Source organism: Salmo salar, chromosome 24 (assembly GCF_965601325.2).
Source record: "Salmo salar chromosome 24, fSalSal1, whole genome shotgun sequence".
NCBI classification, from domain to species: Eukaryota; Metazoa; Chordata; class Actinopteri; order Salmoniformes; family Salmonidae; genus Salmo; species Salmo salar.
In genome coordinates this window covers 22,264,880-22,336,488 of record NC_138314.1, presented here as the reverse complement: position 1 = coordinate 22,336,488, position 71,609 = coordinate 22,264,880, and the positions used below count along the sequence as shown (strand labels likewise).

The window sequence follows — 71,609 nt, the reverse complement described above, 5'->3', positions numbered from 1 at the left end:
CTTTGGGTTTGGGTACTGTGATTCAGTGCATGGCTAGGTAAAATATCAATGCAATGCCATCTGCTAAAGTGTGAGAAAAACATAACCTACCTAGTCCCACTATCCTTACCTTACTTGTCTGTATTCCTGGCAGGTGCGGCAAGATACAAAGGGAGTCAGAGTTTGCAGCAAATGTGGACTGTGGGTGGGTGTCTTGGGGTTTTGGCCTGTTGCTGGTGAAGCCTTTAAAATGGACCTTTTCAACTCTTCTGGGTAGCAGTGGGGTTACTTTGGAGGAGTCGTTTGTGGTCATTGAACTGGTAAAGGTGTGTATAGCTAATTAATTAATTCAAAACATGACCATGGGGCTAGCAGGTTTATCCATTTAACAGTAACCTTTTATTTTCTGTATGTTTCCTTCAGGAAAAGGCAGCAGAATTGCTTGGTGTCTACTGGAGTTCCCCAGTGGCCAACTGCTCTCTCCTGTCCTTCCAGGAGCTCCAGACACTGTCGTCCCATGTCTGTATTGATGAGAGTACCCTGTGTATGGCTCTGCTACAGCTGCAGAGGGAGAAGCAGGTGACAGTATCACTGCATGAAGGCGAGAAGGTGAGGATATGAGAATGCTTAATTGAAGTGAGCATATTATTAGGCTACATTGTAGGCTGCAGTAACTCAGACCATTATCCATGAGATTTCACACACATTTTTATGAGGATAATGTCACTGTATCAATGTGTTGCATTGAGCCAATGTTTTGTTTGTTTTCACAGATTGTTAAGTTTTCTCAGCCAGGACAGGACCGTGTGTCTTTAGTCAGTGATGTGGACCTAGGCATCTACCAGCTACAGCGCAGTGAGAGACTGCTTGAAGTGCGGGTGGAGGCATTGGGTCTAGAGGCAGAGAAGTGAGTCCCTGACACATCATTTAGCGTTGTCTCGTGCAGTGTCTCTAATCTTCAGTCTTACATTTTTTGGGGGGGTGAGTTCTGCTTGTGCTCTATTGTCTTTTTGTAGGTGCAAAGAAGAAGCTAGGGTGTTGCTACGCGAAGGGAAGAAATCTCAGGTATATTTACAATCCTCTGATCCTGTGTTGACTTTTTGTCCTGCACCAAAACTCAAATGCTATCTGGGAAACCTCAATACATTTTTCTCCCCCAGGCCCTGAGGTATTTGAGAAGCCGAAAGAGAGTCGAGAGGAAAGCAGACCGCTTAAATGCCCAGCTGGAGAATGTGAAGGGAATCTTGGACAGGATAGCAAACTCGGAGACAGACAAACTGGTGAGTATGCAACAACAAAAGATCTAGCCAAAACAGAGCAAGCACTAAAGTTAACCTAAAATTTGCAATATGAGTAATTTGTGGCTGTTGTCATCACTCTTCTTAGTTCTACATGCAGTAACTAAGGTATTCTGTTCTCTATGCCTCTTTCTGCTTGCCTCTATAGGTGATACAGGCATATCAGGCTGGAGTGTCAGCCCTGCGACTCTCTCTGAAGGATGGGACTGTAGAAGGAGCTGAGAGCCTTGTGGATCAAATCCAAGAGGTCAGACTCTTCTTCACTGGGACTGCATTTAGTTGCTGTTACTGACAGTGGTGTAAAAATGCTTTGAAGTACTACTTAGGTAGTTTTTGGGGGTATCTGTACATTACTATTTATATTTTCTACAACTTACTTCACTACATTCTTAAAGATTTTTTTTTTCTTACTCCATACAATTTCCCTGGTCATCCCTACTGCCTCAAATCTGGCAGACTCACTAAACACATGCTTCATTGGTAAATTCTGTCTGAGTGTTGGAGCGTGCCCCTGGCTATCCGTAAAAACAAGAATGGTGCCGTCTGGTTTGCTTAATAAAAATGATTTGAAGTGATTTTTACTTTTGATACTTAATTATTTTTAAAACCAAATACTTTTAGTAGTATTTGTATTTTATTGGGTGACTTTTACTTGAGTCATTTTCTTTTAAGGTATCTTTTACTTGCACTCAAGTATGACAATTTGGTACTTTCTCCACCATTAACTATTAGTTGTTGCATGTCCACATCAATCTAAATGTATTTTCTTGCCGTTTGGTATTACAGTTGTGTGACACTCAGGATGAAGTGAACCAAACTCTGGCTGGTGGAGCGCTCAATTCAAGTATGTCCTATCCCATATTATATATCTACTTGGTTGTAGTGCCTAACTTAGACATTTTCATAATTACATTTCCAATATCCAGAGGGTCTGAGAAATGATCAATTATCCTATTGATATTTGTTTAGCGGATGCCGACACAGACGAGCTGGAGGATGAGCTGAGATCTTTATTGGAGAACTCTACTCTGGATAGGCCTTCCACACTTCCTGAAGTACCGTCACACCCTCTTTCACCTGTCAGGGAATCTGGTTCCCTTTGTGATGATCTGCTGTGTGCTTTGCCCTTAGTCCCTCAAAGCCAATTCAATATCACAGATGAGGAACTGGACAAAGAGCTGAGCCGTCTAACCCTTGCAGATACATGTATGCCTCTCTTGTTCCTTTATCTTTAAAATACTACCTCAAAAGAGGCTACTGAAGTAACCTTTGTTTACGCATCACTCCCTTAGGTCTTCAACAAAAAGATCGTACCTCGCCAGTGAAGAGGGCTGAGTCTGCACAGTGACAACACTAATAAAAGAAGTCAACTGCAATATTACCATGACCTTCAGTGTTTGACCACAGTGATCAAAAATAGTGTGATCTGTCTTTTGTAACATGCTTATCGATGTCTCTGATCACTGCGATACACTTTTAAAATGTACTTATGTGGCCTTTTCGAAGTTAATTTATCATTCACTCTAATAAAGATATCGGTAACAATCATGATGCCAAATTATAAAGCCACTATTTCAGATTGACTAATGAGGTTGGGTTGTATGATAACTATGCCAAATACAGTGCATTCGGGTTAGTATTCAGACCCATTGATGTTTTCCACATTTTGTTACATCACAGCCTTATTCTAAAATGTATTAAATGATTTTCCCCCTCATCAATCTACACACAGTACCCCATAAGGACAAAGTGAAAATAAGTTTGTGGAAATGTTTGCAAATGTATTAAAAACAGAAATACCTTATTTACATAAGTATTCAGAACCTTTGCTTTGAGACTTGAAATTGAGCTCAGGTGCATCCTGTTTCCATTGATCATCCTTAATGTTTCTACAACTTGAATGGAGTCCACCTGTGGTAAATTCAGTTGACTGGACATGATTTGGAAAGGCACACACCTGTCTATATAAGGTCCCACAGTTGACAGTGCATGTCAGGATTGTTGGCGAGGTAGAGAAAGAGCGGTTCCAGCTAAAGGTGGATCACGGACAGAGCTGGTGGAAGTCAAGGACCCTGGGGAATAGACCCTGAGAGCGCACTTGTTTGAAATTGAAATGTGTTGCGGTAGTGTTTGAAAAAGAATAACATCAAGCTGAAGCAGCTGCATTATTAGTGGGATGCACTGTTGAGCTCTACATCCTGAGGGGTTTGTGCTGCTTGTATAGATTATGACAGCTGGTTAAATGGTGTCCTTTGAGAAAGCAAGAACAAGATGTATGTTAGGAGAAGTTCAGTATTATCATAAGGAGACGTATATGGAGGGGAAAAAGAGGGAGGAAGATGGTGAGCATCAGTCAGTTAAAAATGGCAGGAAAAAGGGAGATGGCTTGTTGAAGAATGGTAGAAAATGAGTGAGCTGAAGACCGGAGGAGAAATGGAAGTGAATGAGGGTGAAGTATCAGAGGTGGTAGGTGTGGTGAAGTTCTCGGAGCCCAAGGCTTGCACCGAGGTTCAGGATAAAGCTGAGTCTGACAGGAGTGACGTTTTTGGAGAAAGTGGACCCTTGCCTTTTGGCTGATTCATTTGTGGTTTCAGGGTAGGTGAAAACAGAGTTGGCTGCTGTGGAATTGGTGAGGGTAACCAGAAGTGGTCTTGTGATAATTGTTTCTGCTGGTAAAAGGGAGAAGGCACTCGGAGTTAAACGAATGGGGGCAAGAAATTTGATTGTTTCGCTTTCAAGAACAGGGCACCATTGAATGGAGTGATTGCAAGGGTAGCAGTTCATTTAAAAGTTGACCAACTGAAGGGGAAGATTCCCAGTATTTGTGATGCTTGTCGTTTTTTTGCGACTCAGACGGGGTGGTGAAATGGAAGTCATTGTCTGTTCTTTTGAGTTTTGCCCAACAAAGTGATGTTAGGATGTAAGTTAACCGATGCGAGCTTTTGTAACGACTACACTACGTTGTTACAGTTGTCAAGCTGATGAGCATGTGGCAGCAGTCTGTAGGAGGGAGGTTCCTAGGTGTGAGAAGTGTGCAAAAGGGCATGAGACAAAGGAATGTGTAGCATTGGGGAAAGTAGTGGTATCTGTTAATTGTAGGGGTGCCCATGGGGCTGGGGATCAGAAATGTCCCATGAGAGAGAGGCAGGTTGAGGTTTCCAGGGTTAGAGTAGTGCAGAAGTTGTCATATGCTAAGGCAGTGAAGAAAGTAGGGGGAAAATGGATCAAGGGGGAGGGATCCTGAAAGGAGTGGTGTGAGTAGTAGATCTGTACCAGTACAGAGGGATAGGACAAAAAGTGACTACTATTTCAGTAAGATTTGATTTTTAGCATTTATAGCAATGGTTATCAACTACTGCAGGGATGGAACGTAAGTCGCAGAATATTGAGGTTGTGGTGGCGGCTGCAGAGAAGTATTTGGGTGTGCGTGACTTGACTTCAGAAGAGTTGCAGGGTGTGTTAAGTGGTGATGTCCCATCATTTCAGGTTGTTGGCATGAGGTCAGACTAAATAGATCTAAATAGTGGAGTAGGGTGGTTTTATTTTTTTTGTGAGGATTTAGATGGTAGGTTTAAAAAAAAAATTATGTTTAAATTAAGCAAAGTACAAGGGAGGTGTACTCCAGTCTAGTAGGTGGCGGTAATGCAACATATTAGATGCCAACTGCCATTAAACCTCATCGAAGAAGTGCAGGTCAGAGCAAAAACCAAGCCATGAGGTAGAAGGAATTGTCCCTAGAGCTCTGAGACAGGATTGTGTCGAGGCACCGACATGGGGAAGGGTACCTAACATTTCTGCAGCATTGAAGGTCCCAAGAACACAGTGGCCTCCATCTTTCTTAAATGGAAGAAGTTTGGAACCACCAAGACTCTTCCTAGAGCTGGCTGCCAAGCTGAGCAATCGGGAGATAAGGGAATGGTCAGGGAGGTGACCAAGAACCCAATGGTCACTCTGACAGAGCTCCAGAGTTCCTCTGTGGAGATGGGAGAACCTTCCGGAAGGACAACCGTCTCTGCAGCACTCCACCAATCAGGCCTTTATGGTAGAGTGGCCAGACGCAAGCCACTCCTCAGTAAAATGCATGACAGCCCGCTTCGTGTTTGCCACTTTATTTTTTATTTCACCTTTATTTAACCAGGTAAGCTAGCCTGTTAGGGCTAGGGGGCAGTATTGACACGGCTGGATAAAAAAACATACCCGATTTAATCTGGTTACCACTCCTACCCAGTAACTAGAATATGCATATACTTATTACATATGGATAGAAAACACCCTACATTTTCTAAAACTGTTTGAATGGTGTCTGTGAGTATAACAGAACTCATTTGGCAGGCAAAACCCTGAGACATTTTCTGACAGGAAGTGGATACCTGATGTGTTGTATTACCTTTAAACCTATCCCATTGAAAAACACAGGGGCTGAGGAATATTTTGGCACTTCCTATTGCTTCCACTAGATGTCACCAGCCTTTACAAAGTGTTTTGAGTCTTCTGGAGGGAGATCTGACCGAACAAGAGCCATGGAACGATGATGCCCCATTAGACACCTGGCGCGCGAGTTCATGTTGGGTACCCTCGTTCCAATACGTTATAAAAGAGTATGCATTCGTCCACCTTGAATATTATTCATGTTCTGGTTAAAAAAGGCTCTAATGATTTATGCTATACAACGTTTGACATGTTTGAACGAACGTAAATATATTTTTTCCCCTCGTTCATGACGAGAAGTCCGGCTGGCTTAGATCATGTGCTAACAAGACGGAGATTTTTGGACATAAATGATGAGCTTTTTTGAACAAAACTACATTCGTTATGGACCTGTGATACCTGGAAGTGACATCTGATGAAGAGAATCAAAGGTAATGGATTATTTACATAGTATTTTCGATTTTAGATCTCCCCAACATGACGTCTAGTCTGTATTGCAACGCGTATTTTTCTGGGCGCAGTGCTCAGATTATTGCAAAGTGTGATTTCCCAGTAAGGTTATTTTTAAATCTGGCAAGTTGATTGCGTTCAAGAGATGTAAATCTATAATTCTTTAAATGACAATATAATATTTTACCAATGTTTTTTCTAATTTTAATTATTTAATTTGTGGTGTTGAATTGACTGCCGGTTATTGGAGGGAAACGATTTCCTCAACATCAATGCCATAGTAAAACGCTGTTTTTGGATATAAATATGAACTTGATAGAACTAAAAATGCATGCATTGTCTAACATAATGTCCTAGGAGTGTCATCTGATGGAGATTGTAAAAGGTTAGTGCATCATTTTAGCTGGTTTTATGGTTTTGGTGACCCTGTCTTTGAATTGACAAAACATTACACACAACTCTTGTAAATGTACTGTCCTAACATACTCAAAATTTATGCTTTCGCCGTAAAACCTTTTTGAAATCGTAAAACGTGGTTAGATTAAGGAGATGTTTATCTTTCAAAGGGTGTAAAATAGTTGTATGTTTGAAAAATTTGAATTTTGACATTTATTTGGATTCAAATTTGCCGCTCTTGAAATGCACCTGCTGTTGATGGAGTGCACCACGGGTGGGACGCTAGCGTCCCACCTAGCCCATAGAGGCTAGCTGAGAACAAGTTCTCATTTACAACTGCGACCTGGCTAAGATAAAGCAAAGCAGTGCGACAGAAACAACAACAGAGTTACATGGAATAAACACGCGTACAGTCAACACAATAGGAAAAAAAAGTCTATATACAGTGTGTGCAAATGGCATGAGGAGGTATGGCAATAAATAGGCCATAGTAGCAAAGTGATTACAATTTAGCAGATTAACACTGGAGTGATAGATGAGCAGATGATGATGGTGTGTAAGTAGTGATACTGGTGTGCAAAAGAGCAGCAAAGTAAATAAAAACAATATGGGGATGAGGTAGGTAGATTGGGTGGGCTATTTACAGATGGACTATGGACAGCTGCAGCTGGCACCTAAAGATTCTCAGACCATGAGTAACAAGATCCTCTGGTCCGATGTCACCATGATTCAACTCTTTGGCCTGAATGCCAAGCGTTATGTCTGGAGGAAACCTGGCACCATCCATACGATGAAGCATGGTGGTGGCAGCATCATGCTGTGGGGATGTTTTTCAGTGGCAGGGACTGGGAGACTTGTCAGTATCGAGGGAAAGATGACCGGAGCAAAGTACAGAGATCCTTGTTGAAAACCTGCTTCAGAGTGCTCAGGACCTCAGACTGGGGCGACGGTTCACCTTGCAACAGGACAACGACCCTAAGCACACAGCCAAGACCATGCAGGAGTGGCTTCGGGACAAGTCTCTGAATGTCCCTGAGTGGGCCAGCCAAAGCCTGGACTTGAACGCAATCGAACATCTCTGGAGAGACCTGAAAATAGCTGTGCAGAGACACTCTCCATCCAACCTGACAGCGCTTGAGAGGATCTGCAGAGAAGAATGGGAGAAACTCCCCAAATACAGGTGTGCCAAGCTTGTAGCGTCATACCTGAGAAGACTAGAGGCTGTAATCACTGCAAAAGGTGCTTTAACAAAGTCCAGAGTAAAGAGCCTGAATACTTATGTAAATCTGATATTTCTTTTTTTTTGATATAAATTTGCAAAGAAAATCCACCTGTATTTGCTTTGTCATTATGTCAAGAAAGTACACTTTATGACACTGTCAATAAGCATTATGAACATCATATTCACATAAGCCAGATTGGCCTATTATGTACATTCCCTTATGTCAGTCATCAGTCAAAAAGAGGGTGTCTTGTCCTGCGCCTGCTCCTTTATCCACCCCAATCATCAGCAACAGCATTAGGGTAGGTGCATGTCTGTCATCATTGTGCGCAATTACAGTGATAATTTAATATGGTCAATTTCAGAATTTTATAACATAAACATACTGTTGACAAGTAGGCTATACTGTAATTGAATGTTTTGCCTTGTGTGGTAGGTACTGGGGTTTTGACTCTTTATGTAGGTGTCATTACCAGCCATAAAATAATGCAATTTGTCACAACAGGTCTAAATAGATGTGCCATGACAGTATTAAAACCATGTTATGTCAGCTGTTATGAGGTGTCATGACACTGGGTGTCAAGTGTTACCCAGTTTTCTTTGTTTCCAGTGTAGTTGTACATTTTTCTTCATTTGTGGCAACTTTGAGTTAGGTGACTGCCACAGTTAATTTGCTAAATTACCCAAATCAGATTTGCTTTAAGAATGACACTGTCTGACTACTTAGAGCAGGTATAGGTAACTTTGTTGGGGGTGGGGGCCACAAATCTAAACTCATGAGGGGCAGCAAGAAAACTGATGCAAAACAAAATTTCGAAATTGCACCTTGTGTATTCTAGCTCGCAACAGTAAGCAGAGTCCCCCTCCAAAAAGGATCAGAGGACCTTCAAAAGGGGGGCCCGCATGCTGCCAGTTTCCCAACCCTGAGCAAGCAGGCTATACCAGTGAAAGCCGCCAGGGAGTGCCAATGATTAAAAACATTCGCACCGCACCTTTTACTAGCTACGTCACATCTGCCTGACCTGCGCACTGAATACTAGCTAGTTAGGGTGCTGTTAGCGCATCCTCCCAATAGTATTAGAAACAATATTCAGCAGCAAACGAGCTAATGTAAATGTTATGCAATTAAGTCGTTCGAAACGCAATGGTAAGTACATTTTAAGTTTGGTTGTAGATGGACCGTGGGCATAGCATACGCCTAGTACAGGGCAGGGCTAACGGTAGCCTAGCAATACCCCGGCTATCGTCGTTGGTTATCCAGTGATCTGTTTGTTTCGCTAACAAGAATCCTAACATTCGCCCGCTTAATCAGCTTGCTAGCTAACTAACAGGTATATTGTTTACCCAATAGACTAGGAAACGCTACCTAGCCAGCTAACGTATTGTCTTAGCTAACTAAACCAGCTAGCAAGCTAACTAGTTGAAATCGGACCAGTATCATTATATTATTATGCAATGCAGTACGGTTACTACGTGGCAGTTATGCCGGTGGATGCGCTAGTGGCCAAATGTCACCATTGGTATTGACACGCGTTGGTATCGATGTCATCAGTAATAATTACTGCTTAGCTTGTAGCTAACGTGTTTATTTTATTTTATCAAGACAATGAGCAGATGGAGAAATGGTGAGGCTCTGAAGCCAACACCCCAGACTCGTGTCCCCTTTGAATGATTTTTATCCAGTGAACTAGGACAGTCCACGTCATGGGAAGGTAGGCTCGACCGACTGAGTAGAGGACTAGGAAGTGTTTTGGCAAAATGTGTCACATTTTGCTCTACCCTTTAATTATTATGCCATGGTCGGCATGCATGCCGCTATTGCATAGACTAGTCAAAGTGTATTTAACCATACATACCAAGGTCTCACTTGTCCTTACAGGATCAGCTTCTCGTGCCTCCCAGCCTCCTGGCACTTCAGCCTGTCACCCCTGGTTCTTCCTCGTCTACTGCTACCTTCATTCAGGCAGCTACTCTTATTTGGTCTGCTGGTGGGATTGCTAGGACTGCTTTACCTGTTGTTGGTAACAGGAAAGGGCCAGGACAGCTGGATCAGAAAGGACAACTACTTTCATAGGTGAGTCACTAGTAGCGGCACATTAGAAGATATCATTACGTATTCCTGTAAAGACAAGGAAGAAAATATTTGGCTGAATTTTGCTTAAAATTGTCAACTTTTCATTCACATCTGATCACCAGACACTTGGCGAGAGTCACAGATGTGGAGGCCACCGACACCAGCAATCCCAACCTGAACTACGGTTTGGTGGTAGACTGCGGCAGCAGTGGCTCCAGGGTCTTTGTGTATTGTTGGCCCCAGCACAATGGTAATCCCCATGATCTGCTTGACATACGACAGATGAGAGACCAGCACAGGAAACCAGTGGTCATGAAGATCAAGCCAGGTGAGACATACCTGGTTGCTGATGACTGGTGTGCTGCTGGGAAGAGCCACATGTATACATTTCCACTCTGGTTTCATAATGTAAACTCAGCAAAAAAGGAAACGTCCTCTCACTGTCAACTGCGATTATTTTCAGCAAACTTATGTGTATGAACATAATAAGATTCATCAACTGAGACATAAACTGAACAAGTTTCAGACATGTGACTAACAGAAATTGAATAATGTGTCCCTGAACAAAGGGGGGGGGGTCAAAATCAAAAGTAACAGTCAATGCAGCTGGTGGCCACACCAGATACTAAGTACTGTAGTGCATTTCCTCCTCATGGACTGCACCAGATTTGCCTGTTCTTGCTGTGAGATGTTACCCCACTCTTCCAACAAGGCACCTGCAAGTTCCCGGACATTTCTGGGGGGAATGGCCCTAGCCCTCACCCTCCGATCCAACAGGTCCTAGACGTGCTCAATGGGATTGAGATCCGGGCTCTTCGCTGGCCATGGTAGAACACTGACATTCCTGTCTTGAAGAAAATCACACACAGAATGAGCAGTATGGCTGGTGGCATTGTCATGCTGGAGGGTCATGTCAGGATGAGCCTGCAGGAAGGGTACCACATGAGGGAGGAGGATGTCTTCCCTGTAACGCACAGCGTTGAGATTGCCTGCAATGACAACAAGCTCAGTCTGATGATGCTGTGACACACCGCCCCAGACCATGACGGACCCTCCACCTCCAAATCGATCCCGCTCCAGAGTACAGGCCTCGGTGTAACGCTCATTCCTTCGATGATAAACGCGAATCCGACCATCACCCCTGGTGAGAAAAAAACGTGACTCGTCAGTGAAGAGCACTTTGCCAGTCCTGTCTGGTCCAGCGACGGTGGGTTTGTGCCCATAGGTGACGTTGTTGCCGGTGATGTCTGGTGAGGACCTGCCTTACAACAGGCTCACAAGCCCTCAGTCCAGCCTCTCTCAACCTATTGCGGACAGTCTGAGCACTGACGGAGGGATTGTGTGTTCCTAGTGTAACTCGGGCAGTTGTTGTTGCCATCCTGTACCTGTCCCGCAGGTGTGATGTTAGGATGTACCGATCCTGTGCAGGTGTTGTTACACATGGTCTGCCACTGCGAGGATGATCAGCTGTCCGTCCTGTATCCCTGTAGCGCTGTCTTAGGCGTCTCACAGTACGGACATTGCAATTTATTGCCCTAGCCACATCTGCAGTCCTCATGCCCCCTTGCAGCATGCCTAAGGCACGTTCACGCAGGGACCATGGGCATCTTTCTTTTGGTGTTTTTCAGAGTCAGTAGAAAGGCCTCTTTAGTGTCCTAAGTTTTTATAACTGTGACCTTAATTGCCTACCATCTGTAAGCTGTTAGTGTCTTAAAACCTCTTAGTGCAGAAATCCCATTAACTGGATCAAATTCGTCAACATCCGGTGAAATCGGAACGCGTCAAATACAAAATCGTAATATTAAACATTCATGAAAATACAAGTGTTTTACATCGTTTAAAAGCTTAACTTGTTAATCTAGCCGCTTTGTCAGATTTCAAAAAGGCTTTACAGCGAAAGCATACCATGCGATTATGAGGACAGCACCCCGCGTACAAAAGCATGAAACATTTTCCAAACAAGCAGAGGCGTCACAAAAGTCAGAAATAGCGATAAAATAAATCACTGACCTTTGAAGATCTTCCTCTTTTTGCAATCCCAATGGTCCCAGCTACACATCAAATGGTCGTTTTGTTCGATGAAGTCCTTTATATCCCAAAAAAGTCAGTTTAGTTGGCACGCTTGATTCAGTAATCCACCTGTTTCCCTCATTCAAAATGCATACAAATGAATCCCAAAAGTTACTAATAAACTTTGTCCAAACAAGACAAACAACATTTCTTATCAATCCTCGGGTACCCTAATATAGAAATAAACGGTCAAATTTAAGACGGAGAATAGTATGTTCATTACTGGAGATAAATAACGAAGTCATCCACACACGCCACAATACTACAGTCAAAATGGGAGCCAACTAGAAAAATTACAAATTCTAGCAATTTTTTTTAAAAACAAGCCTGAAACTCTTTATAAAGACTGACATCTAGTGGAAGCCCTAGGAACTGAAATCTGGGAGGTATTACTTTGATTTTCCCATAAACAAGGATTTGGATGGGCAGACACCTCGGGTTTTCGCCTGCCATATCAGTTCTATTATACTCATACATTATTTTAAGTTTTAGAAACTGCAGAGTGTTTTCTATCCAATACTACCAATTATATGCATATCCTAGCTTCTGGGCCTGACTAACAGGCAGTTTACTTTGGGCACGTCAGTCATCCGAATTACCGAATACTGCCACAGGCCCTCAGGAAGTTAACGACCGTTCCACAGGTGCATGTTCATTAATTGTTTATGGTTCATTGAACAAGCATGGGAAACAGTGTTTAAACCCTGTACAATGATGATCTGTGAAGTTAATTGGATTTTTACAAATGATCTTTGAAAGACAAGGTCCTGAAAAAGGAATGTTTCTTTTTTTGCGTAGTTTAGAAGACATTGGCTTAGTTTAAAGCACTTATCCATTCCACCCAATAAAGACGGAGCCATGGTCTTAATACTTTCTGATATTTTTTTGTAGGCATCTCAGAGCTTGCAAAAACACCAGAGAAGGCCAGTGATTACATCCACCCACTGCTGAGCTTTGCTGCCCAGCACATCCCCAAACACAAGCACCAGGAGACCCCTCTGTACATCCTGTGCACGGCTGGAATGAGGGTGCTGTCTGACAGGTACACCCCAACTGAGTATTTCTCATCTTGAGATAGAAACTTGCAAGTGTTATTTTCTATTACCGCTGTGACCTCCCATGTTAACATTGGCTTATTTTGCTATTTTTTAGTCAACAGGAAGCACTTCTGGAGGACCTACGGACCGATATCCCTGTACAGTTCAACTTCCTCTTTTCTGATTCCCATGTGGAGGTCATTTCTGGCAAGCAGGAAGGTGAGCTAACCTGTTTAGAGTAGCAGGCAAGCTAAACACTGGCCATTTAACACTGAGATGTCACCATCTGTGTTGAAAATGTGTAACACAACAGTGGAAATGCTGGAATATATAAATTGTCCTTGTTTTTGGACAGGTGTGTATGCATGGATTGGAATCAACTTTGTCCTTGGAAGGTTTAATCATGTGTCTAGTGGTAAGTATCTAAATACATTTCCTTAAGAGATCTGCATATCTTCACACTGAATACTTTAATTCCCTTATTTTACTTACCTCTGACACCACTTTTTGTCTTCCATTCTTTTCTTCAATGGGACCCTTGGCTCTATCCCCTATCCTTCCTATAGAGAGGGATGCAGTAGTAGAAGTGCAGGTACCTGGAGGTGACCAGCAGGAGGCGCTGGTGAGGAGAAGGACTGCTGGTGTTCTGGACATGGGGGGTGTCTCCACTCAGATAGCATATGAAGTGCCCAAAACTGTAAGCTTTGCTTCTCCACAACAGGTTATTATCAACAACAATTTCCCTTTTTTGTGCTCTTTTAATTTGTCACTCACTCATTTTCTCTTCCCACCACTCATTCCCTGGTTAAACCTGTAAACATCATGTTTGTCCTCTGGAGATGAAGTCCTCTCCATTCAGAGTGGACTGTTGGAGGTCTGCTCTAAAGATAAGCCTGCTGCATTGCTTCATAGCAGAATGTCTTAGTTCAAACTCTAAAGGTAGACTCCGCAATTTGATGTAGAGGCATACAATAAACCGCATAGTGGGTTAATTTCTGCAACGGCTAAGAGCCTAAAGTACAAGAATCAACTTCTTGGCTGTTTTTGGTACTCTGGCTACCATGCTGTAACAGCATGAAGCGAACCCATACACACATGCGCAGATCTTGTGTCTGTAGCTAGCTTTCCATCCAATTGGCAACAGGTTTTCATGTAAATATTCTAAAAATCGCATTTTCCCACCAGATTCCATCAAATTGACTTGTGGATAAATGGCTGTGTGATGACGTAGTGCACATAAAACAAAAAATATATACTTTTGCGGTTAAATGGGTTTCAATTGCGTTTAACTCTAATGGTTTTCTCTCAAAAATGTTTGCATTATATAGCAAGTTTGCCCACAACAGCTCGCAGATACAGTGTGGGTAGGGCCTACATTAGATTTATTATTATGGACAAAATAGATCATGTCACCTGAATAAGATCCTCAATATTTATTGGAAAGGAGCATCAAGCTCATCACCTTGCAATTTCACCTGCCTGTGAAGTTTCATCTGTAGCCTAACAAACTGCATGGTTTCCCGACGAGTCGTAGGAGGACCACACGTTATTGTGTGACTTTACTCCAATATGATGGTTATAATATCAATATTTGTGCGTAAGTGTTAACACCGACATTTCTTGCATAATTTTTCCGACAAAAAGATCCCACCTTGTCTAGCTTATTTTATCTTGTCGACATTTGGAAAGTTTACCGACAAATCTTCTGTTTCCATCAGGCCTGTTATGACTTTTTTTTTTATCCGACATGTACTTGCATAAAAAGGTTGAATGGAAACCTGGTTACTGTGTGAGAGCAAAGTCTTCTTGCATCTCGCTCATCTCAATATCTGCGCTGCTGCTCGTGGCAACGTCATTTCGCTGAGTCTACTTTTAAGATCACAGATAATGCTTAAGAGCCATCGTGCAAAACATCCATGACCAGATAATAACACATTCATCTAAAGCAGTCCAAGTCCATCAGCTTTTCAGTCCTGCTCAATTATTTTTGCCAGTTCACAAAAATGTTTGGTTTTTAATTTACTATGACAATTTGCATGCGCTCTTACGCTGAACGTAATTAACCTGCGGCTTTTTCTAAATGCGGAACTTTATAGAACTGTCATCTTGATCAAAGTTTAAGTAAATGGTTGTTATACATGTAGCCTTTCTGTTATCAATTAATATGTTGGATATTAGTGTAGATATAGTCCTAGATAAAAGAGAATGTAATTTCCATAGGAGGAAGTGGCCAAGAACTTACTTGCGGAGTTCAACCTGGGTTGCGATGCCCACCGGACAGAGCATGTCTACCGGGTGTATGTGTCCACCTTCCTGGGCTTTGGAGGCAATGCTGCTCGACAAAGATATGAGGAGAGCATTGTCAGGAACACTCTCACTAAAAACAAGTAAGAACCTTTAACACAAATGCTATGATAGCTAATGATACTGATGGTTTACTAGTTTGACATTGCTCAGTGCTGTCATTATGGAGAGCTCATTTTAGTTGGTTTGTCCAGGCTCCTGGGTCAGCATGTAGGTGAAACGGCAGAGTCCCCCCTGCTCGACCCGTGTCTACCCACAGACCTGCAGGACGAAGTGGGGCCAGCCACACAGAAACTCTACCTGCGTGGCACAGGGGATTTTGATCACTGCAGACAGCTGCTTCAGCCCTTCCTCAACCGCACCAACGAGACTCACTCCTCCCTCAATGGCATCTACCAGCCTCCCATCGACTACCCCAACAGCCAGTTCTATGGGTTCTCTGAGTTCTACTACTGCACAGAGGATGTGTTGCGCATGGGCGGTGATTTTAACTCCTCAAAGTATTCCGTTGCTGCCAAGGTGAGGCCTTACCACAGCAAAGCAGCACTTCTTCAATGTAGATGGCACTCCTAACTGCATGGAAATGCATGTATTTCACCATAGCTTAGGCTAATTGCAGTAAGATGGTGGCTGTGTTTACAATCTACGTTGTGCTTCATCTCCAGGGTTACTGCGCCACCCAGTGGAGATCTCTGAAAGAGCGATTTGACTCAGGCTTATATGCATCTCACGCTGATGTTCACAGGCTCAAGTAAGTCCCACCACCAGCTCTGGCTCTTTACTATTACTGGTCTCAAGTCTTACTAAAGAGTTGTCGGGGAGAATTCATGTAAACTTTTGTCTTGTGTGCAGGTACCAGTGTTTTAAATCAGCCTGGATGTATGAGGTATTCCACTCAGGCTTCTCCTTCCCTATAGACTACAAAAACCTGAGGACTGCCCTCTTAGTTTATGATAAAGAGGTGCAATGGACTCTTGGAGCCATCCTTTACAGAACCCGCTTTCTACCTTTAAGGTAAGAGAACACTTGCTGTGTCACAATTCATCATGCTTTAGCACTGTGATAAGCCAATATATTTTTGCTGATTAGGATATGGAGAAAACTCAACACTATTTTACATTCCTTTCCAAGGGATATTCAGCAGGAAACCCTCAAAGGAGTCCACGCCCACTGGCGTCACAGCTTCTCCTTTGTCAACAACCACTACTTGTTTCTGGCCTGCTTCCTGGTTGTCCTCCTATCCATCCTGCTCTACTTGCTGCGACTCCGACGTATCCACAGCTGTACCACGCAGCGCTGCACCCCCTCTACTGTTGAGTGGTTAGAGGAGGGTCTGGGATCCCCCTCACTCCCTATCACCCTCTAGACTTCAACTTTCACGCCAAAACCAGCTCCTTTCCCTAGCTGGAGTCCCTATGCCTGCACTTTTATGTTCAGGCCTTCATTTGTTAGCTGGTAATGACGAAAAAGTCTAAAACCGAGTTGGATTTTGAATGAGTCCAATGAACAGAGAAACAGCACTGGGAGGGACTCTTATGGGAGATCTTGCATGTTGAGTTTGCATACTTGAGTTAGCCATGAGATTGTCTTATTTATTTTTAATGATGTCAAAATCTGCCTTTTTTATGTTGCTGGAAATATGAACTAGGTACTAAGTGTGTAACTATCCTTGCCTGAGGTTTGAGAGCTCCCCATGCATACTTTATCCAGTCACACAGGTTTCATTAAAGCTTCCTATAAGGTTCGAATGGCAGCTGCCTCATAACTTCCCCTAATTAGTCAATCAAAAACACATTTTTAAAGAAAGTCCCTAAATTACTGTCTTTTCCAATTAGTGCACAGAATTGAATCAATGTGAATAGACGAGCAGGTTCGAGGATGATAGTGAAACCGTTACTGTTTAGGGTACATACTGTATTAGCTCATATGTATAGATTCTCTGTACTTGAGTGGAGTTTCACTTCCGTTCCTGTCACATTATCCTGATGCAATTTAATTTGTTTGTGTACTAGCGGCTCTGTTTGCCGTTTGGGTGCATGATTAGTGAATGTGTATTTATTGTGTGGAGGAATGGTGTATGCCTCTGCTTACCCTATGTGTAGACAGACACCTGTCATAATTACTTTGATTGTCACCGCTTCTTTTTTTACTTTAGTTTCTTTGTATCCTTTGTTCTGCCTTTATTGCAGAACAGGCAGCATTTATCAAAGCTTCAATGGTGCAATATTTATTGTCTTATCACTGGAGACACACTCCAGCCCACATCAGCTGAATCCACACAGGGCTCAGAGCTACAGTATGGTAAAAATGTCTGTCTTTTCAGCTCAATGGTGTCAAGTGATGGGGTGCAGATAATTTAATTTGGAATCTTGACAAACACACTGGGCTTCGTTTTCAGAAGCTGTGATATCACTGCTGTAAAGGGGTTAGTTTATGAAAGCATATAGGCCATATTTATATTGAAGGGTGTACTTAAATCAATTCACAGTTTGCACAGGATTTTTGTTTTGTTTTACAATACCATTGGTGTTGAATAAGAGATTATTTTGAAACTTATGGTTCAAAATAAACGAAAGCTACAAAAATCATCAAATGCAATCTGTTGATTTTCACGTGGAATATATTGGGTGCCCTCGTCTTGAGAGTTGGACGGAAATTGCTGATGAGTTTGAGTCCCCGCGGGTGACGTTAAGTATTGAGTAAATAAACATGCATATTTACAGCAGCCATGGTCAGGGTTTACACGTCCCCAGTAGCACGGGAAGAAAAGGAGTGTACCACAAGGATATCAATCAAGACGAGTAAGCTGCAGACAGCCACTAATGACCAGGTCACCCAAGCTCATTAGAGGCCATGTTGTTGTAGCCGGCCTGTCTCAGAGTCTGGGTGACCAGGTTTGAAACACACTGCACTGTGGGGGTTTGTTTTCACTCCTCTCCCTATCTGTCCTGTATTACATTTCAGGTCTGCCAGCTGGTGATGGATGAGTCTGACAAGGACTTTAGTTTAATACAGGTTGACCATTAAGATGGGAAATGTAAATACTGCATTGAACAGATTACATGCAATGCATTTTACAGATTCATCTATTTTCACTATGAATTGTCCTTATCTCTTTGGCCACTTGGCTATTGTCATTGTCCTGTAATTGTGAGAAATGCTTAGAGCTGAAACAACAGTATTTAATTGGTAAAATTGTTTAGCTTAGCTAGTGGTCATTAATTCAAAGTGCCAGAGACTAGAGACAGCTGTCTTGAGATGTCTGCACTTCGCATTTGTAAATTCAGTAAAGGTCTAACCTCACAAACCTCCTGCTGGCCTATACTATTCCTCTGTCACAGATAACCTCCTCGCAATGTCCATATGGAATTATAGAAAATACATACTGCATGCATAATTGCACATCACCAGATGCTTTTTCATGCTCTGTCTGCACCCTAGAGCATTTTAAACCCCAGGAAACAGTGCGGTCTCAGCAGCCAATGGTTTTAACTCCAATAGGGGGCATTGTCACCCATGGTAGCATTTTACAGATACATTTAATTATATAAGACTACTTACAGGGTATCAAACCAAGCAGAATGTTACAAATCAGAAATAGTCATGTAACAGCCACAGCATATGTGAAAGAGGGAATATAGTCCAATAGTTGCTCTAATTTGTAAATTCCCTCTCAGATCATTGTTGAAAGTGTATACCAGCTGTAGTTGTCACCAGCAGCATTTGTGTATAAGTGGTGCAGGTGCTTCAAGAGGCTGCTCTCCATGTGCTGAGTCATCCTCCGTCTACACATACCACTTCAGCATTGGTTACGTGATGAAGTTTGAAGGCGGGATATTTGAGGAGCTTACGCTACAACTTGTGAGGTGGTGGCGGTGATTGTAGGGCTGTGGGAGGGATCCCATCTGATTCTGCCTCTGCTGCACCTCATTCACCGTCTTAAACAGAGTAGGCCTTATAAACAAACTAATGAGATTATTTATTTCCACAGCTTTACCACTTGGATTAGATTGGGATAAATTTGTTGTGGCAGAATATTACATTTTTATATATATATATATATATATATATATATAATGAGACATAGGCATACAGTTTAAAGTACACTACATGACCAAAAGTATGTGGACACCTGCTCGTTGAACATCTGATTTCAAAACCATGGGCATTAAAATGGAGTTGGTCCCCCCTTTGCTGCTATAGCTTCGTCCACTCTTCTGGGGAGGCTTTGCACTAGATGTTGGAATATTGCTGGAGGGACTTGCTTCCATTCAGCCACAAGACCATTAGTGAGGTCGGGCAATGATGTTGGGCAGTTAGACCTGGCTCACAGTCAGCGTTCCAATTCATCCCAAAGGTGTTTGATGGGGTTGAGGTCAGGGCTCTGTGCAGGCCAGTCAAGTTCTTCCACACCGATCTCGACAAACCTTTTCTGTATGGACCTTGCACAGGGGCATTGTCATGCTGAAACAGGAAAGGGCCTCCCCCAAACTGTTGCCACAAAGTTGGAAGCACAGAATCATCTAGAATGCCATTGTATGCTGTATCGTTAAAATTTCCCTTCACTGGAACTAAGGGGCCTAGGCTGAACCATGAAAAACAGCCCAAGACCATTATTCCTTCTCCACCAGAGTTTCCACTACTCCAGAGTCCAACGGCAGCAAACTTTATACCACTCCAGACGACGCTTGGCATTGCACATGGTGATCTTCGGCTTATGTGCAGCTGCTCGGCCATGGAAACCCATTTCATGAAGCTCCTTTGTGCTGACGTTGCTTCCAGAGGCAGTTTGGAACTCGATAGTGAGTATTGCAACCAAGGACATACAATTTTTATGTTCTACGTGCCTCGGCGATCCCGTTCTATGAGCTTGTGTGGCCTACCACTTCGCAATGAGCCGTTGTTGCTCCTGGATGTTTCCAATTCAGAATAAAAGCAATTACAGTTGACCGGGGCAGCTCTAGCAGGGCAGAAATTTAACAAACTGACTTGTTGGAAAAGTGGCATCCTATGACGGTGCCACGTTGAAAGTCACTGAGCTCTTCAGTAAGGCCATTATATTGCCAATGTTTGTCTATGGAGATTGCATGGCGGTGTGGTCGATTTTATACACGTCAGCAACGGGTGTGGTTGAAATAGCCAAATCCACTAATTTGAAGGGGTGACCACATACCTTTGGTGATGTAGTGTATACTGTGTCTGGACAGGTGTCTAGACTAGGGAGAACAATGTTGATAACAATTTAAGTAGCCTAATCTTAAATGTTTTATGATTGATAATGAGTAGATGATCATTCTATCTTTGCAACACTAGCCAGGTTTCCATCCAACCTTTTTATGCAGTAAAGTAGGCTAAATGTTGGACAAAACATTTCAAGACAGCCGAAACGTCAACAAAACATGCTAGACAAGTTGGTGTCACTTGTGTTGGCAAAATTAATTATGCGGGAAATGGCAGTGGAATTTCCTTTATGCGAAAATATTGACATAATAACCATCATATCAAAGTAAATTTGGAGTCACGCGATTATGTGTTGTGTGGTCCTCCCACTTCGATTTGGGAAAGCATGCTGTTTATTAGGCTACAGATTAAATAAATGATGATCAACTTCACAGGGTGGCGAAAGTGCACGGTGATGAGCTTGACGATCCTTTCCAATAAATACCGAGGATCTTATTCTGGTGACATGATGATAGATGCTTGGCTGCCATTTGACAATTCAAAATAGTCTTGCTCTTTTGTCCATAATAATCTCATCATGTAGTAGGCTATACCCGCACTGAGTGGTCACATTCGCTGTATAACCCCCACAAAAATTGTGATAAAATGATCAGTAGAGTTGAAAATGAGATGGAAACCCATTTAAATTGTATTCAGTACATGGGAATTTAACCGCAGCAGTTAGTTTTATGTGCACTACTCAACACGCACAGCCTTTTATAAAGTACATTTGATGGAAACATCTCTGGTGGGAAAATGCTTTTAGAATATTCACATGAAAATCTGTCGGCAATTGGATGGAAACCTATTTTATGTGGCGTTCTTTTAAACTACATATGTAGATCAACATTTGGTCCTGTTCAGTGGCAGAACTAAAGTTTTATACATGTGGTGGCCAAGGCTACTTCAGGGGGTCCATAGACCATGACAGAAAATTAGTGTGTAACCCTAACCTAGCATCTAAGGAGCATGAATGAATCCTATAATTGCTGATTAGAGGTAGAAGTGATAATTCACTTAACCCGGAGTTCTTCAATGTGGCAGATAGTGTGGTCCAAAAGGGTTACTTCACTAGAATTCTTTAACATACTATAGTCAGTGTCTCTACCTGCAGCTCAATTTCTTTCTTTCTTTCTCACACACACACACACGAGAGACTTGGGTCACTCTGTTTTCATGAATAGATCATCTGGGTCTATAAGTGTTGAACATCCAAAATATTTCCAGAAAATAAAGCTCAAGCACCAAGGAGATAAGATAGCATTTTTGTGTTACATAAATTGCATAGTTTATTTACAAAAAGGTAAACTTACTGCAATTTGACATACCAGGTATCAAGCAGAAATGGACTTGAAAAATTAAAACCATTTTGGTGCCCAGCAATATTACAAACTTACAGTATCATATTTATGCTCATATATATTATGTTAAGTAATAGCAAAGTAGAGTTTTGGAATTGGCCTAATCAAGACCAAATTAAATCTGTGTGACATGATACCCTTTGGATTGATCATTTTAGAATGTCAGTGTACTAGCTAGTACACAGTGCAGGTTTTAATCATGACCAGAGGGACCGAATTATCCTAGGTAGATTTAAAAACAGCATAATTCTGCGGTTCTGGTGAGAACTAACTCATCCATGTTCAGGGAGCGTGCCCTCCTTGACTCAACACTGACAATTCCGAGGTGACTTAACATGTCATCAACCATTGTTGTCCTAAAATGGGTTTTAATTCGTTTTAAAGCTGAGAAGCTTCTCTCGCAAGAAGCACTGCTGACTGGTGTAACAGAAATCTTACAAAGTCGAAATAGCTCATGGAAGACCTCTTTATAAGGTTCTAGAAACACAACAAAGTCAAGGAGAGTAGACGGTCTGTCCCTTCCACCTTTCTCTCTCCTATCAAGAAGCCGCTTGGTTTGATGAACCTCATGTTGAGGTCCTCTAAATCTGACTCAAAGTTCTGAGCAAAGGCAAACAGAGGCTCCTCATTCAAGAACGTTGTATTCTTTGGATTGAGAGACTGGACCCCTTGCATTATCTTGCAATTCTTCTTTGAAAAACACCTCTGCAGCTCAGCTGTGAGACTGTCAAGCACCTGGTGAGAGCTTGGTGAGAGCTTCTTTGGAGGCTCTCACCATCACTTTGGTCACTATTTTTCTGTCCTACAGTGCTCATCATCAATGAGTCGTGAAATCTTAAGCTTGTTTTAGGCTGGGTTTTTTTACACACTGTTTGTACACTTATTTTGCAGTGCTCGGCAATCTCTTCAACCTCTTTCCATAGTTCTCCAAAGTAACACTCACTTCTATAGTCCTGAAATGTCTATAAGGGCACCTACTAGATCCACAGCCCTTGCTAGGTCAAGAGAGCTTGATTGGAACATGTCAGAAAGACATTTGGCATCACCAAGCACTTTACAAAAGGTAACCAAAAGCCCTATGAAATGTAAATCTATCTGAGAAAAATGCCCCTTGCCTCCACTGATCCATCACCACTATTTTCAAGTGTGATATCCTGTAGCACTCTCATAACTGCTGGAAGACTGTCCCTCAGATTATGGCATGCCATGTAGTCCAGACCATGTTTTTCAAGGCAATCAATTATCATTTTTGTGAGACCTGCTGCGTGGATGGCCCCATTGTAATTGTACCTCACAACTAAAGCCATTTGTTCTTTTTTCTTTAAATCTTTGGTTTCATCTGCAATTACACTAAAAACTTCACTTTCTTTTACTTCTCTTATTATTTTACTTTGTACCATCTCAGCTAAGCCCTCAACAACTTCCTTCTGGATTTGGTGGCTTGTGTACTTAGCATTGCCACATGCATTCATCTTTTTCTCTATGAGAGGGTCCTACATTGCTATTTCTTCTAAGATTGTCAAAAAATGACCCTTGTTGTGAGAGTCATTAGACTCTCGATGACCTCTGCGCTATATTTTGAGTGGCAATTAGTAGGAGCACATCTGCAATTGTTTTAAGGTAAGTACAGTTTTCCTTCACTTTCTTTTCCCGGTCCTCATTTATGACATCTAACATTGATGAGTTGCTGTCAATGGCCCTTTTATACTGATCCCAAGCATACATAGCATTGATATGATGCTCTGCCTTCGAATGGAGCTTAAACCCAGAATCTTTAAACTGCGACTGTGATGTGAAGGCAGATTCAGGTGTATTGGGCAGAGAAAAATTAATCTTGATTTACAGAATATTCAAGCCATGAATTGTCCTTATACCAGGAGCTGTTGAAAGCTCCTGAAAGAGTTCTGGGAAATGTTTGCAAACATGTCTGAAATAGACGTTAAATAATGTGTCATATCTCTATGGAAATGTATAATTAAAGGATCCACAAGATTAGATACTAACAGCTACTAACTAAAATGTGTAGTTTAAAGTATAGGCCTGGCTTACCATTGGGCCCATTTGGAACAGAAGTCTGATATCTCTCCCTTTCTTTTCCTGTTTAATTGACCCTATGCAAAAATAAGACAGTCTATGGTTACATCTAAGCATCCAATTACCCACATTTTAGTCCAATCTCAATTACAAATCTCCATTATAATAACTGTACGTTAAAATCAACTACCAGCCTAAGTTACTAGTTAGACCATGGCTAGCCCTACTCTGCAGTAAGTAACTTAGCGAGCTATAATTTCTTACAACTTTACGATAGCAAACAGGCCATCTGCAAACTGTGGTAATCTTCTGAGTAATGTTAACATGTTGATAATAACAATTGTTCGTTTTGAGTTCAAGTATGAAAATCTAACTGAGTTAAAGGATTTCAAATTGCTGAATGTTAACTTGCTGAACGCTGACAGCTGTAGCCTACTAGTTACCCCACATGAGCTAAACATTCGTATACTGTAATTTTTGACACTGCACTGTATGCGTGTATTACTAGCACAGATGTAAACATAATGTTAGGCTAAATTGGGAACCGATCTCTCTTATCTGGTTAACTGTCTGCCAAAGTTCTAACGTTAACTTACACAGCGAATCAACTTTCGTAAAAGTTGTTCAGGAAACCTAAACCCGATGCGAAACCTTAAAACTTACTTCAAATATGATGCTTTCGCCAATCGCTTTAAAGAGTTCGTGGAGCTGTGGAAATATTCTCTCTTCTTCTGTATGTTCTTCTTATTCATATGTATTTCGCAACTAACCTTATTAATATTCTCTCGTCCTCGATTTGAAAAATGCGCTGCCTAACGTTGAAATGAGATGTCAATCAGCATCAAACTGCCAGAAGCGAATTAAATGTTCCTGTTGCCACAACTAAGGTTTGCACTGGTGGGCCTAATTTGATCTCAAAGTGAACATTTTACTTCTGGTCTGCAACCAGAGTCAGTGGATAGCAGAAAGCCAGATAACAAATGACTGACAGATGTAATGTAGAAAATGTGAGAATGGGTTTTGAACACACGTGTTGAGCTTTTTTGGTTGTTGAGGCCATTTTGAACCAAAACTACATTACAGAAGATTTGGAGCAGTAAACCTCCCATTGAAAGATCCCAGACCAACTGTGATTGATAAACTCCTGTTCTGGTATTTCTAGAGTATCTGAAACTAAAGGATTGATATGCTGCTCCTCTTTGTTAAAATGCTGTACACTGTAAAGGGCATGAAATTGATACAAGCCTAATTCATATGACTACCACATGACCAGTAGTGGGGCTGAAAGTCTGCATGTGGTGTTGGTCAGAGGCAATCTAGGCACTTGAATAGCTACATTTAATTTGGATATAATTTTAAATTATGAAAACAATTTTATTTTTTACCTTTATTTAACTAGGCAAGTCAGTTAAGAACAAATTCTTTGCGTAAACGGGTGGAAGACGGCTAGTGATGGCTATTTAACAGTCTGATGGCCTTGAGATAGAAGCTGTTTTTCAGTCTTTGATGCACCTATACTGACCTAGCCTTCTGGATGATAATGGGGTGAACAGGCCGTAGCTTGGGTGGTTGATGTCCTTGATGATCTTTTTGGCCTTCCTGTGACATTGGGTGCTGTAGGTGTCCTGAAGGGCAGGTAGTTTGCTCCCAGTGATGTGTTGGGCAGACCGCACCACCCTCTGGAGAGCCCTGCGGTTGCGGGCGGTGCAGTTGCTCATCCTGTCGCCTGATACAGCCCGACAGGATGATCTCAATTGTGAGGGTTTTAGGGGCCAAGCCAAATTTCTTCAGCCTCCTGAGGTTGAAAAGGCACTGTTGCTCCTTCTTCACTCACCACCCTGTTTGTGTAGGTGGACCATTTCAGATCGTCAGTGATGTGTACGCTGAGGAACTTGAAGTGTTTCACCGTCTCCACTGTGGTCCCGTTGATGTGGATAGGGGCGTGCTCCCTTTGCTTTTTCTTGAAGTCCACGATCAGCTCCTTTGTTTTGTTGATGTTGAGTGAGAGGTTATTTTCCTGGTACCACTCTCCCAGAGCCCTCACCTCCTCCTTGTAGGCTGTCTAGTCAATGTTGGTAATCAGGCCAACTACTATTGTGTCGTCTGCAAACTTGATGATTGAGTTGGAGGCGTGCGTGGCCTCGCAGTCATGGGTAAACAGGGAGTACAGGAGGGGGCTGAGCATGCAACCTTGTGGGGCCCCGTGTTGAGAATCAGCAAAGTGGAGGTATTGTTTCCTACCTTCACCAGCTGGGGTGTAGCCCGTCAGGAAGTCCAGGACCCAGTTGCACAGGGCGAGGTTCAGACCCAGGGCCCCGAGCTTAATGATGAGCTTGGGGGGTACTATGGTGTTGAATGCTGAGCTATAGTCAATGAACAGCATTCTTACATAGGTATTCCTCTTGTCCAGATGGGATAGGGCAGTATGCAGTGCAATGGCGATTGCATCGTCTGTTGATCTATTGGGGCAGTAAACAAATTAAAGTGGGTCCAGGGTGTCAGGTAAGGTAAAGGTGATATGATCCTTAACTAGCCTCTCAAAGCACTTCATGATGACAGAAGTGAGTGTTACAGGGCGATAGTCATTTAGTTAACTTATTTTTGCTTTCTTGGGAACAGGAACAATGGTAGACATATTGAAGCAAGTGGGGACAGCAGACTGGGATAGGGAGAGATTGAATATGGCTGTAAACACTCCAGCCAGCTGGTCTGCGCATGTTCTGAGAACACATCTTGGGATGCCGTCTGGGATGGCAGCCTTGCGAGGGTTAACATGCTTAAACGTCTCACTCACGTCAGCCACAGAGAAGGAGAGGCCACAGTCCTTGGTAGCGGGCCGCGTAGGTGACACAGTGTATCCTCAAAGCAGGCGAAGAAGGTGTTTAGCTTGTCCAGAAGGAAGACGTCAGTGTCCACGACATGGATGGTTTTCCCTTTTGTAGTCCTTGATTGTCTGTAGACCCTGCCACATACGTCTTGTGTCTGAGCCGTTGAATTGCGACTCCATTTTGTCTTTGTATTGACGTTTGCCTGTTTGATTGCCTTACACAGGGAATAACTACACTCTTTGTATTCAGCCATATTCCCAGTCACCTTGCCATGGTTAAATGTGGTGGTTTGTGCTTGGAATTTTGCATGAATGCTGCCATCTATCCACAGTTTCTGGTTTGGGTAGGTTTTAATAGTTACAGTGGGTACAACATCTCCTATACACTTCCTGACAATCTTGAAGCATGGATTCTGATTGGTCAGACCAGCATTGAATAGACCTTAGCACGGGTACTTCCTGTTTGATTTTCTGCATATAGGAGGGAGGAGTAAAATGGAGTCGTGATCAGATTTGCTGAAGGGAGGGCAGGGGAGGGACTTGTAGACATTTCAAAAACTTGAGTAGCAGTGGTCCAATGTCTTTCCAGTGCGAGTACTACAGTCAATGTATTGGTAGAACTTCAATAGCGTTTTACTCAAATTTGCTTTGTTAAAATCTCCAGCTACACTCAGGATATGTGGTTTCCAGTTTGCATAAAGTACAGTGTAGTTCTTTGAGGGTTGTCGTGGTATCGGCTTGAGGGGGAATATACACAGCTGTGACTATAACCGAAGAGAATTCTCTTGGGAGGTAATACGGTCGTCATTTGATTGTGAGGTATTCTAGGTCAGCTGAACAAAGGACTTGAGTTTCTGTATGTTATCAGAATCACACCATGAGTAGTTAATCATGAAACATACACCCCTGCCTTTTCTTTCTTTATTCCTGTCTGCGCGATGTACTGAGAACCCAGCTGGCTGTATGGATGGGGACATTATATACGGAGAGAGCCATAATTCCATGAAACAGAGTATGTTACAGTCCTTTATCTCTCTGGAAGGAGATCCTCGCCCTGAGCACATCTACTTTATTATTCAGAGACTGAACATTAGCAAGTAATATACTCGGAAGCGGTGGATGGTGTGCACGCCTCCTGAGTCGGACTAGACGTCCACTCCGACTACCTCTTCTCCGCCAGCGGTGTCTTGGAGCAGCCTCTGGGATAAGTTTACTTGCCCTGGGGGGTACGAACAAAGGATCCAATTCGGCAAAGTCATATTCCTGGTCTTAATGCTGGTGAGTTACCGCCGTTCTGATATTCAAAAGTTATTTCCGGCTGTATGTAATAACATAAACTTTCTGGGCTAACAATGTAAGAAATAACAGACAAAAAAATGAAATACTGCAAAGTTGCTTAGGAGCTAGAAGCAGAGCTGCCATGTCTGTCGGCGCCATCTTGTCTCTTCGTCCTAAAAATGGAAGTCGTGGTCCACAAAGTGGCATAGTAGTCTGTCTAGCTCCCACCTATCCTCTCTTTGGATTGGTGGATACATCTCATTATTGTAATCCATTTTTTAATATTTCGATGAGGGTTGTTGACGTCAACTTCCTGTATTCAATGGAGAGAGATGCTATGCTACTAGCCTCATGCTATGAATATGCATGACCATCTCGAGACAACTCCGATGTAGTGTTTTTTTCTCACGTGTCCTACTTATATCAGTACACTTGTTACAATTTAAGAAGTATGAAACTTGTATTTAATCAAATAAACATTTTTTATTTTTTTTTACCAAATTCAACAGTCTTATAGAGCCCCACAGTGGAGGTGTCATAATACACATACATCTTAGCGGTCAAACAGGGAAATGTTCCCGTCATTTTAAAATAAGGGCTGTGTTTCATGTAGGCTTACCCTGGCATGACATTTTGTTAACCATGTAAATCTCTCTTGGACAAGGTTACATTTATCAATACATGGGTAAGCCTACACAAAACACAGCCCTTATTTTACTTGTTTCTAAAATCCCCTATGAGAAAAATGAATGGTGGAAAAATGATTGGAACCATTTCCCTGTTTGACCGCCAGATTTTATGGTAATTATGGCTCATACTGTGGTACCCTATTGACCTCCATACAAAAACTCCTTTCTTGGAGGGAGACAGCTAGATTTTCTGCCGAGTTGGGCCTCTCTCTTCCTCTTTGGTTTAGCTAATGTTCCACTCCTTGTACTCCATGCTAGCATCAGCCTTCAGCTAATGTTGAGGAGATTTTAAGTGCTTCCTCATGCCACATGCGGTATTCTAGTGGCATTGTCGGTTATTATTTAGTAAGGGTAAAAATGACCAAAATCACATAAAAATTTATTACTTTTGAAATAGACAAGGGATCAATGACCTTTGTGACCTTTTTGTGCTCATATTGGTCATTGAAAATAACTGTCAGTACGCGGACTCCATTATGCTGAGCCGCGGGGCACGAGGGAGGAGCGCCATCTCAAATCGAGCAGTGCTGCTCGGTCATTTTGTCAAGAAGGCAGCATGGTGCATAGTCCAAAAACATACATCTCTCTCTTTTCCATAAAGTAAATGTTTGAATTTTCTAACAAATTTTCATTGGAAAGGTAGATAAAGCGTTTTTATTTAAAGCAAACACTTTTGCATGGGAAACCCAGAATCATACTAATTGCTACACGTACTTAATTGCATCACTTTTGTTTTGAGCCGACTTCGCCGAATGAAATTAACTTTCAGCCGATGCAAAACATGCCTACACGGGCCCCCGGGGAAGATCAATCGAACACCCTCATTTTGGTAGTAGGGTATGCCTAGTGGGGCTACTTTCATTGGCTGTTGGTCCCGCCTCATTTTCGGTTTTCTGGATGTTCATTGCTCAAACTAGACAGCCATCGTGTTTACCGCCGACGTCATCTAGGCGCTGGAACTCGGTAATGATGTTGTGGTTATCCATGCCTCCCACTCTGTGCTTGTGTCTGAAGATCTCCTTTTGACCAGTCTGCCTCGCATGGAGTTGCGCGCTGACGGCAACCTTGGAGATGTCGGAGATTAAAGGTAAAGATGAGGAGCCTTTGGAAGGCGACGGTGACTACGAAAGTTTACCACCTCATGCCTCATTGACAATCCACATGACAGCAGGGGCAGTGGCTGGAATCCTGGAGCACACGGTGATGTACCCAGTGGACTCTGTCAAGGTAGGCGGGCTAGCTACACCATGAACCAAGTGATGGCTCAATAGCCCATTTCATTCGCATCATTATGCATTTCTGCTTTCCAGCTCACCAACAAGCATAGGAGGAAATAACCTTACCAGATTTGCTTGTGTGAAAACTAGCTATTTGGCTAGCTAGCTGCTAACTAGCCAGCTAACTAACGTTATGAGACATACAAGACACTGTTGCTAGCATATGTGAAATCCTCCCTGTCTCCCTGAAAATACTCACCCTGTTAACGAAACATGCAATTGAACGTTTCCAGTAAGCTATTCAGCCGCACACTTAGCTACAGTTGCTAGTTAGGTAACGTATAACAGTTAGCTTGTTTGCTAAAACTTTCAAATCCAACAACCATCAAGTTCTGGTTGACGCTTGCACATGTTGCGATAGCTCTCTGACATTAACCACACAGTGCCCATTTGTTCAATATAATTCTTTATCGTACCCACAACCGACCTTTATTAAACTAGTTGTCAGGCAAACAGGTGAAGGTCAAAAGCTGTCAAACGGGCTCAATTGTAGGTGGCTTTGGAGGAAAGGTGTTCCTAAAGGAACTGGACAACTGTAGTTAGTGGTCAATATTTTTTTCCATGTTAAATATACAAAACCAAGTGGTTTAGTTCTGGGCTGGACTAGTCAAAGCTGAAGGGCATGTAAGTAGCCTATAGTAAGACATACAAGTAATGAGTTGTGAACTTTGTTCCCTGCTATGCCCCCTCTCATTGCATACCGGTAGTTATTGTTTTCCAGCTCATTCAGTGAAGTTCATTCATACACGTTTATCTAAGTACATTGCTGGATAGCCCTGTGTACATAAACACTTGACTTGACACATCAACAGAATAAAGTTTGTGGCAAAAAAGGCATACAACTTTTTATCTTAATCAAACCATTAGAATGAGACAATCTGACATGGAGCCAAACTAGGTTGTGTGTCAATTCAACAGGCTCAACAAGTCATTGTCGCCACTTCCTCAGTAGCTGCCAGAATCTGGTGTTGGACCTTTCACGCTGTCTATTTTACAGCTCAAGGTTTAAGAGCCAGACTTGACATGTTTGATCAACACATTGCCACAGTGTTTCATTAACTCAGATGCTATGAACTTCATTTTAATATATGAATAGATAAAATTTCAGTAGATATTCTGTACCCCTTACTTTAAATTGTCCACTGAAAGATTGCCTCTTCGTCACTAAGTCTGCGTTTAGATTAGGGGACGCAAAAACCGTCATATGTATCGGCGTAGCGGGACAAGAAAGCAATAAAGAGGGTGACGGCAAAAGCAAGCCAGCACGAGGGTATGCGCTGCTATGGTGATTTCAGTAAACAATGAGTGCAAATCAACATCTGTTAGAAAACAATGCTATGGCAAAATATGATGTATTCAAACGTTTGCGGCAATGTCCGTCTACTGTGGCGACTGACAGCATTCACTGCCAGTCTCAATGGCATTTACCGTCATGCTCTCATTGAAAACAATGACTTCGGGTTTGCCGTCTACCGTGAAGGTTAGGCCTAAAAGTTGAGTGACTACTGACAAGGAAAATAACCCTGACAACTAAGAAGCCGCTCATCACTTCAATTGTTTGTCATTGGGCTAGGCCAATTCAGTGGCTGCAGAAGACATTACTCATACTCTAGAAAAATATTATGAGAAGAAAGATGGTACCAGGGTGATTTCCCCACTTAGGAGACACAAGACACAGCAGAAATCTATTTACTGAATCTCTGTAAAATTAAGAAACAATAACTTAGTTGTTGATGTCCCTGTGATAAGGATTGCCAGTACAGGATAAACACAGGCTACATTAATTAATAAAACAATAACCCTTGTGCTTTTATGTAGGAGAAAGTTGCAGGGAGTTACCTATACGTTCCTACTTCTAGAAGTGTCGGGTGTTATCTTCATGTCCCAGCGTGGAAGTGTTTCGAATTATTCACTTGCAGAATAATGGTGTGCGCAATATCCCCCTCTTATACAAGCCGATTAGCAAACAGCTTGTGCCAGCCATGGGATGCACTCATGAAATGCATTTACACACATGCTATGAGCACATATTTAGTCATGATTCTCCCCAATTTCGTGGAATCCAATTGGTAGTTACAGTCTTGTTCCATCGCTGCAACTCCCATATGGACTCGGGAGAGGCGACGGTTGAGAGCCGTGCGTCCTCCGAAACACGACCCGCCAAGCTGCACTGCTTCTTGACACAATGCCCGCTTAACCCGGAAGCCAGCCGCACCAATGTGTCAGAGGAAACACCGTGCACCTGGAAACTGTGTCAGTGTGCATGCACCCGGTCCGTCACAGGAGTCGCTAGAACGCAATGGGACAAGGACATCCAGGCCGGCCTAACCCTCCCCTATCCCAGACGACGCTGGGCCAATTGTGAGCTGCCTCATGGATCTCCTGGTCACGGCCGGCTGCGACACAGCCTGGATTCGAACCAGAATCTGTCTCCCAGTTTTATCATGGTAGGGTGATTTAAAAAAAAAAAATATATATATATATATATTTTTTTTTAACCCCTACAATGTGTGAGGTTTCTCAGGCTTCTGAAGTTAGCTTGCTACTGATGAAGTCACTCCCTTCTGAACAACTAAAGCAGCTGTGTCACACAGAAACAGGGATTCCCTGCCCCATGTCTAAACTGCAACCTCCATACATTGTCATGGAAGAGTAAAAGAACAGCATGTCTTATGCTTCCCATAGAGCCCAGATTAATTTTGCTCCTTCCAGACCTGCTTTTCTCTCCTGCCCAAAACAAGCAGGATGAGCTGGTGGGGTTTTTCCACTCCAGTGCCAAATGGGTCCTTTTTTCCCCCTTGCCAGTAGGAAGGGTGAACATTATTTATTTTTTTACAAAAATATTTTGAAATAAAGAGTTAATCGAAAAAATGTGAGTTTCAGGTGGATATATTGGAGATAACTTTACAGTTAGCCTAACCCTAGATCCTGGTAGCATATATTTACTAATCGTTTTATTACTGTGTGCCATCTCCAAAGGGTGTGTTTTATTACATTTTTTAATTTATCTACTTCTTGTTATGAAGTATGTCTTAAGCCTATCATGAATGCATTTCCTGGTGGTAAACTAAGATCGATGGCAGTAGAACAATGCAAACAAAGGACTCATTGTGTGTTATGCAGCAGATTTATTTTATTTATGTTATACAGTTGGCCTAAATATGAGTTATTACATTGTTGGAGATTTTACATTAGTTGCTTGTTGGACAAGGTGAGAAAATAAACCAAATGATGTAAGGTCACCAAGTTTGAATATTAGACAATCAATAGGCTAGTTTCCTGGTTCTTTGGCACTGCACAGCCAGAAAGAGTAGCCATTTTAATAGCCTGAAGCATTGTACTGTCACTGTGAGACCCGCCAATTGGGATAAAGCTAGCTCTGTTTTGTCAAGTGGACTCGTGTGTGCAGACGGAGGCAGTCTCAGTCTCTCTCTCTCTCTCTCTCTCTCTGTCTCTCTGTCTCAGGCTGAGCCTAGAGAATCAAAAAGTAAGATGTTTGACAGTACAGTCTCATTCTGTACACTTCCTTCACCACTTTGTGATTGCTCAATTTTGTATGTCTCACTTCATTAGTGCTTAAGAGGGAAGAGGACACTTTTACTAATCACTTAAAGTAGGCTCTGAAAGAGGATGTCCAACGTGTATCAGTATTACAGATCTGAGATCACAATAATCACTGATCTGGCTTTCAAGTCTCTTTAAAAATATCCTTTTGGTAATTCTTTTTTTTACCAGAACCATGCATAATGCACATTCACTAATAATGACTAATGCCTTGATCACACTGATAGTGTCATAGCGCAAGATGGTACACAGCATCATCTGGATATGTGTGCAGCAGAAGTTCAACATTCACCTTCTTCCACCATTTCCTTCAAGCCGTCTACGCGTACAGTTTGACAAATACGTTCGATAAATCCAACGTATGCACCACACAGGACACACTGCAATTGCCTCTGCAACGCAATGCTGCAAGGCAAACGCAGCGTTCCATTGGAAATGAATGTACTTCTGGTGTACCAAAATGCGATAAGGCTGTCGGTGTGATCGAGGCGTAACTTCTTGTAGCAGGCATTATAGAAAATTAACACAGGTCTCATTAACACAGGTCTCATAAACAATCTCTCAAGCACAAGCCTATGTGCTAGTGAGTAGCAACATAGGCCCAATCTTTATATTTCAAGTTTAGCCAACTTGTATCTATTTGCTAGCGAACAGGGTAGAACAATTTAATTGTTATGCACACACCCTTCTGTCCATCTCCAACTGTTTAAACAGCATGCTAGCCTGTGCACTTTGTTCAGATGTTGAAATCAAGGAGCCTACCCTTTTTCTCAAAATGAGAACAAGTTGCCAATTCCTTATATCATTTTGTTTTATGCTTAGTGCATTAAAACACGCACTTAACAGCCAATATAAGTCTTTGGCAAAAAATGCTGCTGGCCGTACATGGTACAACAAACTGAATTAATTTTCCAGAATCAATGTTCATTGATACCTCCCCTATTTTAGTAGTGTCTGCATGCAATTTGAGTTGAGACATAAAAAGTGTAACTTCTCTATTACAGTAAAATGTGTTTCTGTGTCCATATGACTGATTCTGTTGGACCAAACCTCAAATGCGAATAGCGAGTTGTCAGTGGAGGAAGTGATCTTTGTTGTTGTGAGTGGCAGGGGGAGGGGCTTGATGTGTGTAATTGGAAGATGCACCCAGCCTACAGTCATTGCACGCAGCACAGAAGGAGTGAAAGAGACAAGACCAGAAAGACATGAGAACAAGCGGACCTAAACGCTCATAAAACTGAAATAAAAAAGACATTGATTCTTGAGATACAGGCATTTTAAATATTGCGCAAAAACATTTGAATTCAAAACATCACCCAGCCTTACATCACAATCATTTTTATTTGCCAAGTACATTTATACACCGTGGTGGAAAAAGTACCCAATTGTCATACTTGAATAAAAGTAAAGATGCCTTCATAGAAATTGACTCAAATAAAAGTCACCCAGTAAAATACTACTTGAGTAAAAGTATTTGGTTTTAAATATACTTAAGTATCAAAAGTTAATGGAATTGTTAAAATGTACTTAAGTATCAAAAGCAAAACCATTTTTCTTTTTTATTTACGGATAGACAGGGGCACACTCCAACACTCAGACATAATTTGCAAACTAAGCATGTGTGTTTGAGTCCGTCAGATCAGAGGCCGTACGAGGTGTTCTCTTGATAAGTGCATGAATTGGACCAATTTCCTGTACTGCTAAGCATTCAAAATGTAACGAGTACTTTTGGGTGTCAGGGAAAATGTGAGTAAAAAGTACATTTATTTTCTTTAGCAATGTAGTAAAGTAAAAGTTGCCAAAAATGTAAATAGTAAAGTACATAAACATCCCACTTAGTATTACTTTAAAGTATTTTTACTTAAGTACTTTACACCACTGTATAAACATACACAGAATTTGCCTTAGTGAGAAGATACTGCCTAGTGTTTTGACTTCGATACCAGGTTTAATATCACAATACTCGATACCGTCACGATACTCAATACCAAAACGATATAAAAACAATACCACAAAAAAATACATATTTAGCAAAAGTCACAGAATAGCACTTGATCCAGACAGATATAAACTCAGCTACTGCGCTGTAAAATCATTGGGCATCTGAGTTCAATATCATTGCATTTGAACATAATTTACATAATGTTAAGACAGCCATGTAGGCATTGAGTCAATTGTCCAATTTTTATATATATATTTTTAACCAATCTAACTACAAAACAATGGTAATCATTTATTTGAATGGTAAATCTCTATTGATAAACTGGGTAAATCAAAATGTAGCCTAAGTCTATTCACAATACAGGTAAATGCATATTATTCAATAGGAGTGTGTGTGAATGAGTTATTGAGCTTGTTTTGGCTGATTTCATGGGGATACCGACGAGAAACAATGCCTTCCATTTAGGACTTATGTTCTCTTAGCAGCTGCTAACATATTTTATTGGTACTGATTTTAAAAACATTTGCAACATTTGAATTTTAAAAACATTTGCACACCGCACACACTTTTCTAAAAGTGTGCGCAGTGTCTTTAAGAAATGAATGACTTCATTGCCAGTTGGGTCACATGCATTGGCATACTGTTATGTTCAGCTGGTAACTGTTTTCTTTCATTCATTCGTCTGGTGGTCAAACCAAGAGTGTTAAAACAGTCTGGACAAACTTTCTCCCTTCCTTTCTCCCTTTCTCCCTTCCTTTCTCCCTTTCTCCCTTCCTTTCTCCCTTTCTCCCTTCCTTTCTCCCTTTCTCCCTTCCTTTCTCCCTTTCTCCCTTCCTTTCTCCCTTTCTCCCTTCCTTTCTCCCTTTCTCCCTTCCTTTCTCCCTTTCTCCCTTCCTTTCTCCCTTTCTCCCTTCCTTCTTTTCTCCCTTTCTTTCTCTCTCCCTTTCTTTCTCTCTCCCTTTATTTCTTTCTCTCTCCCTTTATTTCTCTCTCTCTCCCTTTATTTCTTTCTCTCTCCCTTTATTTCTTTCTCCCTCCCTTTATTTCTTTCTCTCTCTCTTTCTTTAACACTACAGTTAATGTCAGCTCTCCCAGAACTTACTGACACCTCCAATGAGCCCTGTCTCTTTCCATTTACTGTAACCAGCATCCTTACCAACTGAGCACCGACCGATACCGGACGTGCATGGACGTTGAAATTTGGTCTGGCCACTCTTGCCTTGATGGTAACAAAGACGGACCCGACTGGACCAAATCTGAACCTAATCTGAACCTATCATTGATGAATGTTTCACAAGTTTGGACAGAACAGTGAGTAGAGTACAGTCAATACATTACATTGAAGAAAAGTAAAGTACAGTGTCCTGTGCTGTATTGTACTATGCTCTGCTGTGATGTCCAAACTTGTGAAACATGAGGAGTATGACCATATCCATAATTATGCATTTCTGTGAAGTACAGATCAGGGACCCATGATGTAATTCCATTGCCACTTCCTTTAATGTAGTTCAATAGCCTAACTAGATTTTTTTCTAAATCAGTGTGCCATGTCGTAGCTGAAACTCTGTTCTTTCCGCAGACATCTTTGAATCTTAATTCGGAGCAGATATTGACTAGTTTTTAAAACAAGAAGTGGTTCTCAACATTGACAGAAGGGTCGCATAAAAACCATAATTCTGTTCCCAGTTTTCACAGTTCTTCCACTAAATTAGTTTATGTTCATTTTTCAGTTGAAATTGTTAACAGTAGACCTTGTGCATAGAGTTGTATGGATTGTTAAACTTTGAAATCAATGATTTTTGTTTGGCATACATTTTTAAAGTAAAAAAATAAAGAGTGAAAGTATAATTTCGTTAACGTGGAATTTCCCTCGGGGTCTCTACTGGCAGATGGAGTCCGATACATTCAGCTTGGGTAAATTTGTACTCTTAGCTGGCCGGAATGATTGTGTTGAAGGCTGAGCTAAAGTCCTCAAACAATATCCTTACATATGTCCTTGGGTTGTCGAGGTAGTGAAGGCCCATGTCGGCGTTGTCCACAACAATGTTTTATATAGACTTCCCCCCAACCTAAATATGATGGACTGCCTGTGAATTCTGAAACATTTTAGGGCAGGCTACTCTCCCCAAAAATATTACAGTACTTACAGTAGGTAGTTATTTTTCTCGTGTGCTTTTGTTCTACTTGACTTTTTTGTTGATGGCAGTACTGATATTCATTACTGCATTATTGGGAACGAGCAAGCAAAGGCATTTCAATTGTGCACGTGACAATAAAAACTTGAAACTTGATGCAAAGGCCTACTTCAATGTAAAAGATCAGCTGTTTAATTTTGACTGTATACCAGTATTATAAACCGCCCAGCCTATGATATTGCAAAACCTGAAATACATACAGCTTATCTATTTACTAGGCTAATAGGTCCAATTAAATGAGAGATGCCCATTGTCATTTGTTGTATGGCTCCGACGGGAATATGAACCCATCACGGCCAGAAAAGGTGAGGAATATATTCTGCAGTGGTTATGAAACAAAAATAAATAGGAAAAAGATTCCTATGTCTAATTATACAATTCTTATGTGTAATTATTTTAGATTTTAAAAAGAATAATTAAAAAGCATGAGCTGGCGCACACCCAGAGAAGATTATTTAGTGTAGAGGTGCTGACTAATGGTGAATAAACTGTAAGCTATAAAAACGAAGTCACACACTCATGTATAAACTCCCAGTGATTTATTGGGTAGAACACCAACGTTTCGGCATCACTGTGCCTTCTTCAGGGTCATGTCATGAATGCTTGAACCAGGTTATGTAGACAAAACAGTGCAATTAGTGAAACCAATGACAATAGTGAGGGTTGTCATAATTATTAGGGTGATTAGAATTAATTGTTAAACTGTTAAAAGACAATAGTTTAAAGCATATTGAGTATATCAGGCCATTATTAGCATCAACATTGTTTTTAATTTCACATATATTTAATTGTTTACAATTTCATTACGTTTCTTTTTACATATCTTTTGGTTCAACCATAATGCAAAATAAGCATCATTAACAGGGGGAATATATTGGGTGTACGCTGATATGCTGTAGAAAGAATATATTCATATTTAAAACTTGTACATAGAAAATATAATTGTTCATAAGGGCCTGAGATCAAAGTTATAAATAATTATTTTTAATTGAGATAATTGTGTCCTTCAAACTTTGCTTTCGTCAAAGAATCCTCCATTTGCAGCAATTACAGCCTTACCTTTGGCATTCTAGTTGTCAATTTGTTGAGGTAATCTGAAGAGATTTCACCCTATGCTTCCTGAAGCACCTCCCACAAGTTGGATTGGCTTGATGGGCACTTCTTAGTACCATACGGTCAAGCTGCTCCCATAGCAGCTCAATAGGGTAGAGATCCGGTGACTGTGCTGGCCACTCCATTATAGGCAGAATACCAGCTGACTGCTTCTTACCTAAATAGTTCTTGCGTAGTTTGGAGCTGTACTTTGAGTCATTGGCCTGTTGTAGGAAGGCCAGCATCCCGGAGTCGCCTCTTCACTGTTGACGTTGCGACTGGTGTTTTGCCGGTACTATTTAATGAAGCTGCCAGTTGAGGACTTGAGGCGTCTGTTTCTCAAACTAGACACTAATGTACTTGTCCTCTTGCTCAGTTGTGCACCGGGGCTTCCCAATCCTCTTTCTATTCTGGTTAGAGCCAGTTTGCGTTCGGTGAATGGAGTAGTACACAGCGTTGTTCGAGATCTTCAGTTTCTTGGCAATTTCTCGCATGGAATAGCCTTCATTTCTCAGAACAAGAATAGACTGAAGAATTTCAGAATCAAGTTTATTTGTTTCTGGCCTGTAATCGAACCCACAAATGCTGATGCTCCAGATACTCAACTAGTCTAAAGGCCGGTTTTATTGCTTCTTTAATCAGAACATTTTTCAGCTGTGCTAACATAATTGCAAAAGGGTTTTCTAATGATCAATTAGCTAATCCAAGTTTATCATTTTAAAAAGGCTAACACAACGTGCCATTGGAACACAGGAGTGATGGTTGCTGATAATGGGCCTCTGTACACCTATGTAGATATTCCATAAAAAATCTGCCGTTTCCAGCTACAATAGTCATTTACAACATTAACAATGTCTACACTGTATTTCTGATCAATTTGATGTTATTTTAATTTCTTTTCAGCAGTTAGACCATGAAGGCCTGATTCAGGCAGTCTCCTCTGAATAGTTGATGTTGAGATTAGAGGGCGACCGATTTATATATATATTTTTTTTTCAACACCGATACCGATTTATTGGAGGACCAAAAAAAGCCGATGCCGAATATATATTTTAGTAAGTTTTTGAATTTTTTTTTTTAGAGATTTTTCTTAGAATTTAAATTATTTTTTTAAATATATTTGTTATAATGACAATTACAACAATACTGAATGAACAATGAACCCTTTTATTTTAACTTAATATAATACATAAAAAAAATCTATTTAGTCTCAAATAATTAAACATGTTCAATTTGGTTTATATAATGCAAAAACACAGTGTTGGAGAAGAAAGTAAAAGTGCAATATGTGCCATGTAAAAAAGCTAACGTTTGAGTTCCTGGCTCAGAACATGAGAACATATAAAAGCTGGTGGTTCATTATTCCCAGTTAAGTAGTTTTATAGGGACGGCAGGTAGCCTAGTGGTTAGAGCATTGGACTAGTAACCAAAAGGTTGCAAGATCGAATCCCCGAGCTGACGAGGTAAAAAATATGTCATTCTGCCCCTGAACAAGGCAGTTAACTCACTGTTCTTAGGCCATCATTGAAAATAAGAATCTGTTCTTAACTTGCCTAGTTAAATAAAGGTAAAAATAAAATAAATAAAAAATAGGAATTATGACACATCAGCTATTTCTCCCTATACCATTTGTATTCCATATACCTTTTGATTATTGGATGTTCTTATAGGCACTTTAGTATTGCCAGCCTAATCTCGGGAGTTGATAGGCTTGAAGTCATAAACAGGGCTGTGCCTCAAGCACTGCTAAGAGCTGCTCGCAAATGCAGTAAAGTGCTGTTTGAATGAATGCTTATGAGCCTGTTGCTGCTTTCCACCGCTCAGTCAGACTGCTCTATCAAATATCAAATCATAGACGTAATTACAATAAACACACAGAAATACGAGCTTGAAGAATATGGTCAAATCCGGAAATGATCATTTCGAAAACAAAACATTTATTCTTTCAGTGAAATACGGAACCATTCCGTATTTTGTCAAACGGGTGGCAACCCTAAGTCTAAATATTGCATTTACATTGCATAACCTTCAATGTTATTTCATAATTATGTAAAATTCTGGAGAATGAATTAGTCTTTGTTAGGAAGAAACACAGTTCGCAACGAGCCAGGCGGCCCAAACTGTTGCATATACCCTGACTCTGCTTGCACTGAACGCAAGAGAAGTGACACAATTTCCCTAGTTAATATTGCCTGCTAACATGCATTTATTAAAACTAAATATTCAGGTTTAAAAATATATACTTCTGTGTATTGATTTTAAGAAAGGAATTGATGTTTGATGATATTACTAGGTTAACTAGTGATTATCTGAAGATTGATTGTTTTTTTTATAAGATAAGTTTAATGCTAGCTAGCAACTTACCTTGGCTCATTGCAGCCACAATGTCCTTTTGACACTGCACTCGTGTAACAGGTGGTCAGCTAGCCATGCCGTTTCCTCGTGGATTGTAATGTAATCGGCGTCCAAAAAGGCTGATTACCGATTGTTTTGAAAACTTGAAATCGGCCCTAATTAATCAATCGGTCGACCTCTAGTTGAGATGTCTGCTACTTGAACTCTGTGAAGCATTTATTTGGGCTACATTTTCTGAGGCTGGTAACTCTAATGAATTTATCCTCTGTAACAGAGGTAACTCTGGGTCTTCCTTTCCTGGGGCAGTTGTCATGAGAGAGTTTCATCATAGCTCTTGATGGTTTTGCCACTGCACGTGGAGAAGCTTTCAAAGTTCTTGAAATTTTCCGGATTGACGGATCGTCATGTTTTAAAGTAATGATGGCCTGTCGTTTCTCTTTGCTTATTTGAGCTGTTCTTGCCATAATATGGACTTACCAAAAAGGGCTATAAGATCCACCCCTATGTGAACCACCCCTACCTTGTCACCACACTACTGATTTGGCTCAAACGCATTAAGAAGGAAATTCCACCCACAAGGCACACCTGTTCATTGAAATGCATTTTTAAATGTAACCTTTATTTAACTAGGCAAGTCGGTTAAGAACAAATTCTTATTTACAATGACGGCCTACTGGGGAACAGTGGGTTAACTGCCTTGTTCAGGGGCAGAACGACAGGTCAGCTTGGGGATTCGATCCAGCAACCTTTTGGTTACTTGCCCAACACTCTAACCACTAGGCTACCTGCTGCATTCCAGGTGACTACCTCCATGAAGCTGGTTGAGAGAATGCCAAGAGTGTGCAAAGCTGTCATCAAAGCAAGGGGTGGCTACTTTGAAGAATCTCAAATATAAAGTATATTTTGATTTGTTTGACACTTATTTTTTTGGTTACTACATGATTCCATATGTGTTATTTCATAGTTGTGATGTCTTCACTATTATTCTACAATGTAGAAAATATTACAAATAAAGAAAAACCCTTGAATGAGTAGGTGTCAACTTTTGACTGGTACTGTACATAAACGCATATCTTTTTAAAATGTATTTTTCTTAATTTTTCTGCTAACCCTACCACCCCCTTTAAATGGAGTAAACTAATGAACAACAACATTTAGGCTTCTACTTCCAGCTTATACATACTATATACATTTTACGGACACAATCTATTTCATATTTTGTTTGTTTTTAGTCCTGTCCTTCGTCTCCCATCTATTTCTGATGTCCATCCAGTTTGATTTCTATTTGCCATATATTTTTAACTGTGCTGATTTCACAAAAGTTCTGAACCTATATATGTTTTACAGACACAGAATATTTAACACTTGTTATGTTGTTATTAGTCCCACCCTTCAGGTCCTCTAGTAGTAGGATCTCGATGTTCAATGTCCTTGGTAGAGCAACATGTTCAATGCCTGTGTATTTGAGGGAGGAGATGTGATGGTTAGCTTCAACAAAGTGAGCTGCTACTGGTCAGCAGGAACTAAATGAATTGCAAACTCTGCTAAACAAGAGCTCTAAATATCTCATTCACCATGCAGACTGATGATAGGAAAAAGTTTGCGTGGAGGTGAGCACATTCTCTCTGGCGCGCGCACATTTTGGGGTATATTATGTACGTACGCACAGTTTATCAATGAGGTCCCAGGGGCTCAAAGGATTTCATGATGACCGAGGTGAGCGCTACAGGTCTGTCGTCATTCAGGCTGGTCACCTTTTTGTTTCTTAGGGACGGGGATGATGGTGGAGGATTTGAAGAAGTCCGGTACGGTGCATAGTTCCAGAGATTTCTGTCAGTGAAAACAGGGGAAAGCTGGTCAGCGCAGTGCTTTAGTGTAGCTGAAGAGATATGGTCTGAGCCTACAGCCTTCTTGCTGTTTTGCCTCTTATAGAGCTTGTTCACTTCCTGTTCTGTGGTGACGAGGGGGGAGGGTAGCCTGGGGTGGGAGGGAGGGGGGAGGTTAGTGTGTAAATCGATGGGTTGTGGGGTAGGGTGGCAGGGGGTTTTCAGGGAAGTTAGTCCTGAAGGTGTTGTCAGTTGAGGGTCAAGATGGCTGAAAATACTATTGATTCAGAACAACTGTAGTGCTCATTCAGCTGGTTTGGCAGTAGTGGGTCGTAGAGGAGCAGTGCAGACTTATTGATATCACGAAGAGACCATGAAGCTGTCCTGTGTGGTGGTTTATCTCTAGAGCAAAATTGCTAAATAGATGGAATTACTTGGAATAGGAGGCTGAGATAATAGGGAGGTAAACTATAGACATGCAGTTGGCCTATTGCTGGTAAGTAAGGGACAAATCTTAACTCGCTCAAGGATTAGGTTTACTTTATTAAATAGTGAGCCACTTTTTTATTTTATTTTTATTTCACCTTTATTTAACCAGGTAGGCAAGTTGAGAACAAGTTCTCATTTACAACTGCGACCTGGCCAAGATAAAGCAAAGCAGTTCGAAACATAACAACAGAGTTACACATGGAGTAAAACAAACATACAGTCAATAATACAGTAGAAAAATACGTCTACATACAATGTGAGCAAATGAGGTGAGATAAGGGAGGTAAAGGCAATAAATGGGCCATGGTGGCGAAGTAAATACAATATAGCAATTAAAACACTGGAATGGTTGATTTGACAGTAGATGAGTGTGCCAAGTAGAAATACTGGGGTGCAAAGGAGCAACATAAATACAGTAGGGGAAGAGGTAGTTGTTTGGGCTATTTATAGATGGGCTATGTGCAGGGATCTGTGAGCTGCTCTGACAGCTGGTGCTTAAAGCTAGTGAGGGAGATAAGTGTTTCCAGTTTTAGAGATTTTTGTAGTTCGTTCCAGCCATTGGCAGCAGAGAACTGGAAGGAGAGGTGGCCAAAGGAGGTGGTCCACTTAAGAAAGAACAAGATGGCGCCGACAGTAGGGTTGCACATTTTGGGGAAACTTTCCGTGGGAATTAAGGGAATATATGGGAATTAACGGAAATATATTGTTAGGGTTGAACTAGCTATTTGTATGCATAACCTTTATAATATTCCGGGGAAGCTATGCTACAATATTAACTACATAAACTACGGGGAAATCAACTGTTGAAGACAAGAAGAACTACAACCGGCAACAGGAAGTGCGTCACGACGCTGGGATCAGCCTGCACGCCGACGGCAGGAGGAGCAAGTTTAAACCACGCTCCTCCTCCCTCGGACAGGCCAGCATTGAGCGGGAACTATCTCTGTCAGAGTATAAAAGCGAGAACAATAGAATGTGATGCCCTCTTCTCTGTTTTGCCCTGCGAGGTAAAACAGCGAGACCGTATATACGAACAACCCATTTACCACACACGTGTTTGCATTAATTAAAGTACAGCTAAATCAGAAGTTACTATGTGCTGACTATTTTGTTCTGATACCAGAAACGAACTGTCGCAACATTAACAATATGAAAATGAATATTAATACAATTTAAATGTAGATTTTTTTTGCATTGGATATATTTACCATATCATATATTGATTATATATATCTATAGTTTATATTTACCATATCATATTGAGAAAGAAACAAAAACATTTTACCTGATCATAAGTAGACATAATTGCAAATGATTAAATTCTTCTAATAGAAATAAAGAAAACAATTTAGTTACGAATTGAACTTGAGTTGACCCTTCACATGGGATGATTTTACTGAACAACAAAATAAGGGAATATTGAATGATCCCCAATAATCCATCGCATCTCCCAAAAATGTTTTCAACATACATCTGTAAAATTATGTCTTCTCCCTGGACCTCCTCAATGTCCAGCTCTTGAACATCAGACTCCGAGGCCTCATCTTCACTGTCAGTTTCCAACCTTGTTGAGGATGGCTCGTTGTCAGGCTCAAAAAACCTGAAATTTGCCCGGATGGCTACCGATTTTTCAACCCTTGTATTGGTCAGCCTGTTGCGTGTTTTGGTGTGTGTGTGTGTGTGTGTGTGTGTGTGTGTGTGTGTGTGTGTGTGTGTGTGTGTTCCCAAACAAGGACCAGTTGCGCTCTGAGGTGGCTGATGTTGGTGGGATTTGGAGGATAATTGAGGCAACAGGGGAAAGAGCCTCATATCCACAAAGTCCCTTCCACCAGGTGGCTGTTGAGGTATGTTGGCACGACTGCCATATTGCATCTCCATCCCAAAGCCCTTGCTTGGAAGTGTACTTCACCAGAGTGCCAAGAACCTTGCCCTCATCCAGGCCAAGGTGGTGAGACATCGTAGTGATAACACCATAGGTCTTGTTGATCTCTGCACCAGACAGGATGCTCTTGCCAGCATACTTGGGGTCCAACGTACGCTGCGGCATGCATGGGCTTCAGGCAGAAGTCTTCACGCTTTTTGATGTATTTCAGAACTGTAGTTTCCTCTGCTTGGAGCAAAAGTGAAGTGTGCAGGGCAGTACGGATTTCTTCTCTTACATCAGACAGGATGGCATTGTCTTCCTCGATCCGTGCAATGGCTGCTGCTATAGGTTTCAGGCTGCTTACCACTCTCTCCCAAAATACATCATCCAGGAGGATCGTCTTGATGGGGCTGTCCATATCGGCAGTGATATGGCCATTTCTTGGAGAGACTCCTTCCCCTCCAGGAGACTGTCAAACATGATGACAACACCACCCCAACGGGTGTTGCTGGGAAGCTTCAATGTGGTACTCTTCTCACTTTGCTTGGTGAGGTAGATTGCTGCTATAATTTGATGACCCTTCACAATCCTAACCATTTCCTTGGCTCTCCTGTAGAGTGTATCTATTGTTTTCAGTGCCATGATGTCCTTGAGGAGCAGATTCAATGCATGAGCAGTACAGCCAATGGGTGTGATGTGACGGTAGGACTCCTCCACTTTTGACCAAGCAGCCTTCATGTTCGCAGCTCATCTGCAATGTAGAGACCGGTGTGTCTGTTGTCCCTTGTGTCTGTGCTCTTGTGGAATACTGGTTGAGGGGTGGAGATGATGTAGTTAATTATTCCTTACCCGCGAACATTTGACCACCCATCAGAGATGATTGCAATACAGTCTGCTTTCTCTATGATTTTCTTGACCTTCACTTGAACTCTGTTGAACTCTGCATCCAGAAAATGAGTAGAATACGCATGTCTGGTTGGAGGGGTGTATGCTGGGCGAAGAACATTCAAAACTCTCTTCCAATACACATTGCCTGTGAGCATCAGAGGTGAACCAGTTGCATACACCGCTCAAGCAAGACATTATCAGCATTTCTCTGACTACGTTCCTCCATTGAGTCAAACTTCTGATTCCAGGAGGACCATGAGCTGTTGCTATCGATAAGGTGTCTGATTCATCCTTTTCACATCGAATTGAAGTAGAGGGACGTTTGTCAGAGGTTGCTTGTGAGCGCTGAGGGAACTTTATGCACTTGGCTAGATGATTCTGCATCTTTGTTGCATTCACATTTGATTTGGCACAGTATTTGCAAATGTACACAGTTTTTCCTTCTACATTAGCTACAGTGAAATGTCTCCACTCATCAGATAGTGCCTGTGGCATTTTCCTGTAAAGATTAGAAAAAATGAGTAAAAATAATAACTCATACAATTCCATGTACAGATACAGTTGACGTAGGAAGTTTACATACACCTTAGCCAAATACATTTAAACTCAGTTTTTCACAATTCCTGACATTTAATTCTAGTACAAATACCCTGTCTTAGGTCAGTTAGGATCACCACTTTATTTTAAGAGTGTGAAATGTCAGAGTAATAGAGTGATTTATTTCAGCTTTTATTTCTTTCATTATGTTCCCAGTGGGTCAGAAGTTTACATACACTCAATTAGTATTTGGTAGCATTGCCTTTAAATTGTCTAACTTTGGTGAAACGCTTTGGGTAGCCTTCCACAAGCTTCCCACAATAAGTTGTGTGAATTTTGGCCCATTCCTCCTGACAGAGCTGGTGTAACTGAGTCAGGTTTGTAGGCCTCCTTGCTCGCACACGCTTTTTCAGTTCTGCCCACAAATGTTCTATAGGATTGAGGTCAGGGCTTTGTGATGCCCACTCCAATACCTTGACTTTGTTGTCCTTAAGCTATTTTTCCACAACTTTGGAAGTATGCTAGGGGGTCATTGTCCATTTTGGAAGACCCATTTGCGACCAAGCTTTAACTTCCTGACTGATTTCTTGAGATGTTGCTTCAATATATACACCTAATTTTCCTCCTGCAGCACCAGTTCCTCCTGCAGCGAAGCACCCCCACAACATGATGCTGCCACCCCTGTACTTCACGGTTGGGATGGTGTTATTCGGCTTGCAAGCCTCCCCCTTTCTCCTCCAAACATAACAATGGTCATTATGGCCAAACAGTTCTATTTTTGTTTCATCAGACCAGAGGACATTTCTCCAAAAAGTACGATCTTTGTCCCCATGTGCAGTTGCAAACCGTAGTCCGGCTTTTTTATGGCTGTTTTGGAGCAGTGGCTTCTTCCTTGCTGAGCGGCCTTTCAGGTTATGTCGATATAGGACTCGTTTTACTGTGGATATAGATACTTTTGTACCTGTTTCCTCCAGCATCTTCACAAGGTCCTTTGCTGTTGTTCTGGGATTGATTTGCACTTTTCACACCAAAGCACGTTCATCTCTAGGAGACAGAATGCGTCTCCTTCCTTAGTGGTATGACGGCTGCGTGGTCCCATGGTGTTTATACTTGCGTACTATTGTTTGTACAGATGAACGTGGGACCTTCAGGCATTTGGAAATTGCTCCCAAGAATGAACCAGACTTGTGGAGGTCTACAATTTTTTTTCGGAGGTCTTGGCTGATTTCCCCATGATGTCAAGCAAAGAGGCACTGCGTTTTGAAGGTAGGCCTTGAAATACATCTACAGGTACATCTCCAAATGACTCAAATTATGTCAATTAGCCTATCAGAAGCTTCTAAAGCCATGACATAATTTTCTGGAGTTTTCCAAGCTGTTTAAAGGCACAGTCAACTTAGTGTATGTGAACTTCTGACCCACTGGAATTGTGATACAGTGAAATAATCTGTCTGTAAACAATTGTTGGGAAAATTTGCTTTTGTCATGCACAAAGTTGATGTCCTAACCGACTTGCCAAAATTATAGTTTGTTAACAAGAAATTTGTGGAGTGGTTGAAAAATGAGTTTTAGTGACTCCAACCTAAGTGTACAGTGGGGGGAAAAAGTATTTGATCCCCTGCTGATTTTGTACGTTTGCCCACTGACAAAGAAAGGATCACTCTATAATTTTAATGGTAGGTTTATTTGAACAGTGTGAGACAGAATAACAACAAAAATATCCAGAAAAACGCATGTCAGAAATGTTATAAATTGATTTGCATTTTAATGAGGGAAATAAGTGATTGAGAGGGGGACAAGTAAAGATTTCTGGCTCCCAGGTGTCTTTTATACAGGTAACGAGCTGAGATTAGGAGCACACTCTTAAAGGGAGTGCTCCTAACTGCAGCTTGTTACCTGTAAAAAAGACACCTGTCCACAGAAGCAATCAATCAATCAGATTCCAAACTCTCCACCATGGTCAAGACCAAAGAGCTCTCCAAGGATGTCAGGGACAAGATTGTAGACCTACACAAGGCCGGAATGGGCTACAAGACCATCGCCAAGCAGCTTGGTGAGAAGGTGACAACATTTGGTGCGATTATTCGCAAATGGAAGAAACACAAAAGAACTGTCAATATCCCTCGGCCTGGGGCTCCATGCAAGATCTCACCCCGTGGAGATGCAATGATCATGAGAACGGTGAGGAATCAGCCCAGAACTACACGGGAGGATCTTGTCAATGATCTCAAGGCAGCTGGGACCATAGTCACCAAGAAAACAATTGGTAACACACTACGCCATGAAGGACTGAAATCCTGCAGCGCCCGCAAGGTCCCCCTGCTCAAGAATACATATCCATGCCCGTCTGAAGTTTGCCAATGAACATATGAATGACTCAGAGGACAACTGGTGAAAGTGTTGTGGTCAGATGAGACCAAATGGAGCTCTTTGACATCAACTCAACTCGCCTTGTTTGGAGGAGGTGGAATGCTGCCTATGACCCCAAGAACACCATCTCCACCGTCAAACATGGAGGTGGAAACATTATGATTTGGGGGTGTTTTTCTGCTAAGGGGACAGGACAACTTCACCGCATCAAAGGGACGATGGACGGGGCCATGTACCGTCAAATCTTGGGTGAGAACCTCCTTCTCTCAGCCAGGGCATTGAAAATGGGTCGTGGATGGGTATTCCAGCATGACAGTGAACCAAAACACACGGCCAAGGCAACAAAGAATGTGCTTCTTCTTGAGCCACTCAAGGTCCTGGAGTGGCCTAGCCAGTCTCCAGACCTTAATCCCATAGAAGATCTGTGGAGGGAGCTGAAGGTTCGAGTTGCCAAACGTCAGCCTCGAAACCTTAATGACTTGGAGAAGATCTGCAAAGAGGAGTGGGACAAAATCCCTCCTGAGATGTGTGCAAACCTGGTGGCCAACTACAAGAAATGTCTTGCCTCTGTGATTGCCAACAAGGGTTTTGCCACCAAGTACTAAGTCATGTTTTGCAGAGGGGTCAAATACTTATTTCCCTCATTAAAATGCAAATCATTTTATAACATTTTTGACATGTGTTTTTCTGGATTTTTTTGTTGTTGTTATTCTGTCTCTCACTGTTCAAATAAACCTACTTAAAATTATAGACTGATCATTTCTTGTCAGTTGGCAAATGTACAAAATCAGCAGGGGATCAAATACTTTTTCCCCCTGCTGTATGTAAACTTCCGACTTCAACTGTAAATAGTTAAGCAGTTAGATTAAACAACTCCTTTGTTAGATAAATGTTTTAAAGTGAAACATGTATGGAAACAGGTGAATTAACACTCCCCAGTTAGCACGCTCAAGCAAGCTAAAACCCACATGGTAGCAAAACTAACTAGCAGAAGTTGTTAACCAGTTAGACATGATTTAAACACACTTTGCTGTAGCCTACTATTTACCAGTTAACAAAAAATCATGTATGTCGTATAAAATATATTCACCCCACCCAGTATTGTAGTCAAAACTTACCAGAAAGCATGTAGTCCTTGACTCAGACAGTGTAGTAGTGTGGGCTCAATAGCATTTCATTAGTGTGCAACAGGGTTGCAATTCCATTGAATTGGGGATAGTTCAAACAAAATGCCACGAGCTAGAATTGCCTTGTGTATCCGACAAAAAAGGTTTACTGTTATAAGCTAACTTTTTTTTTGATGAATGTAAGCAAAATTCCCCAAATTCCAGGGCTTAACTTCCCATGGAAAATGTCTGGAAATTTACTGGAAAGTTTCTGACCCTTTGCAACCCTAGCCGACAGACATGGTTTCCCTGTTTCTATCTCCTAGCCAACTTTGCATTATTTCATTTTTTTGTTATTTCTTACATTATTTGCTCAGAACGTTTCTTGTATTGTTACCACCAGCCGAAAATAACTTTTGGATATTAGATCAGTGGGCTCACACCAGAAATTCGAGCTGAAATTTGACCTGGATCCTTTATTTGAAATTCCCGAGGCAGCTCTATTTATCCCGGGCTCTGCACCAAGATGCCGGAGAAGAGGAAGAAGTAGGACCCTAGTCAGTCTCCGGTGGCGTGCATACCATCCACCGCTTCCAAGTATATTACTTGCTAACTTTCAGTCCCTGGATGATAAAGTAGACGAGCTTAGGGCGAGGATATCCGTCCAGGGAGACATCAGAAACTGTAACATACTCTGTTTTACTGAATCATGGATCATTGCTACTCTCTACTCCGGGATGCCTACAAGTCCCTCCTCCACCCTCCCTTAGGCATATCAGATCATGCCTCCAATCTGCTCCTCACCAGAGGAGGAACTTAAGCAGGAAGCTCCCGTGGTAAGGATGCTGTTTCCACTGTGACGATTACAACTTATACAAACCAAAAACTGAGGCATATGGCAGCTTTCGCTCAAAAATGAAAGCACGAACCACCACATTTAACTATCGGCGTGTACAAACAGACAAGCTGACCTCAGTAAGGCAATCGGAGGCAAAAGGACAGTACAGAGACAAAGTAGAGTCACAATTCAATGGCTCAAACACGAGATGTATGTGGCAGGGACTCCAGACAATCAGAGATTATAAAGGGAAAGCCAGCTACGTCGTGAAAACCGACAGCTCGCTCCCGGAAGTGCTAAACACATTCACCCGCTTTGAGAAAAACAACATTGAGCCGCTGACGCAGGCCCTCAACGCTCACAAGGAATGTGTGCGCTCGTTCTCCATGTCCGACGTGACTAAATAATTATAAGCATGTTAACCCCTGCAAGGCTGCCGGTCCAGATGGCATCCCAAGCGGCGTCCTCAGAGCATGTGCAGACCAGCTCTCTGAAGTTTTTACGGACATATTCCATTTCTCCATATCCCAGTCTGTTGTCCCACTTGCTTCAAGATCTCCATCATTGTTCCTGTACCCAAGAAAGTGAAGGTAACTGAACTAAATGACTCTCGCCCCGTAGCACTCACTACTTTCATCATGAAGTGCTTTGAAAGGCAGGTTAGGGACCATATCACCACCACCTTACCTGACACCCTAGACCCACTACAATTCACATATAGCCCCAACAGATCCATGGACGATGGAGTCGCCATTTCACTGCACACTCTCTTATCCCAACTGGACAAGATAAATACCTACTGTATGTAAGAATGCTGTTTGACTACAGCTCAGCCTTCAGCACCACAGTGCCCTCCAAGCTCATCACTAAGCTCAGGGCCCTGGATCTGAACACCTCCATGTGCAACTGGGTCCAGGACTTCCTGACGGGCTGACCCCAAGTGGTGAAGGTAGGCAAAAACACCTCCGCCATGCTGATCTTCAACATGGCATGGCCACGTACATCTCCAACTCAATTATCAAGTTTGATGACGACACAACAGTGGTAGGCCTGATTACCAACAATGACTAGACAGCCTACAGGGAGGAGGTGATAACCCTGGCAGAGTGGTGCCAGGAAAATAACCTCTCCCTCAGCGTCAACAAAACAAAGGAGCTGATCGTGGACTACAGGCGACAGTAGAGAGAGCACGCACCCCTCATCGACAGGGCCTCAGTGGAGAGGGTCAAAAGCTTCGAGTTCCATCACTGATGACCTGAAATGGTCCCTTTACATAGACAGTGCCTGAAGAAGGTGCAACAGCGCCTCTTCAACAGGAGGCTGAAGAAATCCGTCTAACAGTGCATTCGGAAAGTTTTCAGACCCCTTGACTTGTTACACATTTTATTACGTTACAGCCTTATTCAAAAATGTATTAAATCGTTTTTTTCTCATCAATCTACACACAATTCCCCATAATGACAGTGAAAACAACAGGTTTTTAGAAATGATGTACATAAGTATTCAGACCGTTTGCTATGAGACGCGAAATTGAGCTCCGATGCATCCTGTTTCCATTGATCGTCCTTGATGTTTTTAAAACCTGTAATAAATATAATTGATTGGACATGATTTTGAATGGCACACACCTGTCTATATAAGGTCCCACAGCTGACAGTGCATGTCAGAGCAACAATCAAGCCATGAGGTCGAAGGAATTGTCCGTAAAGCTCCGAGACAGGATTGTGTCAAGGCACTGAGCTGGGGAAGGGTACTAAAACATTTCTGCATCATTGAAGGTCCCAAAGAAAGCAGTGACCTCCATCATTCTTAAATGAAAGAAGTTTGGAAGCGCCAAGACTCTTCCTATAGCAATCTGGGGAGAAGGGCCTTGGTCGGGGAGGTGACCAAGAACCCAATGGTCACTCTGACAGAGCTTCAGAGTTCCTCTGTGGAGATGGGAGAACCTTCCAGAAGGACAACCATCTCTGCAGCGCTCCACCAATCAGGCCTTTTGTGATGGCCAGACGGAATCAGTCCTCCAGTAAAATGCATACTTCCGCCCGCATGGAGTTTGCCAAAAGGCACCTAAAGACTCTGACCATGAGGAACAAGAATCTCTGGTCTGATGAAACCAAGATTAAACTCTTTGGCCTGAATGCCAAGCATCACGTCTGGAGGAAACCTGGTTAATGTTGCATAGGCTTATGTTTTTTTTTAAAGTCATGTTTGGAAAACATCTGAGCGGTAGATCTGACTCAAACTGATCTCGACAAAGGTTGGTGACCACTGGTCTAAGGGTGTCTGAGATGGAGTTAATGTGCCATAACCATCCTCTCAAAGCACTTCATAATTACAGAAGTCAATGCTACAGGGCTGTGGTCATTGTGCCTTTTAGAATTCTTAGGGACAAGAATTTTGGTGGTCATCTTAAAACAGGTTGAAAGTTACCGCATGCTCTATGAACGCACCCTGGAATACTGTCGGGCCTTTCCGGTGTTGACCTGATTCAAGATGTTTCTCGCATTGGCCTTGGAGAGCACGTTCCCTCTGGGTTGGTGACAGTCCTTACACCCGGTACGATGTTGTCAAAGCGTGCCTAAAATGCATTGAGTTTGTCTGGTAGAGAGGCATCGTTGGTCAGATCACTGTTGGGTCTTCCTTTGTAATCCGTAATGGACTGTAGCCCCTGCCACATGCGGCAGGCGTTCGAGCCTGTGCAATATGATTCCACCTTTTTCCTAATATGTCCTTTTGCTTGTTTGATGACTGCGTAGGTCATGGCGGGACCAATGCCTGTCCTCAACCGTAGCCTCGAGTGGTCTACGGCAGCTCTGTGTGTGGTAGCCTTGTCCTTTTAGTTTAGCACCAACCTCAGTGTTAATCCAGGGCTTTTGATTGGGGAAGCAGCAAACCCTCACCGTGGGGACAACGTCGTCGATACATTTTCTAATGAAGCCGGTGACGGAGGTGGTTAGCTCGTCAATGTTATCTGCGGCGTCTCGAAACAACATATTTCAATCAGGGCTAACAAAGCAGTCCTGTAGCATAATCTTTGATTCCGGTGACCCTTTCTCAATGGAGAGAGACGTATGTACTTCCTGTTTTTAGTTTCTGCTTTTAAACAAGAAGCAGGAGTACAGAGTCATGATCTGATTTGCCGAATGATGGGGTGCCTTATGCTTGCCTGTAGGGCTGGGTGATATGGCCAAAATCTCATATCCCGATATAGGGCACTTCTTATATCCCGATAACGATACATGTCACGATATAGTACATTTTCTGTAAATTCAATGAATAAATAGTTTATAAAATGACCACATGTAAAGGCCTATTTCTTATTACATTTTGAATTATACTCAACAAATAAAAGGTACTTACTCATATTTGGTTATTTCTCCTTTTATTTAGAACCTTTGTGCAAATTTTAAATTAAGCATGTAACAAAATATTAATGTAGAAAATCTAAAAAGGTAAATAGAAAACACTTCAACTATAGTTGCAAACAAAATAAACATAGGCCTTGTATATATTGGGGGCTTACCTGTTTTGCATGCTATTTTGGCATTAATAAGTGTCACATCAATTTGGTACCTTCAGTCGAGTGTTGGCACCAACTCATGAAACCCCTGTTTCTCGACCGTGTAAATTGGGGCCACGTCTTTGCAGATGTAAGTTGTAACGGCAGCTGTTATCTCCTTCCATCTTTGTGATTCTTTGCCATATGGTGTGCCGCGGGCAAAAGCCTCTTGCAACGTCTGAGTCGGGTTTGTTTTGAGCACTCGACTGTACTTTTTGGGGTCTCATCCGTAGACTCTCTCCGTACTGTTTCACATGATTCTTGCGTAGGTGGTAAGAGGTTAGTGGTGTTTGAGCCTGTTGTTGGGACCGACCTACGGCATATTTTGCAGAGGACGGTTTTCTGGTCCGTGTCAGACTTTTCATAACCAAACCACGTCCATTTGACCGAAGTAGCCCCTCTTTTATGTACGAGCTCCGTGTGTCCGTGCTCTGTGTCATGTTCACTCTCCTCCATTTTTGTTTGTGCTGCAAATTTCAGAACGCAAAGCGTTATCCAATTTCCGAAAAATATTGCCTTAGAGTGTGATTTGCGACACAACGAAATTGACAATACAGCATAATATGAAACGATATGAAGCGTGAAAATGCTAATATAGCTACCATTGAATTGGATTTGTGCCACAAATACTAAATTTAAAAAAGAATGCCCGGAACAGCACTATCTAGTGGTCAGAACCTGGTAATATCAGGATACTTCCTACTGGATAGGACAACTTCAATGACAAATTTCTCTGGACGGGGGAGAAACATCACCAAATTCAGTGTGAATAGATTACATAGGATGAAGAAACAATACTCCGAACTGCAGCACCATACTACTTGTGAGACATAGAGAACTGATACTATATACTCATTGTTGGGTGGGATTGGCGTGGGTGGCTTTTCACCATTTCTTTGGATTCCTCATGTCTAACTCATTGTTAGAAAAAGGTTTAGTCCAAATCGGATGTTGGGTGTAATATTTATTAAATATATGAATTCTTATAAATTAAAATGGCCAATTTGGGTGCAATCAATTAGCTTAATTTCTTAGATCAAATCATATTTCAACACAATAAAGCTGCAGGAATGCTAATCTTTTTCTAACAATATAAACAATTTCAGAACAATCTGAGATGGTGTCAATCCTCTTTCTTGTGCTCTTTGAGGCGGAACGACCCATTGGAATCCCCCTTTCAAAGACTTGTTGAGAGATTGATGCAAGATAAGTAATATCACATGTAAGTAAAAGACAACTACACAAGCTAGTCTTGAGGGCACATGCAGAATTCATTGTCTCCAGAATTCATCTTCAACAATGTGTGTGTGTGATTCGTGTAGAGTTTTAGTTCAATTTGACAACTTAAACTAAGTTGTATGAGTCCCTCAAGCATCCAGATGTATCTGAAGGAAATGTAATTGATATTGTATTGTTTGGGGAAAGGACAGAAACACAAGGCAATGTGCTGAGGAAGATAAATGGGCTGCCCTACATTTTAGGCTAAATTCAAAACATTCTTTGTGCTGTTCAAATAACTTGGCATGGCAGGGTATAACAAAGAACTGCCACAGCACCCCACCCTAGGCCTGGGACAGAAACGCACCAGGACATGAGTTCTGCCAAGAACAGACATTAACAGAAACATCAGATCACTGGAGAAACAATAACCTCAGAAACAGACAGCCCAGGTGAGTGTGTGGAGGTTTGACTACGGTCTTTAGTTTAGCTTTAGCAGGTTGTATGAACCACGTCATGAGAAGCTCGGGTCTCTCACTTCAAATGACCCTCTTCTTTCTCCAGACCAGGATGCAGAGTTTGCGGCCAGACCCGAAGGCTCAGTACAGCAGCGTATACGAGGCCCTGAGAAGGATCATCCAAACAGAGGGTCTCCTCAGACCCTTGAGGGGCCTCAACATCACCATGCTGGGGGCTGGCCCTGCCCACGCTCTCTACTTTGCCTGCTACGAACGGGTCAAGTGCACACTCAGCGAAGTAATTCAGAATGGAGGAAACAGCCACATAGCCAATGGTACAGTACAGTTCTGTTTCCCTTGGAACTCTCATGTTTCACACTGACCACTGGAAGGTGACCACTGGAACATGGCACAGAAAGAAGTTAATTGTTTTGGCAGTTTTGATAAACTTACAGTATAAATAATTGGCTTGAGACAGTTGAGGTGAAAACTGATGTAGTATCACATGAGCTATTGTATGTTGATGGGTGGTAACATGTGGAGGCCTGACTGACTGATGACTCTGTCCCAACTAGGACTGGCAGGCTGTGTGGCCACTGTGCTGCATGACGCAGTCATGAACCCAGCTGAAGGTAAGGCTTTCAAAGGGGGCATTGGGGTGTTCGATTTAGATTTTTGTGAGGTTCTCAATTAGAAATGAGTACAGAATATGAACCCCCTTTTCTTTGTTCCCCTGTCTGTGTGACGATGCTGTCCTGCATGGTGTCTTAGTGGTGAAACAGCGGATGCAGATGTACAACTCTCCCTACCGGAACCTGTTGGACTGTGTTCGGACTATACGACATACTGAGGGGCTCGCAGCCTTCTACCGCAGCTACAGCACACAGCTGGCCATGAACATTCCCTTCCAGGCTGTCCACTTTATGACCTATGAGCTGATGCAGGAGCGACTCAACCCCCACAGACAGTACCACCCCGGCAGCCACATACTGTCTGGGGCTGCGGCGGGGGCCGTGTCTGCAGCCATAACCACCCCACTGGATGTGTGTAAGACCCTGCTCAACACACAGGAGAACGTAGCGCTCAGCTCCATGCACATCAGCGGTCACCTCACAGGCATGGCCAATGCCTTCAGGACAGTGTATCGCTTTGGCGGCATGGCTGCCTTCTTCAAAGGGATCCAGGCCCGGGTCATATACCAGATGCCCTCCACTGCAATTGCCTGGTCAGTCTATGAGTTCTTTAAGTACTTCCTGACCAAGCAGCAGATGGAGGGAGAGGCTGGGACAGCAGGCCCAGTCTGAGGAAGGGCTGTGGACGGTGTCGACCATCCACCACACGTATTCTGGAAGCTCCTGGTTCTCCAATGGAATCAATGGCAAAAGTCTCATCGTGTACGCAATGTCGTGTTCATAATTTATATCTGTGTGCTGTTGTGTAATAATCTCTGTGTTTTCTCAAAGGGAAGTCACTGCAATGGAGGAAGTTTGAAAGACTTGCTGTGGGAGTGGTAGACTGTGGCACTCCTTACCCTTCTTACCTACTCAGCAAGCCCTTCCATTGTACAGTGTCATTCATTAGAGGAATGGAGGCTGTTACATAAACAGGAAATGGACAGAGATGGCTTGTCTTTCCATTAATGCAGAGAAAAGGGCATCTTCATATGGCAACAGGCTTTTTTCACAAATCACCTGTTCACTACGCGCACAACACTCCCAACTTCGTCTATCTCTATCTGGTGATTGTGTTTGGCTACATTCATACAGTATGTATACTGAACAAAAATATAAATGCAACATGCAATTTCAACGATTTTACTGAGTTACAGATCATATAAGGAAATCAATCAATTAAGAGATTCATTAGGCCCAAATCTATGGATTTCACATGACTGGGCAGGGGTACAGCCATTGGTGGGCCTGGGAGGGCATAGGCCCACTCATTGGGGAGCCAGGCCCAGCCAATCAGATTGAGTATTTCCCAACAAAAGGGCTTTATTACAGTCAGAAATACCACTCAGTTTCATCAGCTGTCCGGGTGGCTGGTCTCAGACGATGCTGCAGGTGAAGAAGTCAGATGTGGCGGTCCTGGGCTGGTGCGGTTACACGTGGTCTGCGTTTGTGAGGCCGGTTTGCGTACTGCCAAATTCTCTAAAACGACGTTGGAGGCGGCTTATGGTAGAGACATTAACATCTCTGGCAACAGCTCTGGTGGACATTTCTGCAGTCAGCATGCCAATTGCACGCTCCTTCAAAAATAAAGGGCCACATTTTATTGTCCCCAGCACAAGGTGTACCTGTTTTAATGATCATGCCGTTTTAATCAGCTTCTTGATATGCCACACCTGTCAGGTGGATGGATTATTTTAGCAAAGGAGAAATGTTCACTAGCAGGGATGTAAAGAAATTTGTGCACATTTGTGCTTTTTTTGTGCGTATGGGGAAAAAAATGGGATGTTTTATTTCAGCTCATGAAACAGAGGACCAACACTTTACATGTTGCGTTTATATTTTTGTTCAGTATGGATCTGATATGGGAACACTTTTTTTAAATGTACTTTTCAGTGCTTGTATTTTATGGATTTGGAAGAGACACGTGGCTATTTGCTTGATTTTATTTTCTTGTGTATTTATAAAGGACTGTTTGAACACATTCCTGAGTCTCGCTGCACAGTAAACACAGAACAATTGCGCTTTCAAAGTGCCTCTTTAGTAATGAAGTCCGCTACAAGCTAAGCTTTTTATGTTGTTCAGGTCCTAAATAGAAATAGATTGGACTGATCATCATTATTTCCATGATCATAATCATTGTTTGCCATTAAAAGGGCTTATCATTCTGTGGATTGAATCTCAAATGGTCTTTTAAATGTTACCTCTGGAAGCCAGGTTTGATCAATCATAGCAAGAAACCACTCATGTCAAAACCAAATGTACTGAAATGGTACCATATTGCTATTTTTCCTTGGTCAGAAGGTTGGCATCATGCAATGTGGCTGTAGTCTGAGCTGAACCTTTCAAGATTAGGGATATTTTCTATTCTGTGTTAGAAATGCAGTTCTGAGAATTACATACAGTAGTGCATTGGTTCAACCCGCAAATGTTGGTTTATTTTAATTTTCATGTTGGGTATTTTCACATTATATTGGTCTTCATTCAAACCTCTGCACCTCCCATACTCAAGACTGCAGTAGTTTAGTTTCAGTAATTTATTTTAACCACACAGTGAAGTGAGTCGGCCTCCTTTTCCTGAGCTTACTGGAATCCCTCGAAATAAGCCGTAACGGCCCAAATATTAGCCTTGTTTGAGCACGGTAGTAGGCTTATGCACTGGAATCATGCACAATGATCAAGAGTGTTAGTGTAAATTGTATAACGATCTTCTATGTTGCAGAGAATAAGCTTTTTAAAAATATTTTTATGCAATCCCTTTAAGCAGTGGATTCTGTCTGTGACAGTGAGACCAGTACTAATGGTTGACCAGATGAGCTGTTTGTTCTCTGGCATGTTTTAGCCAGTTACTGTGCTCTCCCTCTTCCCAGCATCTTGGCTCAGTGTTTTCTGCTCCGAAGACAAGACATTTCTCCACATATTGCTGTAACCACAAAGCTGCGAGATTTGTTTGTTTTTAAATAAATGCTTATGTTTTATTTTCATTCACCATAAAGTTCTATGAGATCTCCAAAGATCAGTCCCTCAAATGTAGGCTAATTCATTCCTTGTTAAAATCCTAAAGATATGCATTGTATGCTTCCACTCGCAAACTTGTATTTTTGAAGTTAGCGGTGTGAAATAATAATAAATTAAAGGACTGCTTATTGGAAGTCCTTTCATTCCAAGCATCATCTCCAGCCAAAATATCTTTAGCGTCTTTTTCTTTGGATTTCTTCATTTAAGCTTGTAATTTAGCTGTCTTGAGGTTTATTGCCTTATGTTTGAAAAGTATCTGTGGGTGCCTCAGCATTTTTATGAAGGGTAGCGATATGATCATTTCTTCTCCAAATGTACTGTATCTGTGGAGGCTGACGTGTTTGATGGAAGGGGATATTTTAGTCTAAACTGGGACTACCAGGTAAACAGTGGTAGAGAGAAGTTGGCACAGTACATGACCATTTCTTTTCATTTAAATTGTCACTCTCTTAATTTGAGCCTTTTCTGTGTGTTTTATAGAATTACACCTATGTTTTTGCTAAATATCACAGCTATTGTTTATGTAAATGTAAACAAATATGCAACACTAACACATTTAGGTCAATTAAATTCAAGCTTTTTTACAACTATTGGACAGCTGAAGGTTAATTCATTTGATGTTAGTTTATGGCATATTGTTGGTTCATATTTCTGAAAAGTGAATTCAAGACTTGTCTTGTATGATTCTGTACAAATCAAATGTTATTTGTCACATGCACCGAATACAACAGGTGTAGACCTTACTGTGAAATTCCTTAACCAACAATACAGTTCAAGAAATAGAGTTAAGAAAATGTTTACTAAATTAACTAAAGTTAAAAAAAGAAAAGTAACACAAGAATATACCGGGATTTCTTAGAAGCGTCCGGATTAGTGTCCCGCTCCTTGGAAGCGGCAGCTCTAGCCTTTTTAGCTCGGTGTGGATGTTGCCTGTAATCCAAATGCAGAACATGCAATTTCTGTACTGACTTTTATTCAATTTGTATTAATCTTATGCTTAAATGCTTGTCATTCAGTTGATGGAATTCAAAAGCACTCACCAGGTTATTTAACCCCTCTTCAATAATACTGCTCTTATACATTGTTAAATGTTTAGCAGGACTGATATTCTATTTAAGAAATAGATGGGTTGGTTGATAATTCAAGATTAATTAGAATATTGGAAACATTTCATTAACTAATATTGTTCACAGATTCAGTCTGAAGTACCTTTTTTTTAGCTTATGATAAAATATCCACAGAATACAGGTCTTGCCTTGTTTAGACACATTGCATTACAGCCCTGGAGATATAAGGAAAAATACTTGAAGAAAAAGCCTTGCTTAATTATCTAGCTTGTCTAACTTGACCGTAAGATCATTTCAACAATGTACATTGTAAGTATTATTATGTATGCCACATTAAGTGATTTTATATATTTCAATGGAGATTGGGTAATTAAAATCTTATCCAGGTATGTTCATCATGTAACGTTGTTGCTGCTTTTTTGCACACAACAAAACAAGGGGGGAACCTGGGATGATATGACTAGAGTGCCATCTACAGTAAAATTTATATTTTAGATTTGGGGAAAAAAACACCATGCAAATGTTAAAATGATTGTGGTTATGCTGCTACAGTATGTAACACTGGAGCTCAAATAAAATGCAAGTGGTCAATGCTGTGTTTATTGGATAAACCTATTATTTTTGTTGACAATGATGTAAAGGAGTATCACTGAGGGCTCAATCTAAAGTAGTCTGATCAGTCTACCTTAAACTTTGTTGCATTAGAACCAATAGAGGGCACTATAGTTGAAAGTTAATCTCATGGATAGCCTCCTTAATCCAGCCTGCACCCATGAGGGCACTGCTAGAGTTGTTGGCCTATATCCAAGATAGACCAGAGCTTGTCCTTTCCAAATTGAGTACCACTGTATGAGTCCTAATATCTTTATAAATCCTAGCGGTAAAACCCGGTAATAGTTACAATCCTTCTTTCACCATTCATTTTTCTGTTTGGGATTTTACTACTACTTCATATAAATCAAATGTTATTTGTCACATGCGCCGAATACAGCAGGTGTAGACCTTACTGTGAAATGCTTACTTACAAGCCCTTAACCAACAATGCAGATTTGGTTAATAACAAATAATTAAAGAGCAGCAGTAAATAACAATAGCAGGGCATACTGGTACAGAGTCAATGTGCGGGTGCACCGGTATTGAGGTAATATGTATGTGTAGGTAGAGTTATTAAAGTGACTATGCATAGATAATAACAGAGTAGCAGCAGTGTTAAGGGGGGGGGGGGGGAATGAGAAGAGTCTGGGTAGCCATTTGATTAGCTGTTCAGGAGTCTTATGGCTTGGGGGTAAAAACTGTTGAGAAGCCTTTTTGTCCCAGACTTGGCACTCCGGTACCGCTTGCCATGTGGTATTAGAGAGAACTGTCTATGGCTGGGGTCTTTGACAATTTTTGGGGCCTTCCTCTGACACCACCTGGTGTAGAGGTCCTGGAAGGCAGGCAGCTTAGCCCCAGTGATGTACTGGGCCTTACGCACTACCCTCTGTAGTGCCTTGCGGTCGGAGGCCGAGCAGTTGCCGTAGCAGGCAGTAATGCAACCAGTCAGGATGCTCTCGATTTTGCAGCTGTAGAACCTTTTGGGGATCTCAGGACCCATGCCAAATCGTTTTAATTTCCTGAGGGGGAATAGGCTTTGTAGTGCCCTCTTCACGACTGTCTTGGTGTGTTTGGCCAATTCTAGTTTGTTGTTGATGTGGACACCAAGGAACTTGAAGCTCTCAACCTGCTCCACTACAGCCCCGTCGATGAGAATGGGGGCGTGCTCGGTCCTCCTTTTCCTGTAGTCCACAATAATCTCCTTAGTCTTGGTTACGTTGAGGGATAGGTTGTTATTCTGGCACCACCCGGTCAGGTCTCTGACTTCCTCCCTATAGGCTGTCTCGTCATTGTCGGGTGGTGCCAGAATAACAATCTATCCCTCAACGTAACCAAGACTAAGGAGATGATTGTGGACTACAGGAAAAGGAGGACCGAGCACGCCCCCATTCTCATCGACGGGGCTGTAGTGGAGCACCACTGTATGAGTCCTTTTCATGAAGACTGTTCCAAGTCGGGAGAAGAACCAAACGTGCGTGCCTGCGTCTTCTCAGGAGTCCAGCAGAAACTGCAGGATGGTCATTGACTGTACTGACATTGAAGTTGCTACTCCAAGTCCGATGGATCTGCAGAATCAAACCTACTCTGTGTACCATTCAATGCACTCCTTCAAGCTACTCCTGGGAGTTGCACCTAATGCGATGATAACATACTGCAGTGATCTGGATCCGTGTCGGACAAAGCCATTGTCCAGAAGTCAGGGTTTGAGAAGATCTTCACACCTGGATACATGATTTTGGCAGACAAAGGTTTTGATCCAGAGCTTGATGGCTGCAGTAGTTACTGTGAAGTTTTCTCCATTCCTGAACCACGGAAGGTTCACAGAGTGCGATACATCTCACAAAAGACATGGTGAAAAACAGGATCCATGTTGAGAGGGAAAATGCTTGACTAGCATTGTTAAATACCCACCACTGAGTGCATCCCTCAGACCATCTGATGCATGGACATCCTGTGGCAGTGTGAGCAGAGCACAAGTGTCCAGTTGTGGAGACTGCAGCACATCGAGCCTGTGGACGAACAGGTCAGTAACTCATCAAATATGATACAATATTGTGTAAAACATTGAATTTGGCCTACCAGACGAGCTAAATAACGTCTATGCTCGCTTCGAGGCAAGTAACACTGAAACATGCATGAGAGCATCAGCTGTTCCGGACGACTGTGTGATCATGCTCTCCGCAGCCGATGTAAGACCTTCAAACAGGTCAACATTCACAAGACCAGACCGATTACCAGGACGTGTACTGCGAGCATGCGCTGACCAACTGGCAAATGTCTTCACTGATATTTTCAACCTCTCCCTATCCGAGTCTGTAATACCAACATGTTTTAAGCAGACCACCATAGTCCCTGTGCCCAAGAACACTAAGGTAACCTGACTACATTATTCTTATTTTTCTTCACATATCTTTTTTATATATTTTTCTAAACTCAACTTCAAAACACTCTCCTGCAACCCGCCTCACCCAATGTGGTGTGGATCTGTTTTTTTTCCTAAAGTGTTTTTATTTACCTCGAATCCGGAATCCCCCAACAGAAGCTAGCCAGCTCACTAGCTACTAGCTAGTAGTCAGCTAACCACTGCTAGCGGTCATCAGCTAACCTTTGGCTCGGAAAGCTCTCGCCAGTTTGTACAACGCGACTCAAACCAGAGCATACCGGACCTATTTTCTCACCATATCCCTGGATTCCTACCGCAAGCTCTGGACATTTTCACCTGGATCATCGCAGCTAGCTAGCTGCTATCCGAGTGACTACTGGCTAACGTCGGTCCCGGAGCAAGCACCAATTAGCCTGGAGCTAGCCCATGCTTGGCCCTTTCTCCCGGCTGGCTAAAGAGGCCCATCAGCCACTCCTGGGCTACAATACCTGGACCCCTTCTACTGCCGGTATGGGGCAGTATGGAACCCCGCCGATCCTTCACAACTGGACTACAATGTAATCTGCTCGAGGGGATACTCAACTGGCCTCTACATCGCCACGTCCCCTGAATGCCCATCTGCTAGCCGTGCCCCGCTAGCTGCTAGCCGCAGCCCACTAGATGTCTAGAGCATATTGGACTGTTAGCTGTATAGATCCATCGGCCAATTTATTGGGCCACTATACCTTTTTTGCCAATTGGACTTGGACCCCTCTGCTACTCGGAACCCTACTAATCCATCACGACTGGTATATCGACGTCACCGCAAGCGGAGGCTAAAACAGACTTTCCATCCATCGAGACGTCCCTCTAAGGCCCTTCTGCTAGCTTGCTAGCCCCGGCCTGCTAGCTGTCTGAATCGCCGTGTCTCCAGCCAGCCCAACCACTCACTGGACCCCTATTGATCACCCAGCTACGCATGCCTCTCCCTAATATCAATATGCCTTGTCCATTACTGTCCTGGTTAGTGATTATTGTCTTATTTCACTGTAGAGCCTCTAGCCCTGCTCAATATGCTTTAACCTACCATTTAGTTCCACCTCCCACATATGCGGTGACATCACCTGGTTTAAACATCTCTAGAGACAATATCTCTCTCATCATTACTCAATGCCTAGGTTTACCTCCAATGTACTAACGTCCTACCATACCTCTCTCTGTACATTATGCCTTGAATCTATTCTATCGCGCCCAGAAACCTGCTCCTTTTACTCTCTGCTCTGAACGCACTAGACGACCAGTCCTGATAGCCTTTAGCCGTACCCTTATCCTATTCCTCCTCTGTTCCTCTGGGGATGTAGAGGTTAATCCAGGCCCTGCAGTGCCTAGCTCCACTCCCACTCCCCAGGTGCTCTCATTTGTTGACTTCTGTAACCATAAAAGCCTTGGTTTCATGTATGTTAACATTAGAAGCCTCCTCCCTAAGTTTATTTTATTCACTGCTTTAGCACACTCTGACAACCCGGATGTCCTAGCCGTGTCTGAATCCTGGCTTAGGAAGACCACCAAAAACACTGAAATTTCCATCCCTAACTATAACATTTTCCGACAAGATAGAACTGCCAAAGGGGGCGGAGTTGCAATCTACTGCAGAGTTCTGTTTTACTATCCAGGTCTGTACCCAAACAATTTGAGCTTCTACTTCTAAAAATCCACCTTTCCAGAAACAAGTCTCTCACCGTTGCCGCTTGCTATAGACCACCCTCTGCCCCCAGCTGTGCCCTGGACACTATATGTGAATTGATTGCCCCCCATCTATCTTCCGAGCTCGTGTTGCTAGGTGACCTAAACTGTGACATGCTTAACACCCCGGCCATCCTACAATCTAAGCTTGATGCCCTCAATCTCACACAAATTATCAATGAACCCACCAGGTACAACCCCAAATTCATAAAAACGGGCACCCTCATAGATATCATCCTAACCAACTTGCCCTCCAAATACACCTCTGCTGTTTTCAACCAAGATCTCAGCAACCTATTCCCCCTCGGGAGACTGAAAAATTTGGCATGGGTCCTCAGATCCTCAAAAAGTTTTACAGCTGCACCATCAAAAGCATCCTGATGGGTTGCATCACTACCTGGTATGGCAACTGCTCGGCCTCCGACTGCAAGGCACTACAGAGAGTTGTGTGTACGGTCCAGTACATCACCGGGGCCAAGCTTCCTGCCATCCAGGACCTCTATACCAGGCGGTGTCCGAGGAATTGTCAAAGACTCCAGCCACCCTAGTCATAGAGTGTTTTCTCTGCTACCGCACGGCAGGCGGTACCGGAGTGCTAGATCCAAGAGGCTTCTAAATAGCTTCTACCCACAAGCCTTAAGACTCCTGAACAGCAAATCAAATGGCTACCCAGACTATTTACATTGCCCCCCCCACCCCCATACGCTGCTGCTACCCAAACGGCGTTCCTTACAGGTGAAGGGTGGCTATTTGAAGAATCTCAAATATAAAATATAATTTCATTTAACACTTTTTTTGGTTACTACATGATTCCATGTGTTATTTCATAGTTTTGATGTCTTCACTGTTATTCTATAGTGTAGAAAATAGTAAAAATAAAGAAACTCTTGAATGGGCAGGTGTTCTAAAACTTATGACCGGTAGTGTAAATTCCTACTGTGCACATGATAAAATGCTATGTTAATTGTGTTGTACCACTGAATGAAACTGTGAGAGATGCACTCAGACCAGTCTTTGTGATTGAACTTACATTAACTACAGTACTTTAGTTGGCTGCTTTGAGCAAAACTTGTATGTTATATAACATTCTGGGAGCCTAGTGTGCGTATGAACTATTTGGAATATTTTTGGACCCTTGGCTTCCCTGAAAACAGGTACTGACAGGAGGTGCGACTAGAACGCTGATCCAGTGCCCCCCCCCCCCAAAAAAAAAAACCCAAATTGGAATTAAACCGCAATGTAAGACCAAAAACGGATTTGTGCGGAAACTATTTACAAGATATTTAGATGTTCACTGTTGCAGTGCCAATTTTGTGAGCATGTGGTCCTTGAAAAGCTCCTCTAGTCCAGCAATATGAGTCTGCCCAAGGTCGTCACGCTGGATGGTGATGGAGGGTTCGGTGGTCCACACAACGAAGGATAAAGTGTCCCTTCCAGTGATGTGGAGCTGCCCTTGAACCTGGTGCCAGTAAGGATGATCTTCACGGAGGCTGTAAGACACCCCCTCTGGATATAGAAATCCTTTGACTTCACTGCCTCTTCAATGGTAAGGTCCCTTGCACCATACGGTCGCTTGACCTCCACCACTGTTGTGGTGCCCACCAGACCATCTGGTGATTCCAGGATCCCAGACCATGTGACCCAAGGTCCTGACTCCTGCACATCCATCCCTGTAGCCATTTTAAATGCCTTGATGTTCTCCTCTTTATCTGTGCTTCACTTTACAGACAACACCCCATCCAATGACACCTTGAAATGTATTTGTTGTAATAAATGTGCTATATAAATAGTTTTCTTTTATTGATGACATTACAGCTGTAGAATATTTCATAAACTGTCATTTTCACATGAGGACAAGTGCAGTTTTTCCATAAACTTTTTTTGTTATCTTGGGATTTTATCACTTGACATATCAATCATATAGTGGGAAGGATCCTATAAATCAAAACGGAATGCATGTAGAACTCTGAATAAATAAATACTTTGCCTTTTTGAAGATTTGTCTCTGGTCATGAAACTACAATACAGGCTGGATGTCTAAACAAAAGTCCATTCTGAATGTCAATAGATTGTTTTATTCATTCTCAATGACAACATTCTAGAATTACCGCTCATCGAGTTACCGCTAATCAAAGTCTGGTATCAGGGGTAATCTGGTTAATAATTATGTCATTGAATAAGTGGTTCTTTGTATAGAAAACATTGTATTGCTAAGATGCTCAAACTTAATAGCTATGCTCACCGACACCGGATAAGTTGCGTCATGCTGGCCCTGACCAAACCGGTAAGTTGCCTCTAACCAAAGTGGTCTTCTTCCCTTTTAATGTTGTTTTCCTCATCCTTGAAAAATGCCATAAGGTATGAAATGGACACCAAGTTGACATACTGTACAAACAATTATCTAGGCTAAGTAAAGCAAAACATTTTTTTGATCTACTACTCTGTTACCTAGCTAATGTGTTGTCCGTGGCCTAGCTTGGACAGAGGAAAGGGGATGGAAATTAATGGATTGGGCACAGGTCACTGGGCACGCTGGTTAACGTAGCTGACAGCTTTAAGTGCAGGAATTTCCTGCAGGAATTTGTGGTCTTGCTGTTGTATTCTATGTTGCTAATTAGCATTTCGAATTTGAGAGTAAATTGAGGTGAATATATTGACAAAACTCACCTTGTCCGAGAGAGAATTACATGGCTATCAAAATGTCACACCAGGGTAAGCCTACACAAAACACAGACCTTATGTGAAGTAGATTTAAAATTCCAGATGCAAAAATGAATGGGGGAAAAACGATTGGAACCATTATCGGATATTATGACGAGTCCACTGTGCCGGTCTATGGGAGCAAATTAATTATAGTGGGCAGAGCTAGTGAGATCCTATTGGCGCGTTCTAGCATTTATTTGCATATTTCCATTAGAGAACGCCTTTGCAATAGCTCAATTCGCCCTTGCACTCCTAAACAACGCAATTTTTAAAAACTTTGGCAAAGGGTAAAGTCTACAAAACGCAATCCATTCTTTGTTACATATTCTAGTTTGGGAAACAGAAAACTGTATGGAGATCAAATGTTTCATCGATGAGAAAATGAGCAGGAAGTCGGACAAAATCCATCTCGCTCCATCTTCTCCCACTTGCCTGCCACAGGGTTTCCTCTCTACACCATATTTGTTAGTAAGTGGAAATGCCAACTGGATGCTTCACATTTTATACATCCGGTGAAAAATCTGGCTCATCTATGCCTATATGCATTCAGTATTTTCTGAAATAATTTTGAAATAACTTAATTTAGTCTCTTAGCTAATCACCTATGCTTTGACCTTTTTAGAGCTGTAATAACTGAAAAACATTGAAATAACTTTTTCCTTAGTATTGTATCTACAATGCTATGAATGTATTCACCAATCACATACATAATATGAGTTATACATGTCCCAAGACACGTACACTCCTAGAGGGCCTGCTGTCCCCTTTGTGTTTTGTTTTTCCTTGCTGGCTGTTTATCTGTATGAATGGCCCATGTCGCTGTCCTTGTCATTCTGCTCTGCTCTCTAATCACTTTATCTGCAGTAAACCGTCCCACCACTTTGTGTCTCTGTCTTTGAGATAAGGTCGTTGGAAATTTCAACAGACTGGATCCATACACACACTCACATTCTCTTAACCATGCTGCTAAAACACACACACACTGCTCACACACACTTTGCTCAAGACAGTACGTACGTACAATCAATGACAACCATCTGACGAGTCGGATGCAAGGTATATCTGCAGATGGGAGAAGAAAGGAGCTGTGCTGGTACCATGTTACATCAGGGATCCAGTTTCACCGCTGTCCTGGGAAGTTTATGAATCTTCCCTTGTGCAACGATCTGGGCTGATTTAAAACCACCTTATCAGCTCCAGCAAATTTGTTAGCCAGTCACGGCATATTGGAGCACTGACAATGACTGTCTTTGTGGTGGAGTTCGGTTTTCCCCTGTCTTTAAAGGAAGAAATCTGTTAGTTTTCCAAAGTATGTGTGGGTACCATGAAGAGCTGTATGATGGCTTCATGACCACTCTGTGTGGGCCAATCAGATTCATGAGGAGATGGGACAGACAAGCACAGGACCAAACAGAGGCAACATGCAGGTATTTAAAAAAAAATCATAAAATAAACTTGAAAAATATTGATTTAATTCTGTTCAGACATTATGGGCACATTTCCATGAAACCTTGCTTCACTTTAGTCATTACAGATATACCACTGTCAAAAAATAACTCATAAGGAATAATATTACATTATTTGGTGATTTATTTTTTTCCTCTGCAATTTCGTGATATCCAATTTGGTAGTTACAGTCTTGTCCCATCGCTGCAACTCCCGTACGGACTCGGGAGAGGCGAAGGTCGAGAGCCATGCGTCCTCCGAAACACGACCCCGCCAAGCCGCACTGCTTCTTTACACACTGCCCTCTTAACCCGGAAGCCAGCCGCACCAATGTGTCGGAGGAAACACTACAGCTGCCGACCGATGTCAGCATGCACCTGCCAGTGTCTGTCCTATATCTAGGAGATATATGAAATATTAGGAAATATGTTTTTTGGTCACATCCTTAACCCTTTATTTTTGTTGGCACAAAACTACCTCCATACTTCCAATTGTTTGTATGGGTTACCTTCAGACGAGTCCCGTGACACTTGTGGTACAACGGAGAACATCGTGTTCTCGAGAGTCCCCTTTTCATAGTGGTCATAATAGTTTGTAATGGGGATTTTTGAATTATGTCACTTAGATTGATGCACAGTTATGTCAATAGACTTAAATATTTTTAGACTCTTAAGAAAACAATGTGGTGTCCCTTTGGAAATGCCTGGATTTCTGCATAAATTGGTCATAACATTTGATCTGATCTTCATCTAGGTCACAACAATAGACAAACACAGTCTGCTTAAACTAATAACACACAAACAATTATATGCTTGTCTTTATTGAACACACCGTGTAAACATTCACAGTGCAGGGTGGGAAAAGTACAGTGAGGGGGAAAAAGTATTTGATCCCCTGCTGATTTTGTACGTTTGGCCACGGACAAAGAAATGATCAGTCTATAATTTTAATGGTAGGTTTATTTGAACAGTGAGAGACAGAATAACAAAAAAAAAATCCTGAAAAACGCATGTCAAAAATGTTATAAAATGATTTGCATTTTAATGAGGGAAATAAGTATTTGACCCCTCTGCAAAACATGACTTAGTACTTGGTGGCAAAACCCTTGTTGGCAATCACAGAGGTCAGATGTTTCTTGTAGTTGGCCACCAGGTTTGCACACATCTCAGGAGGGATTTTGTCCCATTCCTCTTTGCAGATCTTCTCCAAGTCATTAAAGTTTCGAGGCTGACGTTTGGCAACTCGAACCTTCAGCTCCCTCCACAGATTTTCTATGGGATTAAGGTCTGGAGACTGGCTAGGCCACTCCAGGACCTTAATGTGCTTCTTCTTGAGCCACTCCTTTGTTGCCTTGGCCGTGTGTTTTGGGTCACTGTCATGCTGGAATAACCATCCACGACCCATTTTCAATGCCCTGGCTGAGGGAAGGAGGTTCTCACCCAAGATTTGACGGTACATGGCCCTCGTCCATCGTCCCTTTGATGCAGTGAAGTTGTCCTGTCCCCTTAGCTGAAAAACACCCCCAAAGCATAATGTTTCCACCTCCATGTTTGACGGTGGAGATGGTGTTCTTGGGGTCATAGGCAGCATTCCTCCTCCTCCAAACACAGCGAGTTGAGTTGATGTCAAAGAGCTCCATTTTGGTCTCATCTGACCACAACACTTTCACCCAGTTGTCCTCTGAGTCATTCAGATGTTCATTGGCAAACTTCAGACGGGCATGTGTATGTGCTTTCTTGAGCAGGGGGACCTTGCGGGCGCTG

The 71,609-nt window shown here is 42.1% G+C and overlaps 3 protein-coding genes and 1 long non-coding RNA gene across 10 annotated transcripts in view; 3 read left to right on the top strand and 1 right to left on the bottom strand.

Annotated features, from left to right (window-relative positions):
- Positions 1–3,081, top strand: part of LOC106585569 (charged multivesicular body protein 7) — a 3,644-nt gene extending 563 nt beyond the window's left edge. The window contains exons 2-11 of one of the 2 annotated variants that reach the window (XM_014171940.3): positions 1–37; positions 134–305; positions 403–588; positions 753–886; positions 996–1,044; positions 1,140–1,259; positions 1,426–1,524; positions 2,064–2,121; positions 2,247–2,483; positions 2,570–3,081. The exon at positions 1–37 is cut by the window's left edge and continues 249 nt beyond it. In XM_014171940.3, the coding sequence (XP_014027415.1) occupies positions 1–37; positions 134–305; positions 403–588; positions 753–886; positions 996–1,044; positions 1,140–1,259; positions 1,426–1,524; positions 2,064–2,121; positions 2,247–2,483; positions 2,570–2,625 (1,148 nt within the window). In that variant the 3' untranslated portion in view covers positions 2,626–3,081. Of the gene's footprint in view, positions 38–133; positions 306–402; positions 589–752; positions 887–965; positions 1,045–1,139; positions 1,260–1,425; positions 1,525–2,063; positions 2,122–2,246; positions 2,484–2,569 lie in introns of both variants that reach the window. The other variant, XM_014171939.3, reaches the window with a different exon arrangement.
- A 5,680-nt stretch (positions 3,082–8,761) lies between these two features.
- LOC106585564 (ectonucleoside triphosphate diphosphohydrolase 4) lies at positions 8,762–17,851 on the top strand. Of its 2 annotated transcripts, none has more exons than XM_014171931.3 (13): positions 8,762–8,920; positions 9,377–9,485; positions 9,653–9,847; positions 9,970–10,175; positions 12,809–12,959; positions 13,070–13,173; positions 13,310–13,369; positions 13,521–13,651; positions 15,175–15,341; positions 15,453–15,777; positions 15,924–16,009; positions 16,111–16,272; positions 16,390–17,851. In XM_014171931.3, exons 2-13 carry the CDS (start codon positions 9,478–9,480, stop codon positions 16,622–16,624), a joined length of 1,830 nt encoding a protein of 609 aa, XP_014027406.1. In that variant the 5' UTR covers positions 8,762–8,920; positions 9,377–9,477; the 3' UTR covers positions 16,625–17,851. The 2 variants fall into 2 exon arrangements, with proteins under 2 accessions (XP_014027406.1, XP_014027405.1); XM_014171930.3 differs by having other exon boundaries at positions 13,521–13,675.
- Positions 9,696–24,692, bottom strand: LOC106585581 (uncharacterized). Its single transcript, XR_001323980.2, has 3 exons — positions 24,537–24,692; positions 23,889–23,950; positions 9,696–9,785 (listed from the first exon to the last, which is right to left on the bottom strand). It is a non-coding gene; the product is annotated as an uncharacterized LOC106585581 (long non-coding RNA).
- A 4,825-nt stretch (positions 24,693–29,517) lies between these two features.
- LOC106585578 (mitoferrin-1) lies at positions 29,518–61,589 on the top strand. 5 transcript variants are annotated; one of them, XM_082968579.1, is made up of 6 exons: positions 29,519–29,754; positions 29,836–29,894; positions 55,676–55,791; positions 56,352–56,580; positions 56,821–56,877; positions 57,017–61,589. In XM_082968579.1, exons 4-6 carry the CDS (start codon positions 56,358–56,360, stop codon positions 57,547–57,549), a joined length of 813 nt encoding a protein of 270 aa, XP_082824705.1. In that variant the 5' UTR covers positions 29,519–29,754; positions 29,836–29,894; positions 55,676–55,791; positions 56,352–56,357; the 3' UTR covers positions 57,550–61,589. The 5 variants fall into 5 exon arrangements, with proteins under 5 accessions (XP_014027431.1, XP_082824705.1, XP_014027432.1 ...); XM_014171957.3 differs by adding an exon at positions 56,100–56,239 and having other exon boundaries at positions 29,519–29,894; XM_014171956.3 differs by lacking the exon at positions 55,676–55,791 and having other exon boundaries at positions 29,518–29,754.
- The last annotated feature ends 10,020 nt before the right edge of the window (positions 61,590–71,609 follow it).

Coding starts and splice junctions, on each gene's coding strand:
- LOC106585564 (XM_014171930.3), top strand. Junction 13,676..15,174: donor GCTTTGCTTCTCCACAACAG/GTTATTATCAAC, acceptor TAATTTCCATAG/GAGGAAGTGGCCAAGAACTT. Junction 16,010..16,110: donor GCTGATGTTCACAGGCTCAA/GTAAGTCCCACC, acceptor TCTTGTGTGCAG/GTACCAGTGTTTTAAATCAG.
- LOC106585578 (XM_014171954.3), top strand. CDS start 29,739: ATGTCGGAGATTAAAGGTAAAGATGAGGAGCCTTTGGAAGGCGACGGT. Junction 29,895..56,351: donor ACCCAGTGGACTCTGTCAAG/GTAGGCGGGCTA, acceptor TTCTTTCTCCAG/ACCAGGATGCAGAGTTTGCG. Junction 56,878..57,016: donor AGTCATGAACCCAGCTGAAG/GTAAGGCTTTCA, acceptor ATGGTGTCTTAG/TGGTGAAACAGCGGATGCAG.